General features: G+C 33.8%; 2 protein-coding genes and 2 long non-coding RNA genes across 5 annotated transcripts; 2 read left to right on the plus strand and 2 right to left on the minus strand.

Annotated features, from left to right (window-relative positions):
• Nucleotides 1-1,888: 1,888 nt before the first annotated feature.
• On the minus strand, nucleotides 1,889-14,963 carry LOC140047010 (uncharacterized). Its single transcript, XR_011844894.1, has 3 exons — nucleotides 14,882-14,963; nucleotides 2,490-2,868; nucleotides 1,889-2,166 (listed from the first exon to the last, which is right to left on the minus strand). It is a non-coding gene; the product is annotated as an uncharacterized lncRNA (long non-coding RNA).
• Nucleotides 14,964-15,201: 238 nt separating this feature from the next.
• Nucleotides 15,202-17,783, plus strand: LOC140047009 (uncharacterized). Of its 2 annotated transcripts, none has more exons than XR_011844893.1 (4): nucleotides 15,202-15,309; nucleotides 16,015-16,172; nucleotides 16,550-16,634; nucleotides 17,189-17,783. It is a non-coding gene; the product is annotated as an uncharacterized lncRNA (long non-coding RNA). The 2 variants fall into 2 exon arrangements; XR_011844892.1 differs by having other exon boundaries at nucleotides 15,257-15,451; nucleotides 17,189-17,782.
• A 3,090-nt stretch (nucleotides 17,784-20,873) lies between these two features.
• Nucleotides 20,874-22,172, minus strand: LOC140047725 (5-hydroxytryptamine receptor 7-like). The gene has a single exon (XM_072092760.1). It carries the CDS (start codon nucleotides 22,074-22,076, stop codon nucleotides 20,874-20,876), a length of 1,203 nt encoding a protein of 400 aa, XP_071948861.1. The 5' UTR covers nucleotides 22,077-22,172.
• Nucleotides 22,173-24,537: 2,365 nt separating this feature from the next.
• LOC140046097 (uncharacterized) lies at nucleotides 24,538-29,702 on the plus strand. The gene is made up of 16 exons (XM_072090617.1): nucleotides 24,538-24,716; nucleotides 25,101-25,260; nucleotides 25,412-25,509; nucleotides 25,607-25,711; nucleotides 25,813-25,908; nucleotides 26,186-26,281; nucleotides 26,391-26,486; nucleotides 26,604-26,708; nucleotides 26,828-26,923; nucleotides 27,038-27,142; nucleotides 27,254-27,349; nucleotides 27,467-27,571; nucleotides 27,680-27,817; nucleotides 28,207-28,302; nucleotides 28,462-28,563; nucleotides 28,786-29,702. The coding sequence occupies exons 1-16, from the start codon at nucleotides 24,667-24,669 to the stop codon at nucleotides 29,546-29,548; spliced, it is 2,307 nt and encodes a 768-aa protein (XP_071946718.1). The 5' UTR covers nucleotides 24,538-24,666; the 3' UTR covers nucleotides 29,549-29,702.
• Nucleotides 29,703-55,324: the final 25,622 nt, after the last annotated feature.

A 55,324-nucleotide genomic window follows, 5' to 3' on the forward strand; every position in this document is an offset into this window, starting at 1 on the left:
TTATTCAACAGTATGTAATAAATGTAATAAAAATATACATTATTTTCAAATTAGCTATTCCATTTTCCAAGATATAGCTTCACTAATAGATAATAATATTGTTTACCGAGAATTATATGCTGAATGTTTGAGCATTAAATACTGCTTAATAAAACCTATCATCTTACATACCATATACACTGTTATTACCGTTTATCGATAATATCAATATAAACTAACAATTTCAGTGGAATATTGATTGAACCATAATGTTATGAGTATGAATATTAATTTAATGTACTGTAGAGTGATTTATGAGAAATGAGATAATACCGTACGATAACAGTTAAGTAGCGTTAGATTTGTATAACAGATAGAAAGAAAGGGACCCCGACGGAACCAACGAGTGTCCCCACATGCTCGTTCGTTTCTTCGGAAAGTAATTCAAATATGTTAATGGGTGTCCCAAAGGAGGGATTGTACTGTAACTGTAATATGGTTGGTCTTGGTTTCTGCACAGCAAAATTTGAAATTCTAAGCAAGAAAAAAAAATCTTGTTTTAAGAAAAAATTCTTAAAATAAGTATTTTTTTTCTTGTCAAGATTTAAAATTACTTAAAACAAGAAATAATTTTCTAGAAAAGACACATTTTCTTAAATTAAGTTTTGCAATATTCTTGAAAATGCTTATTACAAGAAATATTTTACTTAAAATAAGAAGTCAATATCATTCTCTTCTTATTAAGAATAGTTTTGCTTAAAACAAGATTTGAAAATACTTAATTTGAAAAGTATTTTACTTAAAATAAGAAATCTATATTATATTTATCCCTATCAAGAATAATTTTTCTTAAATCAAGATTGATGAATTATAAAAATTACTTAAAACAATCAATATTTTTCTAGGTAAGACAAAGTTTCTTAAATTAGGTTTTGCAATAGTCTTGAAAATACTTGTTTTGAGAAATATTTTACTTAAAATAAGAAGTCAATTTCACACTACCCTTATCAAGATTATTTTTACTTGAATCAAGATTCGCAATATTCTTGAAAATGCTTATTACAAGAAATATTTTACTTAAAATAAGAAGTCAATATCATTCTCTTCTTATTAAGAATAGTTTTGCTTAAAACAAGATTTGAAAATACATAATTTGAAAAGTATTTTACTTAAAATAAGAAATCAATATTATATTTATCCCTATCAAGAATAATTTTTCTTAAATCAAGATTGATGAATTCTAAAAATTACTTAAAACAATAAATATTTTTCTAGGTAAGACAAAGTTTCTTAAATTAGGTTTCGCAATATTCTTAAAAATACTTATTTTGAGAAATGTTTTACTTAAAATAAGAAGTCAATATCATACTATCTTATCAAGACTATTTTTGCTTAAATTGAGATTCGCAATATTTTTAAAAATACTTATTTTGAGAAATGTTTTACTTAAAATAAGAAGTCAATATCATACTATCTTATCAAGACTATTTTTACTTGAATCAAGATTCGCAATATTCTTAAAAATACTTATTTCGAGAAATGTTTTACTTAAAATAAGAAGTCAATATCATACTATCTTATCAAGACTATTTTTGCTTAAATTGAGATTCACAATATTTTAAAAAATACTTATTTTGAAAAATGTTTTACTTAAAATAAGAAGTCAATATCATACTATCCTATCAAGACTATTTTTGCTTGAATTCAGATTCGCAATATTCTGATTTTGAGAAATGTTTTACTTAAAATAAGAAGTCAATATCATACTATCTTATCAAGACTATTTTTACTTGAATCAAGATTCGCAATATTCTTTAAAATACTTATTTTGAGAAATGTTTTACTTAAAATAAGAAGTCAATATCATACTATCTTATCAAGACTATTTTTGCTTAAATTGAGATTCGCAATATTTTTAAAAATACTTATTTTGAGAAATGTTTTACTTAAGATAAGAAGTCAATATCATACTATATCCTATCAAGACTATTTTTGCTTGAATTGAAGTCAATTCTATTTTAATATTCTTAAAAATACTTATTTTGAGAAATGTTTTACTTAAAATAGATTGTCAATATCCTTATATTCACACAACGGTAGAGCAGTTAGCACTTCAGTTTCAACTGATGAAAGAATCTGGGTAATCAAACTGTTTGTGCTTTGAATAATCGATTGCACTGCAACCACCTAAAGAAAATAATATTGATTTAATATTTTTTATATTCAAGTTTTAATATGTTTAAAAACTAAGTTGTGCTTTAGTTGGGGAGCTATGCAGCCTAACAAAAAAAATGTTATTTGTATACAATGAAATTGGTCACAAAAAAATGCAACATAAACTTAGAGTGTATAATGCCTAGGCCTAGGCCTAGTACCCAAGTCCTATAGTTACTATAGCTAATAGTCCTGTATATAACAGTACCAGCAAGGCCTAGGAAATAGACGTATTTCTCTAATAAAAAATAGTTTAAAATGCATAATTGTTGTAATTTTAAAGCAAAATGGCTTACCTGTGGAATCTTGTTTCTCTCCTTTAATTTTAGTAGAAAGAAATCAGCATTTTTTATACTATTATCTGCTTGTTCATCCTCTAGTTAGTAGGCCTTCTTGCTGAGCATCAGCAAGATAATTAATATTAAACAATCATTAACAGTATAACAATACTAGAATTATCACTACTACTATCGTCAGTTGATAAATCATCCCCGTTATAATAGTTTTTTTCTTCATTAACTTCGTCAGTCTCCTAGTCTAGGAGGCCTAGTTCTACTTCATCCTCAATTGGCATCCTCGTTTTCTCCAGGCATACTTATTACTGATGTTTCCATCGTCAACTGCAGGAGGTTGCCGATTGTTATACTCGTCCTTAAAATGGCGTCTTATGACATGCTTGTAAAACGAATTGTAAATTCCAAAGCTTACCGGCGTGAAGTTGGTTACTTATTCCTTATTCGATATTCAATTTTTTTTGTGAAGTTGGATCCTTATTCGACATTCACATTCACATGTATGGGGCGCAATATGTGTAATATTTTAATTAAATGATTTTATACTTACGGCTTAGATTAACTAGGGCTATGATTTATAGGGCTATAACTTCGTTATAAACGGCATGGACCGGGATGACGATACATGGGTTCGGGCTAGTAGGGTCCAGTCGTTTCAGAAAAATACCACTTGCCCCGGTCCATGCCGTCTAGCTGTCATTTTACGCCATTTTAAAACCTTACTACAATTTAACGTTTTTTAAAATAAAAAATGCAATATAACCGGATGATTTATAGGGCTATAATTACGTGATAAACGGCATGGACCGGGATGACGATACATGGGTTGGGGCTAGTAGGGTCCTGTCGTTTCAGAAAAATACCACTTGCCTCGGTCCATGCCGTCTAGCTGTCATTTTACGCCATTTTAAACGTTACTACAATTTAACGTTTTTTTAAATAAAAAATTCAATATAACAGGATGATATATAGGGCTATAATTACGTTATAAACGGCATGGACCGGAATGACGATACATGGGTTGGGGCGAGTAGGGTCCAGTCATTTCAGAAAAATACAACTTGCCCCGGTCCATGCCGTCTAGCTGTCATTTTACGCCATTTTAAAACGTTACCCGTCCTACAATTTAATTTTTTAAAATAAAAAATGCAATGTAACCGAATGATTTATAGGGCTATAAATACGTTATAAACGGCATGGACCGGGATGACGATACATGGGTTGGGGCTAGTAGGGTCCAGTTATTTCAGAAAAATGCCTCTTACCCCGGTCCATGCCGTCTAGCTGCCATTTCACGCCATTTTAAAACCTTACTACAATTTCACGTTTTTATAAAAATTGCAATATAACCGGATGAAATATAGGGCTATAATTACGTTATAAACGGCATGGACCGGGATGACGATACATGGGTTGGGGCGAGTAGGGTCCAGTTATTTCAGAAAAATACCTCTTACCCCGGTCCATGCCGTCTAGCTGTCATTTTACGCCATTTTAAAACGTTACTACAATTTAAGGTTTTCATAAAAAATGCAATGTAAACGTATGATTTATAGGGCTATAATTACGTTATAAACGGCATGGACCGGGATGACGATACATGGGATGGGGCGAGTAAGGTCCAGTCATTTCAGAAAAATACCTCTTACCCCGGTCCATGCCGTCTAGCTGTCATTTTACGCCATTTTAAAACGTTACTACAATTTAAGGTTTTCATAAAAAATGCAATGTAAACGTATGATGTATAGGGCTATAATTACGTTATAAACGGCATGGACCGGGATGACGATACATGGGTTGGGGCAAGTAGGGTCCAGTCAATTCAGAAAAATACCACTTGCCCCGGTCCATGCCGTCTAGCTATCATTTTACGCCATTTTAAAACGTTACTACAATTTAACGTTTTTTTTATATAAAAAATGCAATATAACCGAATGATTTATAGGGCTATAATTACGTTATAAACGGCATGGACCGGGATGACGCTACATCGGTTGGGGCAAGTAGGGTCCAGTCAATTAAGAAAAATACCACTTGCCTCGGTCCATGCCGTCTAGCTATCATTTTACGCCATTTCAAAACGTTACTACAATTTAACGTTTTTTAAAATAAAAAATGCAATATAACAGGATGATATATAGGGCTATAATGACGTTATAAACGGCATGGACCGGGATAACGATACATGGGTTGGGGCGAGTAGGGTCCATTCATTTCAGAAAAATACCACTTGCCCCGGTCCATGCCGTCTAGCTGTCATTTTAAGCCATTTTAAAACGTTACTGTTACTACAATTTAATTTTTTTAAATACAAAATGCAATATAACCGAATGATTTATAGGGCTATAATTACGTTATAAACGGCATGGACCGGGATGACGATACATGGGTTGGGGCTAGTAGGGTCCAGTAGTTTCAGAAAAATACCACTTTACCCGGTCCATGCCGTCTAGCTGCCATTTCACGCCATTTTAAAACCTTACTACAATTTAACGTTTTTATAAAAAAATGCAATATAACCTAATGAAATATAGGGCTATAATTACGTTATAAACGGCATGGACCGGGATGACGATACATGGGTTGGGGCGAGTAGGGTCCAGTCATTTAAGAAAAATACCTCTTACCCCGGTCCATGCCGTCTAGCTGTCATTATACGCCATTTTAAAACGTTACTACAATTTAAGGTTTTCATAAAAAATGCAATGTAAACATATGATTTATAGGGCTATAATTACGTTATAAACGGCATGGACCGGGATGACGATACATGGGTTGGGGCAAGTAGGGTCCAGTCAATTCAGAAAAATACCACTTGCCCCGGTCCATGCCGTCTAGCTATCATTTTACGCCATTTTAAAACGTTACTACAATTTAACGTTTTTTTAAATAAAAAATGCAATATAACCGAATGGTTTATAGGGCTATAATTACGTTATAAACGGCATGGACCGGGATGACGATACATCGGTTGGGGCAAGTAGGGTCCAGTCAATTCAGGAAATACCACTTGCCCCGGTCCATGCCGTCTAGCTATCATTTTACGCCATTTCAAAACGTTACTACAATTTAACGTTTTTTTAAATAAAAAATGCAATATAACAGGATGATATATAGGGCTATAATTACGTTATAAACGGCATGGACCGGGATAACGATACATGGGTTGGGGCGAATAGGGTCCATTCATTTCAGAAAAATACCACTTGCCCCGGTCCATGCCGTCTAGCTGTCATTTTAAGCCATTTTAAAACGTTACTGTTACTACAATTTAACGTTTTTTTAAATAAAAAATGCAATATAACCGAATGGTTTATAGGGCTATAATTACGTTATAAACGGCATGGACCAGACTGACGATACATGGGTTGGGGCTAGTAGGGTCCAGTTGTTTCAGAAAAATACCACTTGACCCGGTTCATGCCGTCTAGCGGCCATTTCACGCCATTTTAAAACGTTACTACAATTTAACTTTTTTTATAAAAAATGCAACATAACCGGATAATATATAGGGCTATAATTACGTTATAAACGGCATGGACCGGGATGACGATACATGGGTTGGTGCGAGTAGGGTCCAGTCATTATAGAAAAGTACCACTTGCCCCGGTCCATGCCGTCTAGCTGTCATTTTACGCCATTTTAAAAGGTTACTACAATTTAAGGTTTTTAAAAATAAAAAATGCACTATAAACGTATGATTTATAGGGCTATAATTACGTTATAAACGGCATGGACCGGGATGAAGATGCATGGGTTGGGACGAGTAGGGTCTAGTCATTTCGGAAAAATACCACTTGCCCCGGTCCATGCCGTTTAGCTGTCATTTTACTCCATTTTAAAACGTTACTACAATTTAACGTTTTAAAAATAAAAAATGCAATATAAACGTATGATATAATAGGGCTATAATTACGTTATAAACGGCATGGACCGGGATGACGATACATGGGTTGGGGCGAGTAGGGTCCAGTCATTTAAGAAAAATACATCTTACCCCGGTCCATGCCGTCTAGCTGTCATTTTACGCCATTTTAAAACGTGACTACAATTTAAGGTTTTCATAAAAAATGCAATATAAACGTATGATTTATAGGGCTATAATTACGTTATAAACGGCATGGACCGGGAAGACGATACACGGGGTTGGGGCAAGTAGGGTCCAGTCAATTCAGAAAAATACCACTTGCCCCGGTCCATGCCGTCTAGCTATCATTTTACGCAATTTTAAAACATTAATACAATTTAACGTCTTTTTTTATAAAAAATGCAATATAACCGAATAATTTATAGGGCTATAATTACGTTATAAACGGCATGGACCGGGATAACGATACATCGATTGGGGCTAGTAGGGTCCAGTCGTTTCAGAAATATACCACTTGTCCCTGTCCATGCCGTCTAGCTGCCATTTTACGCCATTTTAAAACGTTACCACAATTTAAGTTTTTTTTAAATAAAAAATGCAATATAACCGTATGATTTATAGGGCTATAATTACGTTATAAACGGCATGGACCGGGATGACCATACATGGGTTGGGGCTAGTAGGGTCCTGTCGTTTCAGAAAAATACCACTTGCCCCGGTCCATGCCGTCTAGCTGCCATTTTACGCCATTTCAAAACGTTACCGGTACTACAATTTAATTTTTTTTTAAATACAAAATGCAATATAACCGAATGATTATAGGGCTATAATTACGTTATAAACGGCATAGACCGGGATGACGATACATGGGTTGAGGCTAGTAGGGTCCAGTAGTTTCAGAAAAATACCACTTGACCCGGTCCATGCCGTTTAGCTGCCATTTCACGCCATTTTAAAACCTTACTACAATTTAAACGTTTTTATAAAAAATGCAATATAACCTGATGAAATATAGGGCTATAATTACGTTATAAACGGCATGGACCGGGATGACGATACATGGGTTGGGGCGAGTAGGGTCCAGTCATTTAAGAAAAATACCTCTTACCCCGGTCCATGCCGTCTAGCTGTCATTTTACGCCATTTTAAAACGTTACTACAATTTAAGGTTTTCATAAAAAATGCAATGTAAACATATGATTTATAGGGCTATAATTACGTTATAAACGGCATGGACCGGGATGACGATACATGGGTTGGGGCAAGTAGGGTCCAGTCAATTCAGAAAAATACCACTTGCCCCGGTCCATGCCGTCTAGCTATCATTTTACGCCATTTTAAAACGTTACTACAATTTAACGTGTTTTTTTTATAAAAAATGCCATATAACCGAATGATTTATAGGTCTATAATTACGTTATAAACGGCATGGACCGGGATGACGATACATGGGTTGGGGCAAGTAGGGTCCAGTCAATTCAGAAAAATACCACTTGCCCCGGTCCATGCCGTCTAGCTATCATTTTACGCCATTTTAAAACGTTACTACAATTTAACGTTTTTTTTTATAAAAAATGCAATATAACCGAATGATTTATAGGTCTATAATTACGTTATAAACGGCATGGACCGAGATGACGATACATGGGTTGGTGCGATTAGGATCCAGTCATTATAAAAAAGTACCACTTGCCCCGGTCCATACCGTCTAGCTGCCATTTTACGCCATTTTAAAATGTTACTACAATTTAAGTTTTTTTTTTATAAAAAATGCAATATAACCGGAAGATATATAGGGCTATAATTACGTTATAAACGGCATGGACCGGGATGACGATACATGGGTTGGGGCTAGTAGGTTCCTGTCGTTTCAGAAAAATACAACTTGCCCCGGTCCATGCCGTCTAGCTGCCATTTTACGCCATTTTAAAACGTTACTACAATTTAAGTTTTTTTTAAATGAAAAATAGAATATAACCGGATGACATATAGGGCTATAATTACGTTATAAACGGCATGGACCGGGATGACGATACATGGGTTGGGGCGAGTAGGCTCCAGTCATTTCAGAAAAATACCACTTGCCCCGGTCCATGCCGTCTAGCTATCATTTAACGCCATTATAAAACGTTACTAAAATTTAACGTTTTTTTTATAAAAAATGCAATATAACCGATTGATTTATAGGGCTATAATTATTTTTTATACGGCATGGACCGGGATGACGATACATGGGTTGGGGCGAGTAGGGTCCAGTCATTGCATAACAATACCACTTTTCCCGGTCCATGCCGTCTAGCTGTCGTTTTACGCCATTTTAAAACGTTACCGGTACTACAATTTAATTTTTTAAAATAAAAAATGCAATATAACCGAATGATTTATAAGGCTATAATTAAGTTATAAACGGCATGGACTGGGATGACGATACATGGGTTGGGGCTAGTAGGGTCCAGTAGTTTCAGAAAAATACCTCTTACCCCGGTCCATGCAGTCTAGCTGTCATTTTACGCCATTTTAAAACCTTACTACAATTTAACGTTTTTATAAAAAATGCAATATAACCGGATGATATAATTATAGGGCTATAATTACGTTATAGACGGCATGGACCGGGATGACGATACATGGGTTGGGACGAGTAGGGTCCAGTCATTTCAAAAAAATACCTCTTACCCCGGTCCATGCAGTCTAGCTGTCATTTTACGCCATTTTAAAACGTTACTACAATTTAACGATTTTTAAATTAAAAAATGCAATATAAACATATGATTTACAGGGCTATAATTACGTTATAAACGGCATGGACAGGGATGACGATACCTGGGTTGGGGCAAGTAGGGTCCAGTCAATTCAGAAAAATACCACTTGCCCCGGTCCATGCCGTCTAGCTATCATTTTACGCCATTTTAAAACGTTACTACAATTTAACGTTTTTTAAAATAAAAAATGCAACATAACCGGATGATATATAGGGCTATAATTACGTTATAAACGGCATGGACCAGGATGACGATACATGGGTTGGTGCGAGTAGGGTCCAGTCATTATAGAAAAGTACCACTTGCCCCGGTCCATGCCGTCTAGCTTTCATTTTACGCCATTTTAAAAGGTTACTACAATTTAAGGTTTTTAAAAATAAAAAATGCACTAAAAACGTATGATTTATAGGGCTATAATTACGTTATAAACGGCATGGACCGGGATGACGATGCATGGGTTGGGACGAGTAGGGTCTAGTAATTTCGGAAAAATACCACTTGCCCCGGTCCATGCCGTTTAGCTGTCATTTTACTCCATTTTAAAACGTTACTACAATTTAACGTTTTAAAAATAAAAAATGCAATATAAACGCATGATATAATAGGGCTATAATTACGTTATAAACGGCATGGACCGGGATGACGATACATGGGTTGGGGCAAGTAGGGTTCAGTCATTTAAGAAAAATACATCTTACCCCGGTCCATGCCGTCTAGCTGTCATTTTACGCCATTTTAAAACGTGACTACAATTTAAGGTTTTCATAAAAAATGCAATATAAACGTATGATTTATAGGGCTATAATTACGTTATAAACGGCATGGACCGGGAAGACGATACACGGGGTTGGGGCAAGTAGGGTCCAGTCAATTCAGAAAAATACCACTTGCCCCGGTCCATGCCGTCTAGCTGCCATTTTACGCAATTTTAAAACATTAATACAATTTAACGTCTTTTTTTATAAAAAGTGCAATATAACCGAATGATTTATAGGGCTATAATTACGTTATAAACGGCATGGACCGGGATAACGATACATGGATTGGGGCTAGTAGGGTCCAGTCGTTTCAGAAAAATACCACTTGCCCCGGTCCATGCCGTCTAGCTGCGATTTTACGACATTTTAAAACGTTACTACAATTTAACGTTTTTATAAAAAATGCAATATAAACGGATGATATATAGGGCTATAATTACGTTATAAACGGCATGGACCGGGATGACGATACATGGGTTGGGGCGAGAAGGGTCCAGTCATTATAGAAAAAGACCACTTGCCCCTGTCCATACCGTCTAGCTGCCATTATACGACATTTTAAAACGTTACTACAATTTAAGTTTTTTTAAATAAAAAATGCAATATAACCAAATGATTTATAGGGATATAATTACGTTATAAACGGCATGGACCGGGATGACGATACATGGGTTGGGGCGAGTAGGGTCCAGTCATTTCAGAAAAATTCCACTTGCCCCGGTCCATGCCGTCTAGCTGTCAATTTACGCCATTTTAAAACGTTACTACAATTTAAGGTTTTCATAAAAAATGCAATGTAAACGTATGATTTATAGGGCTATAATTGTAGTAACGTTTTAATATGGCGTAAAATGATAGCTAGACGGCATGGACCGGGGCATGTGGTATTTTTCTGAATTGACTGGACCCTACTTGCCCCAACCCATGTATCGTCATCCCGGTCCATGCCGTTTATAACGTAATTATAGCCCTATATATCATCCGGTTATATTGCATTTTTTATAAAAACGTTAAATTGTAGTAAGGTTTTAAAATGGCGTGAAATGGCAGCCAGACGGCATGGACCGGGGCAAGTGGTATATTTCTGAAACGACTGGACCCTACTAGCCCCAACCCATGTATCGTCATCCCGGTCCATGCCGTTTATAACGTAATTATACCCCTATAAATCATTCGGTTATATTGCATTTTGTATTTAAAAAAATTAAATTGTAGTACCGGTAACGTTTTAAAATGGCTTAAAATGACAGCTAGACGGCATGAACCGGAGCAAGTGGTATTTTTCTGAAATGACTGGACCCTACTCGCCCCAACCCATGTATCGTCATCCCGGTCCATGCCGTTTATAACGTAATTATAGCCCTATATATCATCCGGTTATATTGCATTTTTTATAAAAAAAAAAAAAAATTAAATTGTAGTAACGTTAAAAATGGCGTAAAATGATAGCTAGACGACATGGACCGGGGCAAGTGGTATTTTTCTGAATTGACTGGACCCTACTTGCCCAACCCATGTATCGTCATCCCGGTCCATGCCGTTTATAACGTAATTATAGCCTATACATCATACGTTTACATTGCATTTTTATGAAAACCTTAAATTGTAGTAACGTTTTAAAATGGCGTAAAATGACAGCTAGACGGCATGGACCGGGGTAAGAGGTATATTTCTGAAATGACTGGACCCTACTGGCCCCAACCTATGTATCGTTATCCTGGTCCATGCCGTTTATAACGTAATTTTAGCCCTATAAATCATACGTTTACATTGCATTTTTTATGAAAACGTTAATTTGTAGTAACGTTTTAAAATGGCGTAAAATGACAGCTAGATGGCATGGACCGGGGTAAGAGGTATTTTTCTTAAATGACTGGACCCTACTCGCCCCAACCCATGTATCGTCATCCCGGTCCATGCCGTTTATAACGTAATTATAGCCCTATATTTCATCCGGTTATATTGCATTTTTTATAAAAACGTTAAATTGTAGTAAGGTTTTAAAATGGCGTGAAATGGCAGCTAGACGGCCTGGACCGGGTCAAGTGGTATTTTTCTGAAACTACTGGACCCTACTAGCCCCAACCAATGTATCGTCATCCCGGTCCATGCCGTTTATAACGTAATTATAGCCCTATACATCATACGTTTACATTGCATTTTTTATGAAAACCTTAAATTGTAGTAACGTTTTAAAATGGCGTAAAATGACAGCTAGACGGCATGGACCGGGGCAAGTCGTATTTTTCTGAAATGACTGGACCCTACTCGCCCAAACCCATGTATCGTCATCCCGGTCCATGCCGTTTATAACGTAATTATAGCCCTATTATATCATGCGTTTATATTGCATTTTTTATTTTAAAAACGTTAAATTGTAGTAACGTTTTAAAATGGCGTAAAATGACAGCTAGACGGCATGGACCGGGGCAAGTGGTATTTTTCTGAATTGACTGGACACTACTTGCCCCAACCCATGTATCTTCATCCCGGTCCATGCCGTTTATAACGTAATTATAGCCCTATAAATCATACGTTTACATTGCATTTTTTATGAAAACCTTAAATTGTAGTAACGTTTTAAAATGGCGTAAATTGACAGCTAGACGGCATGGACCGGGGCAAGTGGTATTTTTCTGAAATGACTGGACCCTACTCGCCCCAACCCATGTATCGTCATCCCGGTCCATGCCGTTTATAACGTAATTATATCCCTATAAATCATTTGGTTATATTGCATTTTTTATTTAAAAAAACTTAAATTGTAGTAACATTTTAAAATGTCGTATAATGACAGCTAGACGGCATGGACCGGGGCAAGTCGTATTTTTCTGAAATGACTGGACCCTACTCGCCCCAACCCATGTATCGTCATCCCGGTCCATGCCGTTTATAACGTAATTATAGCCCTATTATATCATGCGTTTATATTGCATTTTTTATTTTAAAAACGTTAAATTGTAGTAACGTTTTAAAATGGCGTAAAATGACAGCTAGACGGCATGGACTGGGGAAAGTGGTATTTTTCTGAAACGAATGGACCATACTTGCCCCAACCCATGTCTCGTCATCCCGGTCCATGCCGTTTATAACGTAATTTTAGCCTTATAAATCATTCGGTTATATTGTATTTTTTATTTAAAAAAACGTAAATTTTAGTAACGTTTTAAAATGGCGTAAAATGACAGCTAGACGGCATGGACCGGGGCAAGTGGTATTTTTCTGAAATGACTGGACCCTACTCGCCCCAACCCATGTATCGTCATCCCGGTCCATGCCGTTTATAACGTAATTATATCCCTATAAATCATTCGGTTATATTGCATTTTTTATTTAAAAAAACTTAAATTGTAGTAACGTTTTAAAATGTCGTAAAATGACAGCTAGACGGCATGGACCGGGGCAAGTCGTATTTTTCTGAAATGACTGGACCCTACTCGCCCCAACCCATGTATCGTCATCCCGGTCCATGCCGTTTATAACGTAATTATAGCCCTATAAATCATTCGGTTATATTGCATTTTTTATTTAAAAAAAACCCGTTAAATTGTAGTAACGTTTTAAAATGGCGTAAAATGGCAGCTAGACGTCATGGACCGGGGCAAGAAGTATGTTTCTGTAATGACTGGACCCTACTCGCCCCAACCCATGTATCGTCATCCCGGTCCATGCCGTTTATAACGTAATTATAGCCCTATATATCATCCGGTTATATTGAATTTTTTATTTAAAAAAACGTAAATTTTAGTAACGTTTTAAAATGGCGTAAAATGACAGCTTGACGGCATGGACCGGAGCAAGTGGTATTTTTCTGAAACAACTGGACCAGACTAGCCCCAACCCATGTATATTCATCCCGGTCCATGCCGTTTATAACGTAATCATAGCCCTATAAATCATACGTTTACATTGCATTTTTTATAAAAACCTTAAATTGTAGTAACGTTTTAAAATGGCGTAAAATGACAGCTAGACGGCATGGACCGGGGCAAGTGGTATTTTTCTGAATTGACTGGACCCTACTTGCCCCAACCCATGTATCGTCATCCCGGTCCATGCCGTTTATAACGTAATTATAGCCTATACATCATACGTTTACATTGCATTTTTATGAAAACCTTAAATTGTAGTAACGTTTTAAAATGGCGTAAAATGACAGCTAGACGGCATGGACCGGGGTAAGAGGTATATTTCTGACATGACTGGACCCTACTGGCCCCAACCCATGTATCGTTATCCCGGTCCATGCCGTTTATAACGTCATTTTAGCCCTATAAATCATACGTTTACATTGCATTTTTTATGAAAACGTTAATTTGTAGTAACGTTTTAAAATGGCGTAAAATGACAGCTAGATGGCAAGGACCGGGGTAAGAGGTATTTTTCTTAAATGACTGGACCTTACTCGCCCCAACCCATGTATCGTCATCCCGGTCCATGCCGTTTATAACGTAATTATAGCCCTATATTTCATCCGGTTATATTGCATTTTTTATAAAAACGTTAAATTGTAGTAAGGTTTTAAAATGGCGTGAAATGGCAGCTAGACGGCCTGGACCGGGTCAAATGGTATTTTTCTGAAACTACTGGACCCTACTAGCCCCAACCAATGTATCGTCATCCCGGTCCATGCCGTTTATAACGTAATTATAGCCCTATACATCATACGTTTACATTGCATTTTTTATGAAAACCTTAAATTGTAGTAACGTTTTAAAATGGCGTAAAATGACAGCTAGACGGCATGGACCGGGGTAAGAGGTATTTTTCTGAAATGACTGGACCCTACTCGCCCCAACCCATGTATCGTCATACCGGCCCATGCCGTTTATAACGAAGTTATAGCCCTACTATAAATCATAGCCCTAGTTAATCTAAGCCGTAAGTATAAAATCATTTAATTAAAATATTACACATATTGCGCCCCATACATGTGAATGTGAATGTCGAATAAGGATCCAACTTCACAAAAAAAATTGAATATCGAATAAGGAATAAGTAACCAACTTCACGCCGGTCCAAAGCTTGCCGGGCAGCGAACCACCAATTCCACATGTTACTCGAAAATTCGGAGTATTTCCATGAATTGAATTATAATGCCTTAGCAAATAGGGTAGCAAATACTGTACCTACTTCAGTTTACTGGCACCAACTTATCGCTTTTTTTCGGACTGCAACAAACATGTGTCATTATTATTGTCTGTCGTATTACTGTTGGTCCAGACGTTTTACAGATTTGCTTTAACCACCATGGAGGTTTATACCTCCATGCTTTAACGTTGAGCAGTATAATGACCTTATACATTCTGGGTAAAAGGCCAGCGATAAATTTTTGGTTATAGTTGAAAAACAACACTGTGTGTGGTCGATGACCTAGCTCCCGGCGGGATCATGGCCAACGGTTTTTTAAAGTAATCATTCAAAATCTAGAGTTTGTAAGTAAAAGACACCTTTCATCGCAATTTATATATTAAATGCTTCAATGGGCCTAGTAAGATTAGTCTAATATAATGTCGAAGGAAGACGCTTTGTTGAAGATCCGAGAAATAGATGAAGAAATGGTCAACATTTTAACAGGTTCGTAGGCCTAATAATTATATTTTAATCTGCCAGCAGTCTAGGCCTTGCCTGGCCCTAGCCTAGGCTCCTTCCTAGTTAGTAATACTGTAGGCCTGGAACTAGTAGGTCTAGGCTAGCCTACTATGCCTGTACTGACGGACAGGTGTATAGGTTTAGCTTAGCATTTTAGTTCAGACATTGACAGAGGGGACAAATATTGTCGGACCTATTTCAGCTAGGTATAAGGAAGGCCTAATAATAGATAATACAATTATAATGTAACAGTTATTTTGTAATGTAGCCATGAAATATCTACGAAGGATTATACTGTATTATATACACATATTCCAATGAGAAATATGACATTTAAAAACACTTCTTTATATTTAATTAATTGTACACACTAAGTAATCCCCGAAGTGATCACATCGATATTGAAACTTTATGTTTTTAACTCTAAATTTAAAAAAAACATACTAAAAAAACAAACAAAAAACATACGTACTGCATAACTAAAATTGTTATATTAAATTTCTTTTTAAAAAACTGTGTTATTTACAATATCTTAAATTATTTGTTAGGTAATTGAAGAAGTTCGAAGGATACTAATTATTACTAGGCAAAGAGGAATGAAATACAAAAGAAAGCTTTTTAAAAAAGTGCTTAGCAAATTTTTCCAAAGAAGAGAATAATATAGTTTATTTTGGTATTTTAAAGAGAAACACCAGTCCTCCATCTGGTAAGTACAGTGTATGTTTTTGTACTTTTATCTATTCATAAATAGTTTTATAATGGACCAATGGTAGTGAGGAAAATACGTGTACATATTGTGTACGTATTTTTAACAGCTTGGTTCGACTCAAGCTAGTGTCATGCACTCCTCCCTTTGACAACTAAAATTAAATAAATGACTTATGAATATTAATTTTTGACATATTAATGCTCTCCTGGCCAGCCCACCCTTTCCCCTTCCTTTTACATTGACCATCTACAAAACTGTAGGCTACATTATTAAAAATTTGAGCTACAGTATATCAAGTTTATGTCCATACATTATTCCACTCATTTAAATAAATTTATATAATATAATGTTTTCAATTTGTTATTTTTGGTTAGGTTCAAAGATAACCCATATGTTGTCAAATCTGTCAAACATATTTGTTGGGAAAAACTCATCAAAAAAAGTCTGCCGACCTTGAAGGTATTTAGTGTTTTTTAAAATTTAAAATACAAGTAACATTATGTACATTAAAAAAAAATATCTTAAAGTGTTTTTTTAAAATAGCTTAAAATTCGAGGTAAATACTATGTTTACAATAATTTATTAAAATCAAACAATTAAACAAAATTTACATTTAATTGTATGATTGTTATTATAAACATTGATACGGAATAAAAACATCAATCAGGATTGAGCACCGTTTTGCGTATTGTCTTCCTAAATAGTAATATTAAAAATAAATTTAGACCCTAATAATTTAACTAAAAATAATAGATACAGCCAGGCCTGTCTTTGGGATCGGTATAAACAGGGCAAAGTTTGTGATTAAAAAGTTCAAATGCATATTCCACCCACCCTTATGTCTTATAATGTAAAATTATTCTTACCACCGTTCTAATATTGCGTCATGTTTTTGTGTTTACCGCCCCAGATATAGGACTCTAAAACCACACCGTACCCAATTAGTTGATGATGTTACACATATTTTAAATACAGTAATAACTAAAACTATATTAATCTCTTTTCATTTTTAGGAACATGAATAAAGATCCAGAATCCTGGTCTTCACGCCGATCAGGTAATATGCCGGTATTGCTTTTGGACACAGAAATGGCCTACATTAAAGTTTAGCAAACAATTCTAACTACAAAGAAAGCAAAATTAGATGAGGCTCTAGTTACTCTCCTCTCCACTTTTTACCTTCTGGATTTCGATTATCCAAAATGAAAAGAAGTTGGCCTCACTATTCTTTAACAGTTAGTGATTTGTGATGAAAACACACCTGTACACTTGACAAAGGCTGTTGAATCATCATTAGTATACATTAATAAATTTAAAGACACCTAATAGTTTAAAGCCCAGGTGCGGGAGAAGAATTTTACGAAATTTGTATTTTACCATTTTAATGTTTTTAAGTTTTCTTTTGATGGCATTTTATTATTAATAAAAACAAGTTTGTTTTAAAGAAGTTGTATATATTATTGTACCTAATGTCATGTAAATTGTAGTTCTTAATGAAAATAACAGTATTGTTAATATTATGTTTTATAACATTCTTGAATTTATTTGTTTAAGTAAAATATTACTTAAAATGAGTATTCATTTATCGTTCTTAAAATAAATTTTTAATGATTTATATTTTATAGAATTCTTGTTTCAAGCAATTTTTTTCCCAATATAAGTAAGAATTTACGAATTTTGATTTGATAGAATTCTTGTTTCAAGCAATACTTTTCTTTAAATAAGTAAACATTTACTGGTTTTTATTTGATAGACTTCTTGTTTACTTATTTTAAAAAAAGTTTTGCTTGAAACAAGAATTCTACAAATAAAAATCGGATCTTACTTATTTTAAGAAATATATTGCTTGAAACAAGAAAACTAAAAATATAAATCGGAATATTCTTACTTATTTTAAGAAAAATATTGCTTAAAACAAGAATTCTAAAAAATACAAACCGGAATATTCTTACTTATTTTAAGAAAAATATTGCTTGAAACAAGAATTCTACAAATAAAAATCGGAATATTCTTACTTATTTTAAGAAATATATTGCTTGAAACAAGAATTCAAAAAATACAAATCGGAATATTCTTACTTATTTTAAGAAAAATATTGCTTGAAACAAGAATTCAAAAAATACAAATCGGAATATTCTTACTTATTTTAAGAAAAATATTGCTTGAAACAAGAATTCAAAAAATACAAATCGGATATTCTTACTTATTTTAAGAAATATATTGCTTGAAACAAGAATATTAAAATTAAAAATCGGAATATTCTTACTTATTTTAAGAAAAATATTGCTTAAAACAAGAATTCTAAAAAATACAAATCGGAATATTCTTACTTATTTTAAGAAAAATATTGCTTGAAACAAGAATTCTACAAATAAAAATCGGAATATTCTTACTTATTTTAAGAAATATTTTGCTTGAAACAAGAATTCAAAAAATACAAATCGGAATATTCTTACTTATTTTAAGAAAAATATTGCTTGAAACAAGAATTCAAAAAATACAAATCGGAATATTCTTACTTATTTTAAGAAAAATATTGCTTGAAACAAGAATTCAAAAAATAAAAATCGGAATATTCTTACTTATTTTAAGAAATATCTTGCTTGAAACAAGAATTCAAAAAAATACAAATCGGAATATTCTTACTTATTTTAAGAAATATATTGCTTGAAACAAGAATTCTATAAAATACAAATCGGATATTCTTACTTATTTTAAGAAATATATTGCTTGAAACAAGAATATTAAAATTAAAAATCGGAATATTCTTACTTATTTTAAGAAAAATATTGCTTAAAACAAGAATTCTAAAAAATACAAATCGGAATATTCTTACTTATTTTAAGAAAAATATTGCTTGAAACAAGAATTCTACAAATAAAAATCGGAATATTCTTACTTATTTTAAGAAATATTTTGCTTGAAACAAGAATTCAAAAAATACAAATCGGAATATTCTTACTTATTTTAAGAAAAATATTGCTTGAAACAAGAATTCAAAAAATACAAATCGGAATATTCTTACTTATTTTAAGAAAAATATTGCTTGAAACAAGAATTCAAAAAATAAAAATCGGAATATTCTTACTTATTTTAAGAAATATCTTGCTTGAAACAAGAATTCAAAAAAATACAAATCGGAATATTCTTACTTATTTTAAGAAATATATTGCTTGAAACAAGAATTCTATAAAATACAAATCGGAATATTCTTACTTATTTTAAGAAAAATATTGCTTGAAACAAGAATTCAAGAAATACAAATCGGAATATTCTTACTTATTTTAAGAAATATATTGCTTGAAACAAGAATTCAAAAAAATACAAATCGGAATATTCTTACTTATTTTAAGAAATATATTGCTTGAAACAAGAATTCTATAAAATACAAATCGGAATATTCTTACTTATTTTAAGAAATATATTGCTTGAAACAAGAATACACAAAAATACAAATCGGAATATTCTTACTTATTTTAAGAAAAATATTGCTTGAAACAAGAATTCTATTTAAAAAAATCGATAAATTGTTACTTATTTTAAGGCAGATACTGCTTAAAACAAGAATGAAAAAAGCAATTAAACTCTTGGTAAGAATATTGTTCTTAAAGTATTATTTCTTGGTAAGAATAATTTTCTTGATAAGAATTTGTGTGATTCTTGTTAAGAATTTTACGATTCTTGGTAAGCCAAAAAGTATTGAAATACGGACAAGTCAAAATTTACTTGTTTCAAGAAATATTTTGCTTGAAACAAGTTTTTTTTTTCTTAAAACAAGAATCAGAATTTTGCTGTGTGGCATTGATAGTATTTTGGGTCTCTGAGTTCCAATGATTATGGCAATTTAATTCATAGAAACTTTCGTTGGCTCACCAAAGATCAAATAAGGCCTAGGCCTATATGGGCTGTTGTTCATGCACATAAAATACGGACAGTCTATAGGGCTGGGCCTGCGCTTGGATTATAAGTTGTATTGATTACTGTTTGAGTATTTTTAGATTGTATTAATCCCTTCGAGGTTATAATATTACAATTGAGATTAAGGGATGTCATTGTTTACCCAATATAACACAAACCTAGTTCAGTGTGTTGAGAGGTGCAGTAAGCCCCCTTCCGAAAGTACGTTTTGTGGTTAGGGGAGAAATGCTTAAAACACCACTGGAAATGTAGATCTGTTTGTGTCAGGTTATCAACAAACACATAAACAAAACAAAATTCCAATATTTACGAATTTTTATTTGCGTATAAAAATTTTTTTATTATATTTATTAAATATAATAAATTTAAATAAATTTATTAAAATATAATCATTTTGAAAACTTTAAATACAAACGGATATTTTATTTTACAATAATTATAATAAATTCGGATCATAAATATCGTATCGAAACTTGTTAATATTGTTTAAGGCTTTACGCAACGAAAACCGAGTTTACTGGTCCACGTCTCTAATCATCATATTTTATGGCGATCTTGTATTGGTGTTTTTCTTTATACACTGTTGGATCTTGAATAAATTAATAGATAAAAATAAATCAGTTGAGAAGCCTGGTCTTCGTAAGTTCCCTGTATTCTCAGTTAAAACAGATAGTTATCATACCACTAGTTAATGCTTCAAAATGTTAATGTACGTATAAAAGTGGTTGTTTTTTGTAAATTGTGGCACATGGAGAACAGGCAATGAGGGCTTTTCTACAGTTATAAGCTGGAAGCATCACTGCTGCCACTCCTACTGTTAGGCCTATAACACTGCTCACTTAAATAACTTTCTGAATTTTGCCTTGGTGTTGAGCGTTGTTCATGCATATATTTATAATACGACATTTCACTACACCGGCAGCTTAAAATTCTTTTATACGGTTTCCTAAAATCTCGGTTAAACATCGGATAGATGATCGGATTAAGGAACGAATTCGCGTAGCCTAGCCAAAGAAAGAGATTTTGTATCCACGTTTGAATATTGCAGTCGCAATACGGCCTGACAAGAGTCACGATAAAAAATGGCAGCCAGCAGACGATAAACGTGCCCATGATTATTCCTAAAGTTTGAGTGGCTTTACTTTCCCGGCTATTTGACGTCTTTAGCATTACTGAATTCTTCCGTCGATAAAGAGAGCCAACTATGCTAGTGCTTTTTCGTCGTTTAGATTGGACGTATTCTGGTGATGTTTTTACCGAACCGTTTGCGTTCAACTTTAAAACTTCATCCGTTTGCTTAACTGCAAAGTTTGCGCCTACCAGATTGTTAATTATCGACAATCTTCGTTTCTCAACCGCTGCCGCTGTTCTTGCCGCTTTGTGTATTTTATAATAGAGAACTAACATAACCGCTAGCGGTCCATAAAATGCACCGACTGTTGAATAAATTGTATATCCTAAACTTTGGCTAACAAGACAGTTATTGTCAACATGTACATTGCGTCCCCATCCAAACAGAGGAGGTAACGTAATGATAATGGCCACGATCCAAACACACATAACAATGATCGCCATAAATTTACAAGTTCTGCGTTTACAGTACTGCATCGGTCTGGTAATAACAAGGTACCTATCGACACTTATCATACACAAATTCAAAATAGAAGCTGTACAACAGACGATGTCCAAAAATATCCACACGTCACAAATTGCGTCGGTCAAGAGCCATTGCCCGGTTACTTGGGTGACCAGTGCAATCGGCATGACCAGTATGGCTACGGCCATATCAGCAACCGCCAAGTTCACGTATAGGTAGTTCGATGGTGAGCGTAATTTACGCTCTAACCAGACGGATAATATCACCAGGCAATTTCCGACTATGGTACAGAGTATTAGAAGTAAAAGTATTACAAATTCAACGATCAAAACACCTTCTGGTAAACCCGAAGGCGCTGTTGTATTAGTATCCGTCGAGTAATCCATCCTATAAATTATCCTCGCTCATCTTGATGCAAAAAATCACATAATCACACACTAAGTACGTTTATCTAAGCAGATATTAATAATATAAATACTCCATTCCGGTGTGAACGTACGTTAAACGTTTGCACTGACCGTGAAAGTGGAAACATAGTTGAAGGAACACATTTCAACCTCCGAATTTAACATTCAATACACGGCCAATGGATTACACCGAGAACAGTTATAATATAAAACAGTCTAAAATCGAATCGATTACCAACGACTTCTGAAAGCAACAATAACATTAGCGATTATCGACACGTTATTCTTTAGTCCGATTGTTGTCTTGTCTCCTCCTTCGTCGTATTGTCTTTAGACGCGCAGGACGCCAAGATTTTAAACAATGTAATTTCAGTTGAAAGACAGATGATATCCTAAATAATTAAACGCCTAACAGGCATTAAAAAAATAAATGTATTTTAAACATGAACTTTAAAATGCAGTTAAAAATGTTTTTTGGTTAAATACCTAACTTAAACTAAGAGCCTAGTGTGAACTTCTTAAAAGCCGAAAAAATATGTTGTTCTGAGATTCAATATTTACAATTTATATGAAATTATATGAAATGTTTTTCTTTTCATGTAACACATGGGAGGCCTAATAAAACCTTTGGTACCCAACGAATAATGGAAGTATTCCCTGTCTAATAAAGGATATTGTCCCAGCGTCTAAACATGGTTGAATATGATGGTCAAACAAGGGTGGCGTGAGTTATCATTATAATTAAAATTAACACCACCACAAACGGACACTAATTGTGTGTGGCGGATAATTTATTGGTATGAAAAAATAACAGCGCGGATAAGTGTCAATAACTTGGTAATTCGGTAAGGATTCGGTAAGAATTGAATCAGTATTAAAAAGTTTTATGCAATGCAAATATATCATTATACCAAACATTCCTAATAGATTAAAAATAATTCGATGATTATAAAATAAATCAATAAATAGATGAAACCAATTAGAATTAAACTGGTTATGCAAGAATGCCATACGGCGTCATCTACTCACGTCACGTGTGTGACTGTGGAGCGGTTTAACCAGAAATGGAAGGAAACGAACGATAATTTCATGGTGAAGTACCAAACAGTTTTCAGGTGCTTAGGATTGTGTTTTTGAGAATTTATTGGGTTAGTACATACTGTTACTACTAAATTAATCTTTTATATTGTAAATCCACTTCTGCTGCTTCTTTCAGAATTTATAACAGTAGGCCTAAGGTAATTAGGCCACGTTTTGATTGGTAATAGGCCTATTAGCAAGTTTTGAAATGGGTTACTTAAATTATTAGAAGGGGAATTGGGGGGGGGGGGGGGTTACTAGAGTAGTGGGTTACTATTATTACTAATCTTAAATTAGGCACCTGAATATAGTAACCCACCCCAACTTTTTAGAGTAGTGGGTTATTATTATTATTATAGATTGACTTATAAAGTGGGTTACTATTAATTAGAAGATAATATTAGAAGATTTACGGTATCTTCAAACTAATTTACTAAAACTAAGGATGGATAAGCAAGCCTGCGAGCTACAGCGATTTTAATTGCTTTTGCTTATCCTTGCCTCCTTAGATTTTCACCTGTCTTGTTTTTGTTACCTTGTTTTAAATGTATTTCGATTTTAAAGGCCCATTTACACTAGGACGATAACGATCGACGATAAATAGATAAGCATGCATTTTTCTTATATAAAACAAAATAATTTAGAAAGTTTTTCGTTCTAGAATTATAGAATACTCATTTATTCTGTCTTTGATAAAATAATTTTTTTTTTAAATCCAATCAAATGACGTCATGATCAATAAACAAAAAATATCGTTGTATTGTCACGATATTATTGCTCTTACTAATGATGACGTCATTTGATTGGACGTCTGAAAATATCATTTTCATCAAAGGAAGCATAGATGGTTCCTAAATAGTCCTAGAATAAAAAAAAATTAGATTTCTTTTGTTTTATGTATGAGCAATGCAAATTTGTTTATTTATCGTCGATCGTTATCGTCCTAGTGTAAATGGGCCTTTAAGGCTAAAAATAAAGAATGAATGAATGAATAATTGTTTATGTCTCATGGCAACAATTTTGTACTGAGCTCGTATCTGCTACTTGGGTTTACCACCTCGTTCACTGAATCATTCCAGTAGCTCATTCAACGCCTAAACAATAATGTATTACAATAGTAAAATTTATTAGAATTAAAGGAATGAGTTACACTACTATATATACTTATACTAGAAAATCTTTTGAATTAATTGATTAAGAATAATCCTATATATTTTTTTGTAAAGCGTAACAATGCCTGTAGCGCGTATTTAGAACATAAATGCGGACACGCGATATTGTTTTCATGACGTACAAGTGTGGCACGCACACTAAAATGTTCGTGGCGCTATAGTATCTTTGTATAAAAGGCACCGAAAACGGAGCTCCTCTTTATCACCAGTCGTCAGAATTTTTTTTTTTATGGTTGTAAATACGACGAATTAATTTACCTTTACGCACCCTGAATATTTTATTTGTATAATTTATACGTTGTCCATAAGCTATCATTATGATGAATTCTAGCATCAATGTACTTCCTTTTTGGCGCCGTTCACGACGGTAAGAAAGTTTTTTTTTAACTTCTCTCTTCCCCTTCCCCTCCTGCCTGTTCTTCTGTCCTCCTCCCGGTCTGTCCCTAAAAGTAAAAGTAAAAAAAAAAAAAAAAAAAAAGTAAAGTATTATGCCTAGGCTTGGGCCTAATTTATTGTTGAATTAAAATTACTTTTAATATTACACATCTACTCTACAAGTATATATTAATATATATTAGTAAGCTGCTATAGGCATAGTAGGCCTAGGCTACCTAGGCTAGGCCTAGGCCATATTATTAGTCGCCCAGATGTGTAATAATTTACAGTATTTTCAAATTGATTAGGCCTAAAAATAGGCCTCAAATACAGTAGGCCTAAAACAATGTCTGAATCCATTCTATTTGTACTGTAGCTTTGATCCGCAACTGCATACTACAACAGGAATGAATCTGTTAAAGAAGAAGCCAGTAACTGGATCATTCCAAGCAGATGCTGATCCACTTTCAGCATCAACAACAAATACTGTTAATCCAGGTGATTTGGTATTTATGCGAACAATGGAAGGCAACAAGGTAGGAAGAGACTCCTCTTCTAGGCCTAATAATTCTTGCAATATTGACATTATTTATTGTCATCAATATAGTATCCTGTAGCTTATTTACTTTGTTTCAATAGCATTTCATTGTTTCTTCCAAATATTTCTTATTAAACTATTTTTGTCAGAACATGGGTACATTCCTTTGTCATGTTGAATATGCGTTGGATCACGAGAGAAACAATATGGAAGCTATTGAAATGGAAGCAGAGAAGTTGAAAGAAAAGTATGAGCAAGATAAAAAAAAAACCAATTATTTACATAATGTTTGCTTATTTTTATATACAGTATCAAATTGTAATGTGTTAATTATTATTTTATAGGAAAAAAGCATGTGAAAGGCAAGTAAAAGAGTTTAGGAAAAGAAACGGAGACCTGAAGAAAGTATTGAATGAGAAGAAAGCATCACTCTATGCTACTAAAACACAGTAAGTTTTTAACTTTATTCACTATTAATAATGGATTTAAAAAAAACAAAATTATTTATTTTACCAATTCCAACATTTTTGTCTTAATTTTTTAATTTCAGAATTGTGAAAACGCTAAAAAACAAAGATGAGGAAATCAAGAAAGTTTCAAATGAAAGGAATGATTTGCAGAAAGAATTGGAAGCTGTAAATGCCAAGTAAGTTTATTATTTGAATAGTAAAGCGTGGTTCCCACTAGCGGCGCAACGCAACGCAAGTGAATTGATCAATCACAAGCGATGGCTTATTCGCTTGTGATTGCTAACTGTCTATAACTTCGCTTGTCATTGGTTAAAACGCTTGCGTTGCGTTTACGTCCTTGCGTTACGTTCTAGTGGGAATCAAGCTTTATGGAGCTACAATAACCATTTAATAACATAACACTGTAGGCCTATCATGTTTCAACACATTCAAACATTTCAATTATAATTTCAGAATGATGGAAGAGTTTAAAAACAAAGATGAGGAAATCAAGAAAGTGTCAAGTGAAAAGAAAGATTTGCAGAAAGATTTGAAAGCTGTAAATGCAAAGTAAATATTATTGAAAAGTTTATTTTTGTATTATTGGAGCTACAGTTTATTAAGCTAACCCTATTTTGATTTGATATATTGCAACACCAACTGTTTATCGTAATTTCAGAATGATGGAAGAGATTAAAAACAAAAATAATGAAGTAAAGAAAGTGTCAGGTGAAAAGAAAGATTTGCAAAAAGAGTTGGACGCTGTAAATGCAAAGTAAATATTAGTGCAAAATTTATCTTTGTAACATATTTGAATAGTAATGAAGCTACAGTAATCATTTATTAAGCTAATCCTATATCATTTCAACACTTCGAACATTTTTAATTTCAGAATGATGGAAGAGTTGAAAGACAAAGATGATGAAGTTAAGAAAGCGTCAAGTGAAAAGAAAGATTTGCAGGAAGAGTTGGAACGTCTAAAAGCTGTAAATGCCAGGTAAAAATTGAGTTTATTTTTGTAACAAATTTGAATGGTAATGGAGCTACAATAACCATTTATTAGAAAGCTAACCCGATATCATTTCAACACTTCGAACATTTTTATTTTAATTTCAGAATGATAGAAGAGTTTAAAAACAAAGATGAGGAAATAAAGAAAGTGTCAAGTGAAAAGAAAGATTTGCAGAAAGATTTGAAAGCTGTAAATGACAAGTAAATATTATTGAAATGTTTATTTTTGTATCTAAGTTTAATAATGGAGCTACAGTTTATTAAGCTAACCCTGTATCATTTTCAACACTTCGAACATTTTTATTTTTATTTCAGAATGATGAGAGAGTTTGAAAACAAAGATGAGGAAATAAAGAAAGTATCAAATAAAAAGAAAGATTTGCAGAAAGAGTTGAAACGTCTAGAAGCTCTAAATGCCAAGTAAGTATTATTGAAAAGTTTATTTTTGTATCTAGGTTTAATAGTAATAGAGCTACAGTTTATTAAGCTAACCCTATATCATATTCAACACTTCGAACATTTTAATTTCAGAATGAGGGGAGAGTTTGAAAACAAAGATGAGGAAATTAAGAGAGTGTCAAGTGAAAAGAAAGATTTGCAAAAAGAGTTGAAAGCTGTAAATGACAAGTAAATATTATTGAAAAGTTTATTGTTGTATCCATGTTTAATAGTAATGGAGCTACAGTTTATTAAGCTAGCCCTATATCATTTTCAACACTTCGAACATTTTTATTTTTATTTCAGAATGATGAAAGAGTTTGAAAACAAAGATGAGGAAATAAAGAAAGTGTCAAGTGAAAAGAATGATTTGCAGAAAGATTTGGAATGTCTAGAAGCTGTAAATACTAAGTAAGTATTGACAAGTTTATAACTTTTAATATTAGGATCATCTATTATGCTAACTCTATTTTAATGTGAAATCAACACATCTAGCATTATGTTTAATTGCCAATTCAGCCTGAATGAGAAATATTGCCAACAGAGCAAAGAGAAGAAAGAAATTGAAAAGCTTGTAGAAGAGTTAAAGAAAAAAAATGAGCAGTTGAAGAAAGTTTTGAAGAAGAGAACAGAATTACTTAATTCTACAAACACTAAGTAAGTAAGCTAAAGCTAACCCCATTTTCAATGTTGTGATAATTCACCACATCCAGCATTAAAAAGGATTTGTTAGCTAAATCAATTGTTACACTTGAATCAAAGGGTATTTATTGATCATATCATTATTATCACAACTAATTTTCGCTCATTTTCCCTATTATCATCATCATGATTATCGTCAACACCAACAATGTCATCATCATTTTCTCATCACAGTCTGATTATCAACATCAACAACATTCAATAACAATCATCATGATGATAATGTAAAACAATGTTCTTGACACATTTTTCTCAAAAGGCTTAGAAATTACATATTAGTACTTAGTACAAATATAAATAAATATGTTATTTTGATATAATTTATTAAAATGCAATTCCAACAGATATGAAAGTAAATATAAGGAAGCAAAGGAACAACTGAATGAAGCTAAACAAATGTTGAAAAGTAGCCAACGCAAAGAAAGTTCAAGAAAACAAGGGTAAGTGTAGGTCCATACAATAATAATCAATAGTTAAATTAGTACACTTATGAATTTAAAATATTTATGATGATAAACTTGATTTTGAAGAAAAATATTAATAAAATAATTTCAAGCTAATTCAAAATAAATAATTTAGTTGTTATTTATTTTTTTTAGATGTCTTGATTGCGATCAAAAAGAAAGAGAACTAGACAATCTCAAGAAACTTTTAAATAATGAAGAGAATAAGGTTATGGAATTGTATGATCATGTTCAAAGGTTAAGATTATCTTATATTTCCACAAATAAGCCCATTAGATTCTGATGTTGACTTCTTTTTAAGACTGAGAATGCTATTGCATGGCTCAAGTGTTAAAGAGTCTCCTTAATAATAGATAATTTTACATTGTAATAATTTAAATAAGCAGGCAATATAGTATCTGATATTTCTGTAAACAAAATGGTAAATTATTTAACTTCTTTACTTTTTAAACAAAATAGAATTCAACTACCCGCCCAAGCAGATTCAAACCAAGGAAAAGACAAAACAGAGGTATTGCTGAGTCTCCTGCCAACCGTGAACCTGATCAACCAGAAAGATTTAAAACCAGTCGACGAAAAGAAAACACCAGTTGTCATCGGTCAAGGCGCTTTTGGAGAAGTGTCTCTAATGAGATACAGTCCGACCAACTCATTGGTTGCTGTCAAAACCATCATAAATGGCAGTGCAGATAACATCAACCTAGAGGCTCGCACAATGCAACTATGTTCGGCTCACCCATCATTTCCGTTCATGTTTGGCGCAGTAAGAGATGATGATAACACCATTCATCAACTTGTCTCTTCATTTATTGGAGATCAAGACAGTTCATCTCTTACTCTTAGAACAGCAATGCAGAGTAAATTCGCCAACATGAACAGGTGGTCAATATTGAACATCTTATTGACGGTCTCAGATGGTGTGAAGTTTCTCCACCAACACGACATAGTCCATAACGATATAAAGGCAGAAAACATTCTCCTTTCACACGAAAGTGATGAATGGATGGGCAAGATTATTGACATGGGTGGAATAACATCACCACTCGTGGAACCACCTGCTGCTGAAGTAACATCCAGCGACATCTTTGCCCTCTGCTTTGTTATGTGTGAAGTAGCCCAGGCATGCCATTGGCAACAACTTAATGAGTTGGCCGTGAGATGCAAGAAAACTCGACCACCGATTGACGACCTCATCTCTCTTCTTTCCAAACTTAATATCTGAAAAAACATTCATTATGTTCAAATTCAATAATCAATATTATATTTTATACTGAATCTCTGTTTTAATCATGTGCAATATTTGGATTATAATAATTATTTATAAATTTGTATACAAAAAAAATGTATTAAAACAATACGGTATATATATTTTTATGGCAAATAAATATTTTGGTGAAACTTTACTAACAAACTGATATCTAAAAAGTGTTTGTTGTTCGTTTAGACAATATTATACATTAAATCGTGTAGAAAGGGTTACTTTCCGTTACACGGAACCTCGTGAAATATTGTGCAACCTCTGATACACAGCCATGGCAATGTTTGACTGGTAAGCGCGCAAGCGCACTCCCTTTTTTTTCATGTGTTCTTCAATAGAGTGTGTGACCTTTACATCGAGTAGACCTAGCTATCAGAGTTATCTACATAGTATAAGGTAGCTCTGATCATACGTCGATTTAACTCTGATACGATTCGAATGAATTCGCTTAAATGCAAGGTGGCTTAGAGGCTCAACATCAACGCAGTTATTCCGTATGACAGAAAAGCCACCGGAGCAGCCCAATCAAAAATAAATTTAAAAAAAAAACAGAAAAAATCATCTATTGCGCCTGAATCTTTCAACTTTTAAACATTTTTCACATAACATTTTTTTTTATAACAAAATAGATTTAATTGTTTAAGAAGTAGGTTCGTTGTATAAAAATTGTTTATTATGATAAATACAATTTGACGCAAACGATGTTGTCTGATGCCTAAGCCCCAGTGTGCCTTGATTCTGGTTAGAAAGTCATTCGATATCGTATTCAATTAACTGCTTGATCTTTAAATCTTCATTAGATCTCTTCAAACCCAGTCTTGATTCAAATTCAATTCTCTTCTAAACATTTTACATAATTCTTTTTGGGTTCATCTTGCTTAAAGCAATACAAGTCGACAAACATTCATATTATTCAGTACGATAGATTAATGGTTAAATGGAATATAATATAACAATACAAGGATTTTTAATGGAATATGATATTGATTACAGCCAATTGTTTGTGTTGTGAGATTACATTGACTTACAGTAAAATTAATTATGAATACACTCAGTTATGCAAATGTCATTTCTTTTATTGTTGAATTATTATTTTATAATTCTATTAACATAAACCCATTACTTGGGTATTGATGTACGGTACATTGTATAGGGTCTAAACATGTAAGTCGATTTTCCACCTTATACTGCAATAAGCACATGAATTTAAATCGCCGGTCGACTTCGTATTCGTAGATTGTGTAAAACTATATCCACTAGTACCTATAGGCATTTATAAATGTACACACAATTTATATTAATTATAATAGGCCTAGAGTTAATAGTTTCTACGAAGGTGGGTTTACAAATGAAAATGATATGTTATTATTATAGGCCTAGTATTCCTTGAAATGAAAATGTCTGTCTGAATATTTTTTTTTTTCTGCGGTGAGAATAATCTAATCGTAAGTGCTCCCACTTGGATTGATATAGCTATTGCATTTCCAAATGGTTTAATAAAAATCATTTCTGACGTTGGTCAATCAATAACGCTGCACTAAAACTGCAAAAGAACGCATGAATTTGTTTTAATGTACCGGTATTAAGCTGTTATGGTCAGCGATTAATAGAATGTAGGCCTGCTTTGTATGTATACTGCCCTTAAGGGAATAAACGAACATTTTAATGTGAGTTAGAGTCTTATGGTTAAGGAAAGTGTCGTATATCATTATATAATCTTGATCTATAGATGACCTTCTCTTGAATCTGTTTTTTTGTTCAAGTTTAAAAAATAAACAACTTCAAAATTGTCCGCAAATCAAAGTACTTAATTGCCCAGTTTCAGAGAAGTATTTCGGGTGCTATGCTATGAATTGTAAATGGGAGGCGCGGGGTGGAGGTTTGTTTGGATATAACGAGGGCAAAGCAAGGGTCAATAACTTTCATAACTTTAACATCTTTAATATTGTAGTGAGTGATTAAAGAATAATAATAATAATAATAATAATAATAATACTAATAATAATACAGTTTAACCAGACTATGTCTATGGGGACCGATGTTCATTAGACTTATTGTCTTTTTTATGTTAGTCCAAAATATTAAGTCAAAACTCAGTCTGGAACCCACACTAGATGTTTTATGCATTATATACATTAATACAGGTACATATTCTCAGAAAAGTTCTGGTTTTGAAAGTAAATTCTTCTTTCGGTTAAAAATCAAGGAACCACACCTCTTATTCAGTGAGTGATAGATGCTATCAACAATCTCTGTGCGGTGCCCTCTGTAATGCTCATATTAATGCGAGTGTTAAGGGAAATATAAATATAGAATCTATGTTATTCCTTATGACCTGACTATTCACACAACGCGGATCGGGCTGGCGGTTTTCGCTCATGATAAATACAGATTCTACGTCCGACAAGCTACGCGATATTCCGCTTACCGTTGTTACGGTATACTGCTCGTCTGTGTAAATTGGTCTTAAGAAAGAGTACTTCACCTCTTCTCCAGATTCATGTATCGAAGTTTAGTTTCACGAAATAAACATTCATGCAATACACATGAAATAGTATAAAGGGCTTACAAGAATTACCAAAAGGAACAAAGGCATTCATTTATTTCGCAAGCATATTGCATGCATAGGGTGATTCAACCAGCGTGAGTTGACTTTATAGGGCCCCTTAAAAACAATGTAAAGCTACATATGCAATTAAAACGTCATAAAAGTTATTAAAATACTGCTGTTTGTAAGTTCATGAATAAGTTAGAAAAACCAACGACAGCGTGACACGGAGTAGCATCATGTGATGTACTAAAAAGATGATAAAATTAATTTGAAAAGCCATAAAAATCGTTAGCATACTGAGAAAGATGCTTTAAAGAAATAAAACGACAAGTTTTATTTAGAAAGTAAATTTAAATCAGTCGACTAGTGATTTCGCTGTCGTGGGTCAACCAACATTGTGTTTAACAACAACATCAATCAACTCAAGAAACAATACAAGTCTATTCTGATTTATTATGTTATGCCGATACTAATAGAAATGACATGTCCACTGTCGTGTTCAGTTTACCAGATATATAGGACATACTGTACTTAAACTAACAAAGTTGTCAAACGCTAATGTGTTTTAACTTAAAAATTGCGTCAACTTTACCGACAAGACCACTATATCGTAAACTACAATTAATTCAACAATTAGTCTGGTCATAACAAACTACTTGAAAATACAATACAATTAAGCTGAGTTATCTGAATTATTTAGTCCTCCACCAACGACACAGCATTCTTCGGCGTACAACGCTAGGTCATAAATACCAAATCCCACGTACAAATTTAAATTAAATTGTCATTTAATAATATATACAAATGCAAGTTAAAACAACTTCAAGAGAATGAATTATAAAAGAAAGTCATTATTTCCGTCACTTGTACTATATTTATTGATATTCATTTTGGGACGGTTGTAGACGTAGGCCTACTAAGGATAAACAGTTTATTCGACGAAATACAGTCCCGATTGGACGGACGCGTGCGGATATGCACACATTAAAGAGTTTTGAATAGTGAACATCTTGTCTTGGTGTACTACGAACTATCTGCTACGATCTTCAAATCTCTTTTGGGAGAAAAACCTATTTTAGTTATCTTCCGTTTTGTATTGTTTGTTGTATATATTGAAATTTTATTCTGAAATAAAGTGATCAATCAATATGTTGTATGTACATGTAGATGCATTTAAATAATATTTACCAAACTGACGAGCACTCGCTTCTTTTTGGTGTACTGTTATGTGTTGGGTGTTGCTGTTGTTGTTTAATTGTAATTGTGAATAAATTGTGAATAAATTGTGAATATATAGATTATATATAAATGTTCGTCTATCGTCCAGAAAAGTGAGACAAATCACAAATGTATATATCGGATGCCTATGTCTCCTTCCTCCTTGAATTTGTTCTTGTTTTGTTCTATTTGTTACACCGATATACCATTATTCTTAAGCTCTGTGTATGTACACTATAAATGATTTGCCCAAAAACGGTAGTGAAATTCCCAAATATGGTAGTGATATTCCCAAATATGGTAGTGATATGACATCATCATGTATACACATTACATTTTGTTGTCACATATAGTGTAGACATAACTTTATATCTGTATTTCCTGGTTATCTTCGGGTCTTGAAAGATTTTCCCAATGTGTTTTTTTTTATACCAAGTCAGGGAAAGACTTGTTTGAATGGGTTGCCAATTTTCTTTTATGTTTGTTATTGTATTTTGTTTGAAACTTATATGTAGTATTGAATCGTGGTACATTTATGTTGTATAATAACCTAATGCCCACGGAGAAAGGATATAAATTTGATTCAGTTTCTATTTTGACAAGTTCAATAAAAATTGTATTTTCTTACCGTTTTAAATGTCCACAATGATTTATTATAACGCATCAAATTACCTGTCAACATAGAAATACACAATGCTATACTGGATGGAGTAATGATAACCAATTGCTCAAATAATGTAATATTATCATAATTGTTGTATGGGTGCGGTGTGTCTATTGCTATATTTTGTAGTAAACATAATAACGGCTGCCGAGTTTGGTTTGCATTGTGCATATAGGCTTCATTTTTGTAGTAATTTTACCAATTTTAACCCATGCCCCTGAGTATATTGAAATAAGTGTGAACAATTAAAATTTAATTTTTAAAAATTACATTTAAAAGATGTATTATCTCCCTGAAAAAAATAATTCTTAAATTTTTTGTTGTTGAATATGCCTAATACTTATCCACTTTGACCAAAAATTGGATCGAAAAGAAAATGTATTTACCTAAAAACTGTAATTTTAAGCAAAAAATTGTTAAACAGCCAATGGGTTTTTGGTTGACTTTAACCATTTATTTTGTCATTTTATAAGTGAAAACAAAATAATTTATTCAAAAACTTATTTTATTATTCTTGATTTTTCATGTTTTTGGGGAGAAATTTTGTTACAAATGAAAATATAGGCCTACGTAGCGGTATTAATATACGAATATAAAACAGTAACAAACGTGCATCTCCCACCTTAGGCTGTTGGTTCTACTGTAACAAACGTGCATCTCCCACCTTAGGCTGTTGGTTCTACTGCATGTTTAGTTGTTGATATTAATCTCTGTATAATCAATTGGTTTAATATTTAAACACAAAAAATAGCAAAGATCATTCATGTTTTAGTAATTGACCGTACTTTATTTAGCAAATCAAAATTTCAAATTTATTTTACAAACTTTACTGAAAGAAACAAAATTGCTACTAAAAATAATTAATAGTATAGCAAGAATACAATAGTGTACCTGTAAAAGTATAATAAAAGCTTTACAAACGACTAATTGACAAAGCATCTTCAGGGCCTGGTATATAAATATTTACATTATATATAATTCAATTGATAATTATTACACTATTGTATGACAAACCAGTAAATTGTGTTTAGCATACACATGAAGGAATTAATTATACACTTCTTTCTTAGTTAGAATATTACTTACTTTAACTGTAATTAGTTACTTCGACGATAATTACACATGTCTTTTCCAGACCACGCACTAAGCATTTCACAATACGTAGATATATATACAAATAATCTTTAATTTATTTTATATTTAAATATTTATAGAAGGATTATCAAAAAGGAATTTACATAATTAACCTGACAGTAGACTTTACCCGCGTATAACAAGGTATTATAACGGCAAGATTAAATATACCGTTGAGCTATGTACAAGTTTAGTTACGTTTGCAGCAGAACTGATTGCGGCGTTAGTCAGTGACATTTTAGACTCGATATTCAGTCTAATTTAGAATTAAAAGTTCTACACCGGACCGGTAGAGAATTAGGTCTAAGCAGATACATTCACACTTTACATAATATTTACATGAGTACTTTGCTGAAAAGCACATACATTTAGGCCTATACATTTTCAGTTTATTTTCCATATGGTCAACAATCAACAAACAACAATCAACAAACAACAAACAATGTACACTTTATCAAACCATGGCAATTGATGGACTCCGAAAAAAAAAGTGTTTCCATGGAGAAATATAACTTACATTTCTCCATAGAAAAACTTTTTCAAAATACGTGCCGTTAAGTTAATGAAATGGTTAGATGGTTATTACATTAAAATTAATAAATGTAGCAATATTTTATTGCAGCAATATACAATTGACAGAGTTCACAGAAGACTACATTAATAAAATACAGTACATTAATGTTGTATGATATTTATATAGGCACGAACGTCTTCAATAATAATTGCATTACCAGTCTGAAAGTCTATTATGCAATGGCGAATTGTGATGCATATTATAAATAGTTTAGAATTATGTATTAATGATGAACATTAAGTACTAGTATAATTGAAATCTAGAATACATGTACACATTAAATATCAAAAATAAAACTTTAAATATTTATCATATATTGTACCTATGTTTACAGAGAACATCTGGTATGTGATACCCTATTCAGGGGACATCCATCATCAGGGGATATCCCTAGCCTGAAGGTACTTTCTCTTTAATGATTATGCTCATGGAGATCGTATCCCTAGCCTGAAGGTACTGTCTCTTTAATGATTATGCTCATGGAGTTACGTGGAGTTATTGTCAATGTTCTACAAATGTTTATATTTTATAATAAACGATAGGTTCTACTGTCATTATAAAAACGTTTAAACGTTAAACACTGTAAACGAATACGGTGTGTAAACCGTGAAACGCGTGTAAAAAGCGAGGCAATGTTGTAAAGCTAAATTACTATGTTCAACCATTTCAACATATTTATGACTGTTTGTATCAATCCACAGATGTCATACAAACAGTGTCATCCAGTTCCTTTAATTAACAATGTGGCTGTGAAGTTGCTTAGTTAGTACAGAGAAACTATAAAATGTAGAGTTTGCACAGAATGATAAAGAATCAGAATTTATTGTATTTATGTATAACATAGCTGAAGCGACAATTGCTAGACACGCACATGCACCATTATCAATTGTGATTTACGAAACTAACAGGGATATGTCGTTATATTTTATTTCTTTTTTATAAATAACAATAAATTAAACAATAAAGCACACGTTGATTTTATTAGGCAAAGTTATTGGATTAGAATACATTCCTCCATAACAGGTTGTCGACACACGCGACTCGGACAGAAAACATGTGAATACGAATTCGACATTTCAATTCTATTAAAACTGCGTGAACGAGCAAAACACAATTTACATTTATATTGGGCCCAGAATGTGACCGACGGAATGTTTTGGTCATAGCGGCTGACGTCACTAAAGGTAACATCACCTTACCTAAATGATCACTTTAAATCGTAATGATGAGTATTGTGACATAGGCGTGTGTATTAATGTTGACACGTGAGCGATCGAAAGTCAGAGTTAATTAAGCATGTCATTCTCACATGGCTTAATATTGAAAAACAACATCTTGTCTATGTATGCGAGATGTCCGTGTACGCAAGTAACAGCAATAACTTGATGGTTGTACTTTTGACACTTTGTGAAGATGGTCATCGAGTTGACCGTGTCGCCCTATAGAGTTAAAATAACTTTCGTTTCCATTTCCATTATAAATATGTGGGCGAATATTTTACTCTGTCTTGATCAATAATCTCTGTAAAGTATCTCATAGCATATATATTTTTTCATCGGCAAATAATACACTGCTGTATGGCTTACTTATGCTGTTCTCATTACAGTGTCTGATGTATAGTACAACTCTGTTTTGTGACAAGAAAACATTCTCTGAAAAAATGTCTTAACTCCACTACGAAACATAGCATTTCGCCAACAATATATGAACGGGTTACAAGCTGCGCTAAGTGGAAAGGCAAGAATGAGTAGTTGAAGCGCTCGGGCACTTTTTTCAAAATCACGCTGGTTATTTATTTGCGCGCAATTGATGATGCTAACGACAGAGCAGACAACACACGCCCACAAAACAGCAACAACAATGGCAAAGGTTTTCAGCGTTTTCAACGCGGTCTTTACCTTATTGCCCATTCCCACTCTACTTCTTAGCATCTGCGCATGTCGATTGACTATGATGAATATAGGTATATACAGCACACACGCGAGAAAGATTGGGATAGTGATTATTGTTGTGTCCATGATGCAGTCCTGAGCGTACCACACGATGTCGATACTGACAAAACTGAAAAGCGCGCCAAGAAGCCAGCAGGCGAAACCACAAAATACAAGTCGTTTTTGAGTAACAACTTTTGTATGTTTATATGGTGCCATTATAGCAAATGCTCTTTCTAAAGTTATTGCTAGAATGCTAAGTGATGATATTATGGTGAAACAATCCATCATGATCAAAGAGGCCAGTGCTATTTCCAAACTATTATCTGCAGACTTCACCATCATTAGCAACCCTAAAAAAGAGCTGACGCAGCCATAAGCAAAATCGGCAAATGATAAGTTCACAACTAAAATGTTATGCTTACGTTGGAGCGGTCGGAATATGCTAACTGCGCCGATGACGATAAGATTCCCAAGCACCGCTATGATGGAGATCAGAAGCGATCCAACTTCACTGATTCTTTGAATGGTTGGCACAGTAAATGAACCAGTATCAATCGTAACGTTGGCCATGTTTAGTCTGCTAGAAACAAATTCTCTAACAAAATCTTAACTGCTTTTGAGTATGCATCTCAACAGCTGTCATATTATAAACAATGACTTTATACAAGTGATCCTCTAACTAAATTTGATTCCGTTGGCGTCCCATATTTTAGAATTGACTATTATTCTCGTGGTGTAATTCAACTGATGTACAGTTTTGAAAATGTCGGTTTGTTATTCGCTGTAAATTGTATACTGCATTCTCAGAATTATTAATAAATAATTATTCTCTGCACGGTATCTGATTTAAAATCCAAGTTGAACACGATCGATTTTGTCCCGATTTCCGACGCAGGGTACCCCTTTTCTTTTAATCCACCACGCTACATCCGGTTTAACAGTGCTCATTAACGGATTTCAGAGACATTCCACTAGGGAGCAATTTCTGAAAGAAAATGACAAACATTATGCATTAAAGGTGTTTTTCACACTGTACTTATTTTAAAGCACAATTACACAATAACAGTTACTATGGTACGGAACATTATTAGTGCAATTCGTGAATTTAGACTTTCTCTCAACAGGGATGTTGTTTATTAGTTTCTTTTATGAAAGTAAAATACTAAAATAAATGCGTATGTAAAGTAGGCATAATTAGCTTAGTAAACTACTGTATAAGCAAGGTTGTGGCACAGCTGGTATACCTTCTGCAACTTCGAAGATATTCTTTAGTGCACGCGCACGTGGTTAGTCAGTGTTTGTATATGAATATAAACAACAAATAAATAGGCAACCTTGCTGTTTAAAATATGCATATGCAATTTTAACTAACTCGTAACTAACTCCGTTACGCGTTATAAATAATGTAATATGTTTTAAAAATGTTTTGTTTCAGTGATTCTTCGTATGGAAGAATAAATAGAGGAAAAAAGAGGACCACAAGTGTCGCATATTTTCGACCAGACACAATGCTAACCAAGGCTATCCAAGACAAGATTAACCTAGACTTATAACCGGATGGCAGGCAGCTCAAAACAGTAAGTTTATCTGGTTTATATACCGTAAGCCTACGATGAAGCTGTACTAATAGTAGACAATCTAGTGGCACGCATAAGCTTTATTGCATGCGTGACCATTTCGGCCGCCAATATGGTAAGTTCATAATTTTTCCTGTGCCGGAAGAACTTGAAACGCAGTTCGCTGTTTGTAATTATGCAAAAACACGCATTTAGAATTTTTAATTTTAAATATTTTGCTACAAAATCCAAAACACTTTCGTGAATGAAGAGTGGCGTACGTACTTCTCATGCAAGCTGTTGAAGTGTGCCTGCGTATCTGCAGATTTGTTCAATTGTGATGCTAATGGTTCCATCATATTTTGATAGCTTGTTGAACTTTCTTTTTCGTTCACTGGCCAAAAACTTTTTTTTTCAAAGAGACTGATATAATGATAATACTAATCGGAAGAAAATTATGATTAAGTATATAACGACCGGAATGTAGTATCTTAAACAGGAAATGAAAAATTGTCAATAACTTTTGGTATACCGACACAAGATCTAGCTCCATACAATGTGCAATTAACAATATCATCTCAAAACACTTTCCAGGAGTATCTTTATAACATTATTGACCTCAGAAGATAAAGGTTACAGTAATTAGCAACAGCACAAGTACCTTATAAAATCTACACCATTTACGAGATTAATTTTTTGTACAGCTCAGCGCTTCACATGTGATCCAAGGAAGTACTTTGAGATGATGATTTTCACTGCAGAAAAATACAGTAAAAGATTTCGAGTACATTTTTTGAAGCAAAATTCTTCCGATAATATTCCGTTAACCAATATCATACAATCTCATAAACATAGTTTTTAAATTCATTAATTCATACATTCACATTTATTTAGTCATTGTTTATAATATCATTGATGACAAGGATCCTGCATAAAGAAATTTACAATTCTGTTTTCGCAGAACCCTTTTACATAAAAACATAACAAATAAAAACAAAACATAAATTTAAATTAAAGTGAGAAAGAAACGACATTACCTATAGGCCTATACATTTTAGTGTTGTTCATCAACATAAAGTGATAAATAGTGATTTGTAACATATTTATTTATACATTTATCTTTTCTTTCAAAAATATTCAGTTTATTACCGCCAGTACATGTGAATTCTTGTCACAACTTTGGTCCATATATGTGTATAATTATTAATATCTTTGAGTTTAGTCCTTTTCAAATTTCTGTTGATTAGGTGTTAACATCAAACTTGTGAGGCATTTGATAAATAGGCAATAAAATACCGTGACAATACTATTCTCATCATCAGAACTGAAATCAACGCCTTAGCTGAGTACTTATATACAGTTATAGGTGTTGTTTGCAACGACCCTTTGCAAGCACCCTAATTGTGTTGGGTCTGTAGTCTGTAGTCTAAAGTTGGCCTAGATTGTTACATTTAAATACTATTTCGCATCTCTTTAATCCAAAATCAGAGTTGTTGGATATACAACTGTTTTGGCCAAATTAAAACCATGTTCCAGTTACAATATTTTAGTATATTGAGAAGAAAACAATTTACACCGTGACATTTAGGAAAAACGCAGTCGTTGTTTGTTCTGTTCATACACTGTTAAGAGTGACTTACATTTTACTTGAAGTAGATAATTCTGTATCACGTACTGTATCTAGTTCATAAAGATATGGGTAAATTATGCAGGCCTAGATACTGTAATCAAAGCTTAGTACATTAATCGTGGATTCTAATGTCCATCTGCCGATAATGTGGTGTGATCTAGACATGAATTATCACGTGTTCTAAGTTTTTACATTAACATGAGTAAATTGTTTTTGCTGATATTTCACTAAACATGTATATTTTATCCATTCTTGGACATTCTTAATTGCAATCGATGTGCCTAGGCCCCTACAGTTTGGTTCTCATTAACGTAAATACGTAAAGGCCACGGATGATGCGATGAATCATTCGAAATGTCGCTTGCGATTGGTCAACTCACTTGCGTTGCGCTTACGTCCTTGCGTTGTGTCCCAGTTGGAACCAAGCTTCGTAATCTCCGATGGCAACGCAAGGAAGTAAGTGTAACGCTCGTAATTTAACTAATCACGATGCGATAAATCATCCGAACAGTCGCTTGCCATTGGTTAACTCAATTGGGTTGCGCTTACATCTTTGCGTTGCGTCCAGGTGAGGATAATCCTCTCTCGGTACGCTTTCGTGTCTTGAGTCTTACGAATTGATAGGCCTATTTGTACAGATTACAATCGAATTATTTATGGATTGTGGGCTATAACGTGAACAAAAGAAGGTAATAATAGTGTTGAACGATGCGTCACGGTGTTTCTTTGTCGATAAATCATTTGTCATAAAAATAATGACTATTATACAGGTATTATAATCATATCTATGATTAAAAATTTATTTAAAAATTCCCTAGAGTTCACAAGCCAGTATCGAACAAGATAAATGGGATTTAACTTTTCTATTTCTTATTTTGAATCCTATCATGAATGAATGCTAGACCTTTACAAGGCTATATTGTTTCATTAAATATATAATTTGTAAGTATTGTTGACCATTGATAGAAATTAAAATATGTATAAATGTAATATTAGGCCTACACAGAGATGAATTAAAATGTTATAAAAATTACCGAGTTAAGCGGTTCCATTAAAAACCACATTAAAGCTACGTTCACACTATGCCTGAATTTCGATCCGGTGGCCTGGATAAAATGGTTCAAACAATACAACCGTTTACACTAGGTATTCCGAATTCAGTAAAACGTTTGTGTCTGTCATAGAAAAGCGTACCTTTAGCAGTTCGAATCTAGGGTCTGTTTCTGCTGAAAAAATCAAAATAATCGATTTTTTCCAGTCACCGCAAACCACAAAAATAATCGCGTTGCAATTGAAAATTGCTACGACTTTAATCGGTTATTCAGGGTAATCGGTTTTTAAAATCACGTCATCATTCCCCCACAGCGGAGTTCAAGTTATGAAAGGCCGGTGAGAGTTGGTTTGTTTTAACATCGTATCGCTGCCTAAAACTCTCACATGTATTATTAAAGATTATTCTTACGTAAAGCTATATTATTTGTAAAATAAACATCTAGGCCTACTACCGTACCAAATACAACAGAATAATGATGTTATATTAATAAGGACACGTCGGCGAAAAAAAGTTCGTTTCGCCGTTCGTTGGTTCTACCTTCGGCCTGCTAGGCCTATAGGCAAAATATTTCTACCGAAACAAGTCAACAGACAACAGGCCTAAAAAATGACATGTAAAACATCGTTAGCCTGGACTGGTGGTATGTAACGGGTGTACTTGTAACACAGAATCCTGGAGTCTCTCTGTATAATTCTCCCCCACAAAATAATAAAAATCAAATGTTTAACATTTGATTGTTATTCGGTATACATCGCGGTCGTGGTTTTGCTGATCGTCGTCGATATCGCGCAAAACAGCATGCCTTTGTTACGTGAATAAGTTTGTCATACTCTAGAGGTCAAAGTGAGGTCAATAATCGCTATTTGTGTTGCAGCTCAAAACTGCTCCGCAATAATCGGTTAAAACAAGAAATAATCGATTAAAACACGCAATGGATTGAGTGTTTTTAATCGGTTATTTTTAATCGGTTATTTTATTTTGCGCCGTTTCTGCTGCCCAAAAATAATCGATTAAAAAAATAAACGGTTAATAATCGATTATTTCTGCTCAGCAGAAACAGGCCCAGCTCTGACTCGGACCGAATCCGAGTGTGAAATCTTGTATTGTAATATTGCGGTGGTGTTTTTGACATGTCTGTAGGTTTCCTGCGCGCGTAGATGTTGTACCGATCATTACAATTCGAATAAGTGATTGGTTGATGACTTGGCTGTATTTCATTATTATCGAAAGAACAGTTTAATAGTCGTAATCTTAGAAGAAAGAAATATTGTATTTGTGACATTTGGCATAGTAGCCTATAGAAGTAATTTGTTTATGAAATCATTTGCAATCACTATATAATCAATAGAGGGAAATGAAAACGTATACATTATGTTTTCTTGCTATATTACTTTGGAAGAGATTAGCGTACCCATGGAGAAATTAGTTAGTTCTCCATGGCATGTATATTGCAAATATGACCCAACAGGTAGATTAATTTCTGTATAGACGGATGCACTCGGTCGAACGTGTTAATAACAGGCGCGTGCGCATCACCTGCTGTTTATTGTTAGCGGAAAGTTTAGTTACGTATATATGATGCGGTTTATTTTGTTTAACTCGTGGAAGTATATACATACCTCAATGGTTAACTTTTGCGATAACCAGTGGCGTAACAAAGAGACCCGAGACCCCTGGCCTAGGAACCCCAAGTGGCCCTCTAATGCTGAAGGCATCGGGTGTTTCTTTTAGCCTTTTTTTGACATATTTCAAATGCCTGTTTTTCCTCTGGACACTGGCTGTTTAGCCCGGGTTTAGTCAGTGAGCGCTCATAGCCGTTACGCTATAATGATTCGTTCATGTGCACGATGTAAAATGTGTCCATGGTTGAGGGGTGTCACGAAACCTAAGACCACGAAAGCTCAGACCCCCTAAGACCTAAGATCACGAAAGCTAAGACCCAACACCTAAGATTACAAATATTTATCTTTCGCACCTGCCTTGTATTTTAACTCCCAACATTTATTCTGAATACCACACCTTAGAATTGGCACTTTCATGAAAAAGAATCACATAAAAAGTAACAAATACATTTTTAAATTGATGATTTTACAGACGTTTTTCTCGCACACAAAATGACTAGCCTACAGTACAGTAGGCCTACCCCATGGGCCATGTTCAATGTTTTTGTTTCTATGGAACGTCAAAAGAGCAAAAATTATATAGAGGGCTGAAAACTCTGTGGAGTCCATCTACAGTGTGGATGGAACAATGTAAAATTAAAATTGTAATGATAATAGTATAATCATGCAAGTACGAAGAAATAAATACTGGCAAATAAATTTTAATTTAAAAATCATGATAAGTTTTTTTGTTTCGTTTTCTTTCTGTTTTTATACTTGTACTATTATTGTTGCTCGTTTGGCGCTCCATAGAAACAAAAACATTGAGCATGGGGAGCTCGAGGAGTTACATTACAGTATACAAAGAAACACATCTGTAAAATCATCAATTTAAAGGATTTATTTATTTGTTATTATGTGTTTCTCCTTCTGAAAGTACTTATAAGTCCTAATTTTAAAGTGTGGTGTTCAGGATAAAGTTAGTCAACAAATTTGGAGTCAAAATACAAGAAAGGCAGGTGCGTAAGAAAAACATCCTCTGAACCAACACAATAGAGTAAATATATACCAACAAACAACCCGTCAAGTTTGTTTGTTGTAAAGAAAAAATATACATTTACTCAACGGGCGAAAATAATGTGAGTTTATCTATGTTTTGCGGTAGTATTAAATTATATTTATGGTAATAAATGAAACCTACTGTGTTTAAAATTATGTATGGATAAACAAGTATTGTTTTTAAGCTGTAGTATATCTTAGTATTTGTAATCTTAGGTGTTGGGTCTTAGCTTTCGTGATCTTAGGTCTTAGGGGGTCTGAGCTTTCGTGGTCTTAGGTTTCGTGACACCCCATGGTTGAGTTGCCACAGACGATCGACAAGACAGTACCCGCATCAGAATATTGAACATGGTGCGTGGTCCAGTGGTTTTTATTGTTTTATGACAAGTTTAAAATAAGGATGATAAATTCAATTGCTAATGGGATTTGACAGCTGTGTCTTGTGGATGTAAATCAAAGTTATGGGAATAGTAGTTCATTATATATGACACTTATTCAATTAAAAGCAAACTGTTCCATCACAACACGTATAATTTTTATGGATAGTAAATTAATTATTTCTAAAAGCCGAATAGGTAGCAAGGTTTTCTTGTATTGATATTCAGTGGAATCTAATTGATGAGCCAGGTAGTTTTATTGATAGCGAAACACATAAAATCTATCTCGAGATTGATGTTAATTTAAGTTGTACAACAATGTTCCAATCAGTGGCGTATTGGTAACGCGGATGCTTGAGGCACTTGGTTTAGGAACCCTCTAACGCTGGAGGGACGTTTTTTTTTATAGCATTTTCGACATATTTAATGCCTGTTTTTCCTCTGGGAAATGCTCAGGGGGCCCCCATTAACTCCAGGCCCCCATAAGCTTCAGGTTCCCCTTTGGTTTAGCCAGTGAGCGCACATAGCCCCTTTGGCCTAAATCTTCAGGTGTACCCAACAGAATGTACCTTGAAGACGTGTCTCTGGCGAAGTGTCGATCATAGTGTTAAAATACGGGGCGCCGTCTGACACATAACCCATAGTTTGTCTTTCATACAATAGTTTGTATTTTACAAACCACAATTTGAATTTTTATATATTATAGACAAATTGTCAGTTGTTTACAACGTCCTGTATCAAAATATAATATATCGCTCCTCTTTCATTTCACGAAGGGTTGTACTGTAATAGCATATATCATATATAACTAACTAACTGTACCACTTTATCATATTTTAATATAAATCATCTGCCTATCTTTAAATACAAACGGTCCACTCGAAGTATGGTTCATTTAGCATGCAATATTATTTATACCCATGTCATGGACAAAAATATTGTATTAAATCCACGAGTGCGTTTAATTACCTACTTGTACGTATTTACTATAAATACATATTCACTGACGTTTAATTTGCCATTGTAAAATGTTATTAAACGTTTGGTAACGCACATAATGGATTATAAGATACTTATATCTAAAGGGCACAAGCTAAGATTAATCGTGGATTAAACGGTGACGACAAAAATGTAAAGTTCACAAATTGTCCATATTTTCAATATTATTGAATAAGCAGAATAGCGTGACGTGCTTTAGCATAGTCAGTCACCATGTTAATACTGTTAGTGCTTTACATACATGGCTGCAGTCGCGTGCTCAACTTTTTACCCACCGACCAACCGACCGACCGACATAGTGAGCTGTAGAGTCGCGTTGCAAGACTAACAATGGGAGTTTGATTTGATTGATCTTTGGAACAACTCTATTCAAGGGACATCCCTATTATTGGGACACTTTCACAATTGTAACCAACAAGTAGACAATATACTGCGTTCATCGCCTATTCTGGGGACTTTGTTGTGTCCCGAAAAGATCCCTTTATCGGGGACACTTTAGTAAATGATTTCCGTGTTATTTGTAAACGAGAATGTAATATGGGGTATAACCTGCGATTTGCAGCCTATATTTGCCTGATTTGTGCACAGGTGTGGACGACACATACTACCACAACTTTCTTCTCTAAGGGTCCCTGCATGTCGAGTTATGTTACCAAATAGTGCCTGTTCGTCTGTCCACAACGAGAGGGGCTGCATGGACCAGTACACCAGGGTAACCACTACTCTTCCGAAAGATGCACGGGTTCTTTAAAGTGCGCACGAGCCAGATGTGTACACTGGACCTCCAGTTTTGAGTCCCTTTCCGAGTGTTCTCCACCAGAACAATGGTCGAGGAGTGATCAGGAGCCCCTGATTTACGCATCTTGCGCAACTAGACAGCGTAATTATTCAAACTTGCACCGTTGTCGATGAGATGTTCTTTGGAATTAGCCTTTAATTAGAATTATTAAAAAATTTTTACGGAATATATTCAATATGACAACATATCTTTCATCACAATTTCATGATTTCAAGATTCCAAGTACCTTATTGATTTGAATGGATGATATTTTAGTACAATTCCAACTGTATTATATTGATTACGCAATAATGTAAACATTAGCAAACAAAAGATAATGAAACTAAGAGATAGTTTATTATTCCCATAAAAAGATACGACACGGTCATACACAAGCCAAATTAAATGCTTTTGATTTGTAACTCAGTCAGACTTAATTGTAAACATCACAAAACGTTTCATGCTTTCTTTTTTGTATTCGATATTTTAAAAGGAAAATCGTGTTTAAATATATGCCAAGTGCAATTTGACAATCAATAATCCTATAAGTAAGGAACAGTTCATAATTAAAGTGTAATTTCACTACGCCGTTAATCCTAACAGTTTAATTTTCTTAGCTAATTTCCTTAGAACTTTTTTAGTGCTAAATTGACACTCTCAGACGAGAAAAATTCGTTCAGCCGGTAGAGTACTAAACTCCCCAAAAAATTTATTTTTATTTTACCAATTTGTTTGAAATACGCAGTATTTTCTCCAGAAATTGCATTCGTTGTCAAAAAACTGAGACGCGGGAAAATCAAACATCATACTGTTGGTGTTCTAGACGTATGAACGCGATCTTTGGATTGTAGGTTCGAGTCCCATCCAGTCGGCGTTTCCATGTATATGAGCTCAAGTATTATACGTATGAAACCCAATATGTGCCAACATATTTATCTTTTTACAAATTCGGTCTAGAACCTAGACTACGTCTGATAGAGCAAATTTGACAAATTAGGATCAAGCGTGCTTCTGAGTGAGTGTCCGTTGGTGCCCGCATACAAGAGATGTCCACAGAGGAGGTTCAACCATGTAACACACCGTAGATAGATTGTGACATTTTATATACAATATGCTTAGATGTTGTATAAATCAACATATTGAATTCAACAATGGCATTTTGATTAACAGTTATTAAAACACAATTACAACCTTTAATATATTATTTATACGACAGCAAAATATGGACGTGTGTCATTATAACGCGTTTAGTTTAGTGTTAAATAATATTTATAGTATTGGATTAAAAAACCATACGAAAGGGACATAAATTAAAATAAAGATCTATTAATTAGACGAATAAAATATTTGTTTGCATCGGCCTAAATAAGGTAAATATTCGCGAAAACCAACGATTTTTATTGGCGAGAATAAAGTCGTTTGTTTGCACATGCAATTCTTGTATATTTAATGTCATAATCTCAGAATTTGTTATGAAATGAGCCAATAGAATATTTCAATTTAATATATAATATTCAATATTGTATATTCTTACAAAACTGCATTCAGACTTCATTTCTCTAGCTAATTGTCAATTGCAGACATGTATAGAATCGCAGTATTATCAAAGTCAGATAATATATTCCAATTATTGTAGAAATAACTGTACTGTATGCCCCAGGGTAGACATTCCAGATCATAATATGCTATCACTCCCTCTGCACGGTTAAAGCCATTATCTGTTTATTGTAATTATTAATGACTCGTTTTAATTCATATAGGCGTAATTTTTATAACAGTGATTTTGTGACGCGTGTGTGACGTACCCCTTTTCGTTATCGTATTCGAAGCGTTGCGAAACCCAACTATTGTTTTGAATTTGGCTTTATTTATTTGGACTAAAGTATATTGATAAAGTGTAATTCGAAGGATCCCGCGTACCGCACCCCTGCACGTTCAATTATGGTGTAACGGCTATGAGCGCTCACTGGCTGAACCCAGGGGCCCTACGCAGGCATTAAAATATATCGAAAAGGCTAAAAATGCCCGACGTTTCCAAAGTTGGAGGACCACTTATGGTTCTTAAACCAGGGGCCTCAGGTCTCTACGTTACGCCACTGACGTTCAAGATGTTAATGATTGTAAGAAGCGAAGTAACCTGATGGAAGTAGAGGGTAACCCCATATGCCATGCGTTTGGAATAAATGATAATTGTTCTCATTCCTTAAAAAAAAGTGTTTTTTGTCTTTATAAAACGTGTTTTTAATAGTGCTTTACAGTTCGACATTGATTGCTTTACGTTGGTCCAAAATAAATTTTTTAGTATAGCATGGTGAACCGATGAAAACAAAAAGTCTTCAAAAGCATTATTATTTATAATACACACGATCCTCTTCAGATATTATTGAAGGACAAAAGACACTTGATTAAAATGAGCAAAACATGATTGTAATTATTATTATATAAAATCTGAATAATTCCTAAGTACTGCTGAATGATAAGTGGGTAGTTAAAATTCAATAATTGTCCACATATCAAATCGGATAAAATTCCGTTCACATTATAGCATAATAATTTGCAATGAAATAATCAGTTTTAATATAAAAATGCAATTTTTATAGAAATAATAACAGAGTCAGAGGCTATGTAAATAACTGTAAAAATTAACGTGTAAAAGACTAAAATTGATGTAATGAAAAACTATAACGCAAATGATGAGAGAAGAGGGTACGCGGCAGTAACACATATTAACCAAACAAAGTTCCCCCTGCCCCTGGATGATCCCTTGATAGGATGTCCGAAAAGAGCCGTTCTACTGTACTATGCCAACATAGGAACACATACCGTACCCATGGATAACTTGCTGTTGAAATGAACATGCTGAAAGCCAAACGTATGGTTAGCATATGTGATAGTGAGTTTATTCATAAAATGCAAATTATTACTTTTAATATTAAAGTTCATTTGTACAAAATGAGTGCTTACCATAAACTAAATAGTACACATATAAATCGAAAAATCTTTTTTAACGGCAGTCCAATTTAAGAAAACAAATTGAACAACCCAATAACGGAGCCAATGTTTTTTTGTTTTTTCTTCAAATTGTACGTTACATGTCGCCCCGTGAGCCAATTTGGAAAATGCCTAAGCCTTTGGAATCACAAATAATTCGATAGAGTTACATTGTAGTAATGGAAAGAGATTTTGATACAAATGCCACGTTAAGTTGAAATTCACTTTATGTTGCAATGTTTGCTTTGTATACGAGTATTGAATAAACATGAATTTAGTCTATGGTGTGTTATGAAAAATATATAAAAAAATATATAACATATATGACCAAAAAATTACCGTACATCTTAATTCAACAATTGTTATTGATAAGTTAATGAACATTGCTGTTTGTTTAGAATCAGTATAGTAATATATAAAGCAGAATACAGTAGAACCCCGAAAGGGACACATTTGGCACCCAAAAAAGTGTCCCCTGAATACATTGTATTATTAAAACATTTCCCCATGTTCGTTTCGTGTGAAAATGTTTCGTTATGTGATCCCTCACCAACCCTTTTCCCTCCCTCCGCCCACATAATGTTATTATATACGTAACTTGGGTTTATGTTGGCTGACAGCACCATGTTAAATTGTTAATGTTGTATAAACGAGATAAAAACACCTCAACAACATACAAAGGGAATTAATATCGAGAGATTTCTACACGTAAACATTCTAATGTGAGAAAATATGTCAATCGTGTCGTTTTGCCCCGGGTAAAATGTCAGAGATGTAGACATCACCACAACCATCAAGTTGAAGAAGAGGAGTTCAAAATGAAACAGGCGAATACAAATAAAAAATACATTATGAATACTATACTGTCGACACTCTCCATTTGAGCACGGTTTTGAATTTCTCAATGTGGCGATTGTCAGATACAATTACATAGGACTGATTAAGCATATACCACAAAGATAGTCGGTCGGTGTAAATTAAGAATGTATAGATTTATTACGATAATCAAATATACATTGGTTACAAATTTCGTGGAAGGTTGAATAAACGCAATTCGTAGTAACTCTCCTTTGAGACACACCAAGGGACAATTCCCGTGAAACGAACGAGCAGCAATTAGTTTTAGTTTTGATGCTGTTCAGGGGACCACCTATTCAGGGGACCACCTATTCAGAGTAGGCAAACCACCTATTTAGGGGACCACCTATTCAGGGGACCACCTATTCAGGGTAGGCCAACTACCTATTCAGAGGACCACCTATTCAGGGGACACTTCCCGTGAAACGAACGAGTAGCAATTGTTTGGATACTGCAGGCAGACACCATCTACTTAAGATACCACCTATTCAGCGGACACAGGGTACCAACTATTCAGGGTACCACATACGAGGAGCAATTTGATGTGTTGATACTGCAGACAACACCTATTCAGGTTAGGCCAACCACCAGGGGACCACCTATTCAGGGTAGGCCAACCACCAGCCTATTAAGGGATACTTTCCCGTGAAACAAACTTTCGAACGAGGCGAGCTATTAACACTACGGACAACTCCGTTTAAGGGGACATTATTAGTCCCGTATTATACTGTAACAACAATAGTTTCAAATGTTCTTCAGTATCTATTTGGTTCTTTGATACACAGCGTCACAACTATATCATAAACAATTATCATATTGTATTCAAGAATTGTCATATAAATGCTATTCTTTATACATTTAATATATATCGTTGCTATAACTATGACGCCTGGCCTCCTTCTTCTCTAAGGAAAAGTAAAATAATGAATATATATATATATATATATATATACAAATACTATTGTTTTTCTTATTAAAATATATTGTATCTTCTATAATAACTGGGACTGCGAACCAGTTAAAGAGCAACTCTGGGCTTACTTTCAATTTCTATAAAATATAATCATTTTCTGTCAAATATAATATTAATGACGGCGCTTAATCAAAAGCATTCATTCATTCTGTTTTTTTTAGGTATTCACTGTGAGATACCGTAATATCTAATTACTCTATAGTATTCTCCGATATCTCTTGTTCACTTTGTTTGCTATCTTCAGCTTAATTACCGTGTGTATTTTAAAATATAATTGATGATAATAGCTGTATGTGGTCGTTTAAAGAGTAAATTGCTTTTACTATTACCATTAATTGCGCCATTTAAACATTGCTATTTTGATTCTTATTTCGCCTTACTTACTCTTATGCTAAATGAGTAATATAAAACACTCGAATTGGTTCTCATGTTTATGTTGATCACATCAGTGTCGGTTACATTACACTTGTAAATGTTTAACTAAGTAAATACAATTAAAACAGTTTAGAATATAGAGTATCAAAGTGACTTTTGAATGAGAATTAAATTTTGAATTTGAATTGAATCAGTATCGTATCTGACATTATGTGATACACATGAGATGCTGTATTATGGAATTTTCCTATGATACTGTGTAATTACTATTATGGTATGTGGAGAGATACAGCACTCAGAATTGGGGAATGAATGATCATCATTGTGGTGTGTCAGGAATATATGGATACCGTAAGAATCATTGATTAATTTGCAGCTATCAATCGGTAGGTAAATAATAAATAAAGATTATTTCGCCTGAGGATGTCGCATCGTATAAATGCACATCTCTAAGCATACAATGTCAATAATCACTTCGCATGGTTCCCACTGTTATATGCAATACATGCCAAATGCACACGCGTAATCTGGCCAATCACAAGCGGCGTTCGGGTGATCCATCGCGTCGTGATTGGTTAAATTGTACTTGTTGTGCGCCCACGTCCTTGCATTGCGTCTAAGTGAACTATAGGCTTTAGGAAAAGGTGTCTTGATTGCATTTTTCATCGCTAATTTATCTGTTGCTGCTGCTAAGTACATTTCAACAAGATCAATCTGAAATGAATATATCGTCAATTTGTCTTGATACACAAACTCAAATATAAATCATCAGCAATGAATGTTATTTTTTTCTAGACTTACGTCACTTTTCCGAAACTCACCCCGCGGTTTCCTTTGATACTATCGGGATGATGAGTAAATTATATCCGCAGGATTTGTATAGCAACGCAGACAATCTTCCATAGAGCTTTAGATCTACTAAGTAATTACGGTTAGGCCAAGTAATCCGGATTTTAAGAACAAGGTTACATCGCCTGTGCACTTGGCTGTTGATGACAATTTTATATCGTAGTAACGAAGGATCATGTGCTGTTGCTGATTTCTATGCAAATGATTAACAATAATTACGAAAGAAATTCGGTAAATTTGGGGTAAATTTAGACATGGATTGCAGCCACGATAGATGAAGAGCAGTTGGGAAGGGATCGTGAGGCATGTTTGCAGTCGTTTAATAAACGTTTACCGTAAATCTTCTAATTGTAACCCTGGGTTATTATTCTTTGATTGTTTTTTAGGGTGAGTTACTATTAGAACCGGGGTTACTATTAGAGTAGTCGGTTACTATTACTAATCTTAAATTAGGCATCTGAAAATAGTAATCCACACCCAACTTTCCCTGTCAGCAACTCATAGCAAAATAATAAAACAGTACGAATAAACAAATTTGGTTGAACTCTAACTTTATTTTAAAACTCAAAACTCAAAAACAATCAATCCTCCCCCACTCCCGAGATCAACATGCATTTCTCCTTATTTTCAAAATACAGCTGCATCATAAGTTTTGGTGACTCTATAATAGTAACTCCCATGGGTTACTATTAGAGTAGGGGTTATTATTATAGATTGACTTATAAGGTGGGTTACTATTAGAGTGTGGGTTACTATTAGAAGATAAACGGTACTGAGATGGAACTTCGATTTAATTCAGTATACTTCATTTTGAAATATACCCCCTCACTCATCCCGCCATATTTTAAAATTCCTGGTCTGGTTAGTCAATACGAAAACAAGAAAAGGACAAATAGGCGCATTACCGAATATTTTGAATATACAATAGGAGAATAGTTTTACGAATAATTTCGACCGATTGCCTATAGACAGGATGTGAATATCTAGAACATATGCCACTGTTGTAGTCACTGTGGGCTTGTTTGAAAGTGCTTACAATTCAACTGCTAATTTGTATACGAATCAAATAAAAACATAGCCTTAGAAAATATTGAAGATGAAATAGAAATTTAAGATTAATTACATCTGAGCCTTGAAGGAAAGTTTACTCAATGGCTCTTACACTAGTGAACTGGATCTGTCTATCATATAGGAATGTCACTGTTTTTGTCCAATTACATCCATGTTCATAGGACAGTCACCCCTGTGTCACTTGAAACGTGAAACAAACGGGGAAACATTATTTTTGAAACACTATGCGACCAAACCCATATTTAGGGGATACCTTTAGCGAAAGTGTCTTCTTAATTCGGATCTAACGTATGATAGATCCTAGACTTGCCCCAAGTGTCAGTCTGTAGTTATTTCGAGGCTTTTCGATGTTTGTCTGAAATACAAGCTCAAATAGTATACGTATGAAACGCCGTATGTGTCAAAATATTTATCTTTTACCAATATTAAGTTAAAACTCCGTCTGGAACACAGACTAAATAGATAGAACCCTGCGTCTCTGTGTTTCCTAGTATAAGATCTGCTTAAACTATCTGTCTGAAACGAAAAATTAATTTTATTATCGACATTTCGTCGTCGAACCTCATTTCATTACAATTATATAATTAGCTCCCATGATTTTAAAGCGTGCATTTCAATATCCACGTTGGTCATTAGTGGTTTTGAAGACAAAATTTCTCGTTATGTTCGCTAATTTCATTTAAGACGTGATTATTCGTATATCGTATAATTGCTGTGGGGTGGAGTAGTGAAAGTTGTTTTAATCTGTCTACTGACTTTGTGACAGAAAAGTATACACGTAGGCCTACTTCGTGTATATGATGTACCGTATACATTATTATACTAAGTAGTAAAGTGTGACGGGAGGTGAATGATGGGACTGCTGCGATCACACGGATGTTACACACAAAGGTACTATAATAGCGTCAGTAAATATAATTATTTGTATATATATTCGTAAAGTCACTCGAAAATCAATTCAGTATAAGCATAGAGAAATTATTTATTCCAAATAATTCCTTATAATTTAATGAAATAAGATCTCTAATCAAACTGTTGTAGAGCTCTGTCACACTATCAATCAACCCATGGTAGTGATATGCCCAAAAATGGTAGTGGTATGACATATATAGGCACATAACACTTTTTTGTCAATATAAAGTTTGATAGTGTAGATAAGGGGTAAGAGAAGTCCGAGAAAGGATAAATAAATTGCAATTGCGTGCTGTGATATGAACACATACAAATGCAACACCTTCAATAAAGCACAATATATCAAGTAGGTAATACTCTTGGTACCAGGTATATGACCTAGATTATTGCAAACCGTTGTATTTTATTGATTGTATGGAATAATAATAGTAAAAATCCAATCTAATGATTAATGACCAGCTGCGTAAATTGTTTAGCAATTTGGTATTTATATGAATATAACACAGCGAACTGCGCCGAACAAGTACGCAAAGATTGGGTTATAAAGCTACACTACACTATCAACTATTTTGACAAAAAAAG

This window comes from Antedon mediterranea, chromosome 4, assembly GCF_964355755.1.
Source record: "Antedon mediterranea chromosome 4, ecAntMedi1.1, whole genome shotgun sequence".
NCBI lineage: Eukaryota > Metazoa > Echinodermata > Crinoidea > Comatulida > Antedonidae > Antedon > Antedon mediterranea.

What these genes read in the sequence shown, in the direction of transcription:
- LOC140047725 (XM_072092760.1), bottom strand. Translation starts at nt 22,076, where the DNA reads ATGGATTACTCGACGGATACTAATACAACAGCGCCTTCGGGTTTACCA.
- LOC140046097 (XM_072090617.1), top strand. Translation starts at nt 24,667, where the DNA reads ATGATGAATTCTAGCATCAATGTACTTCCTTTTTGGCGCCGTTCACGA. An exon ending in CTAGAAGCTCTAAATGCCAA is followed by an intron (nt 27,143 to 27,253) that starts GTAAGTATTATT and finishes TTTTAATTTCAG; the next exon opens with AATGAGGGGAGAGTTTGAAA. An exon ending in CTTAATTCTACAAACACTAA is followed by an intron (nt 27,818 to 28,206) that starts GTAAGTAAGCTA and finishes CAATTCCAACAG; the next exon opens with ATATGAAAGTAAATATAAGG.